The sequence below is a fragment of the Ostrea edulis genome, chromosome 1 (genome assembly GCF_947568905.1).
Source record: "Ostrea edulis chromosome 1, xbOstEdul1.1, whole genome shotgun sequence".
Lineage (NCBI taxonomy): Eukaryota > Metazoa > Mollusca > Bivalvia > Ostreida > Ostreidae > Ostrea > Ostrea edulis.
Genome location: NC_079164.1, coordinates 84,114,407 through 84,186,495, shown reverse-complemented (window position 1 = coordinate 84,186,495; position 72,089 = coordinate 84,114,407). Strand labels below are relative to the sequence as shown.

Genomic DNA, 72,089 nt, shown 5'->3' with positions numbered 1-72,089 from the left:
AACTTTCATGTCAACAAAAGCTGTTTTTTGATTGGTGAAGAGTGAAAGGTGAAATAACATGACCTCACTCTCAATGCTCTCAGATCCTTCTCCAGTGTAACGTCTAGAGAAGATATGTATGATTTTAATTAGATTGTATCAATATAATATCAGTGATACAGTTGTAAATTATTTGGGCCCTACGTTTGTCAGCAATCACAAAAAGTTAAGGCATGACCTCTTGCAAGGTAAATGTAGGTAAAATTTCAGGTCTGGTGAAATAACTGACAGAATAAGACTATAAGACTGATGACATGGGATTTGGATGAAACACACAAGTAGAACTATATTAGCCTGATACGACATCTACAGAAATTCCTTTCTTTATACTTTATACTTCTTCATACTTCCGATAGGTGATGCTTACTCCTCCTAGGCACCTGATCCCACCTCTGGCGTGTCCAGGGGTCCGTGTTTGCCCAACTATCTAATTTGCATTCCTTATATGAGTTATAAGATTGATATCTGTTCGTTATCTTCACCTTTCACTTGTATCTGTAAATAGGTTATGACGTCTGTATACTGATAATAGCACATTATTATTAGCATACAAATGTCATAACTTATTTACAGAAACAAGTGCCTGTGGAATCGGTCTCGAAGTGGATATCCCCTAGTGTTTATACATTATTTTGTTGCAAACCTTAATTATATATTATATTGGTATCTCAAAAGTGCTTACAGAAACTAGAAACTAACTATTCAGGACGACGTATGAAGGGGATTGGAGGGGAAATCACAATCATTGGGTTGGGGGTATGCACAGTAAGATCTAGAAACGCTATCTACACGAACAGGTGGCACTGAATTCAGCTCGAACTGTAGCTCTTCAGTCTCAACCTGTATTCCCGATACAATAGAAGACTCATACTTTAAATATAACTTACTTCATGATGGGAACATTTTACATTGCAGGTTATACAGAGAAGAGTGGATGGATCTGTAGCATTTAACAGAGATTGGGTAGCATACAAAAATGGATTTGGTTCTCTTTCCTCGGAGTTTTGGCTTGGTAAGAGTTGAAACAATCAACCTAATGGAACAGAGATATACTCTGATTTTAAATTAATCCTGTGCGTTTCTAGAAATTTGCTAGACTTATATCAGTAAACCATTTTTAGCTTTTATGATCATTTTTCGTCCGGGGTGCAACTGTCCGTCCGTAAGTAAACTTTTAACATTTTCTACTTCTTTTAAAGAACTACAGAATTCAAAATTTGTTCATATGAAGTGCCATGCCCTCTTTCAAGTTATTGATTGTTAATTCTATACCCCGTCGAATTTTTTTTCACTCATATTGAGACGTCATCAGCTGTAGGTGAAGTATCACAGATGCTTAGTGCTTAGGACCGTAGCAGTGAAAGTTCTTTATCGTGCCAACGCCTACCGTGACACGGGATCTCCGTTTTTAAAGGAAAAGGCATTTCTAACTACATTGTTGCTTTTATGAATAAAGTATTACTTACTGAAATCGTAAATGACAGTTAACAACAAACATCCTTGCTTAACGATTAATTCAATATCAATCTACCATATATTTAAATTACCCGCCGCTAAAAGAGCGGACATTGAAGTTTGATTTATGACGCCACACCATCGGTTCCGGTTTATTTCATCAGTAGCACTGTAAACATAACAATTCACCAACAGCAGGCTTTCAAGTGACATTTTGTAAAACAAAAAATATAAAAAAAATAAGGGCCATTTTTAGGGCAAAATTATTAAAAGATAAGGGCCTTTTAAAAGATTTATAAGGGCTTTTTAGACAAAAATAAGGGTTAAATTTACAAATCTGTAGGAAAGATAAAATGTTTTACTCACCATTTGCAAGAGCAATAATACAAAAACTAATTCTCACTCAGAAGATCATACCAGTGGTCATTAACAGCCATATTCGGCATTCAGCACAAACCATGATATAATTCAGGTGGACTCCCATGGCTCACAATCAATGCTGAATATAGCTGATAACCATCAAGTTGTCTTCTGAGATCTACATTTAATCAACATATTCATTTTCTGAAAGTATACTAAGACTATATTTAATACGTCATTCCAACACTTACTTTATGTCAAATTTATTTAAACTTTCAAAATTTGAAAATGTAGGAATTTCAACAAAAAATTAGGGCCTTTTTAGGATTCTAAAGTTCAAATAAGGAAAATAAGGGCTGTTGTAGAAAAATAAGGAAAATAAGGGCCCGCTTGAAAACCTGCAACAGTTAAGTTTGGAGCCGTATAGATTTGAGCTCGTTCTTTCGCAAGAGGGAGTTGAGAAAATGAGACGTTTATTCGAGTCGCAGACCAGGCAAACGGTACACGTTTCTTCATACAAATGTTCCGAACTTCAACTTGTCGTTGCGTAAATAATGGATCTACAGTTTACATAGTCTTTTCCATTCAGATGACTTGATTGGGTCAGGAATTTGGAAAACATTTAAATCTCCCCTTCGCATTAGTGCAATAACAGCTTGACAGTAAAGCATCAACCTATTTATTCGTAAAAACCGGAACAGACAGTGTGACGTCAACGTTATTGATTTTTGTGGTCTTGAATCCAAAAGAGTTCCACATTATGGCGGCCTCTATAGATGGCGGGAGTTTAAATTTTTAACGTTTTCAAATTAGTACTGAAGCTTGTCTAGGCCGTATATCAACAGAATAGTATGACAATTTTTATCATATAATTAATCCTATCATTTATCATGCAACTCTTTATTTTATTAACTTTATTCTCGGAACTTGGATGGGAACCCTCTATGGGTTTATAAAGTTTTTTGCATTGAAGTATATATACATGTACATACAAACCTTAAATTGGGCTAATGCTAATGGCACCAGGACATAACAACGAAAGATGCTCAAATGTTGGAATAGAAATAATTTGAAATAATCCTTTAAAATCGTCCTCCTAAAACCATATTTGTAATGTATGCCAAATCAATATGAAAGCATCATCATGCAATGTGGATCCAATACACAACACCTCACTCATCGTCGATTAGGGGGACAATGAAGATTTAAGATACATTGTAACATAATGTTAAGACATGTTTGAGAGCAACAGGGGGATAGTGTCTCAAATTGATATGAAAATATCTACATGTCCAGCGCATTTTGTCCTACCAAATCCCCCACGCGCTTCGAAAGAAAGCATGGTCTGACTCAATCCCGGTGGCCCTGAAGATTGGAAACCTACATGAACGATGCCTTCGTCGTCGAGACGGGGGAGTCTAATTGACGAACGAGACAACTGTCCCCGAGGAGATGCATCACAGCAGTTGCCTTTAATTTGGTTACATATGTATACTCCCGTTCATTGGCTTGTGTGTGGTGTAATAGCTATCGAAACTAATTTTGAACAGGAAACGACAACATTCATCAATTGACCAACAGCGGTCTGACTTACCTGCGGATTGATCTCATGGATAACGCTGGAGTGTGGAAGTATGCAGAATATAGTACCTTTACTGTAGACAATGAAGCCAATCAGTACAGACTCAATATTTCCGGGTATTCTGGTGACGCAGGTATAAATAAAACTGTGCAACTGAAAGGGAGTTTGTTAAAAGTGCAAAATGGCATCCAAGTTTTACAAATGAAAAACAAATACTATAGACATAGAACCTACTAACTTTCAGGCTTTATATGTTATCACTTGTTTTGGACAGTAAAGGGGGGCGGGGGTCAAACGCCAGGTACCTGTGATTTAACGAATAATTATTTAATAAAGAACATAGAAACATCGGAGGTAACTGTATTGTGACGTCATTGCCAAACCGTGATATAGTGCAACATAACTTTAACTAAGTTTTACGACAACGTTCATGACGTCATATTAATGGTCTATACGACATGGATATAAGTAATGTTCATGACGTCAGATTAATCGTTTTAGAAATCAAATTAACGCATGTATATATAATTTTTTGGCAGGAGACAGCATGGCATATCATGATGGCATGCTTTTTAGTACCTATGATAGAGACAACGATCTGTGGACTAACAACTGTGCCTTGAACAGGTTAGGTGGATGGTGGTACAAAAATTGTCATGAGGCGAACCTCAACGGAGAATACGGTAACACCGACTATTCCAATGGTATCAACTGGAATGCATGGCATGGTTTTTACTACTCCATGACAGAAGTCAGGATGATGATTCGTAAACCCTAGGCGTGACCATTCCTTCGAAGAAAGTTTCCTTCTAGAGACATAGAAATACTGATAATAACAAGAGTTTGCAGTTGTAAAACTATTTACAAAATGTCGGTCCTCTCTTCACACACAATAGCTTATAGAATACATCCGTATATGTCCTAGAGAGTATGCGGTCTAAATGAACTGATGTGTAGCAATGAAGAAGTGTGGATAACCTATGGGATCGGAGTTAGTTTTAGTCTTTACAGAAAGCTCAATCCTTATTAGTTCCAGTTGATCAATGACTTTAGGCCAAACAAATGCAATAGGTTTTTCTTACACATTTCGGATATAGGAGGGAACATTTAAAAGATCTCTGACCTCGATGTAGCATGATGCTTCTACGCATTTTAAGTTCGTTATTTCCTAATGATATTTCATAATTTTGTGAACTATAATTCTGCTTCAGACAAAAATGTGGGATTTTTTAAAATGTAAACATACACCTCTGTTTTTGTATGTCTGACATCTTGAAAAAGGTGGCAACATTAAAAAATAGTGAAAATAATTTCTGTTGATTAAAAAATCTCCTGAACCATTGGCGCAAAAAAGCGAAAATTTGAGTTATTAAATTTGTTCAAACCACAAACCTTGGGACGAGATTTGGGCCATAATGATGTTTTTAAGTTTTAAAGGTATCAATCTTCTCCTTTAGAGAACTTATATCATGAATAATAATATATGTAGGTATAAACCTTCTTTAAGATGCAAGTAATATGACAGATCACTGTTCGTTATCTTCACCTTGCATATAGAAAATTCATATTTGTCATTACGTATTTGAAGTGAAAATTATTAACAAGAAAAAGCATGATAATATCGTAAGGAGTTGGCAAAAATATAAAAAAAAACTTCTTATACCAAATAAACTACTAATAAACAAAAGAAGATGGTGAAAGGGGAGGGGGTAAAAGGAAATATGACAAATAGGAGTAAGGTACCGGTTCAATAGGGAAAAGACTGTTACATACTGAATATTATATTACATTTAAAACGGGTACAGTCAGACACTATTGTATGTTATAAAATCTTTGCATTTCAAAATATATTCTTGAACAGATGAAACACATTATCGATGTTTGTTAAGATATTCATTAACATGAAGAAATCACTTCAATTATAAAAATAGACTTTAACAGAAACAAAATGTTTGTTTTGCAAACTGCACATTCAAAGTATGACGTTCACACATACTGTGAATTTCCGGGATTGTGGCTAACTGTTACAAAATTATTTTCGTCGTAAATGGTTTCTTTATTGAACAATCTATGTATATTTTGTATGTAAACAATACAAAAACAAAATTCATCATAGTTAAAAGACAGTCGATCTATAGTAATCGAGAAATCTATGAAAGTTGGCTTCTACTCGGAAGCTTTCAGAGTATTCAAACATAGCACTATAGTCCCAAATATCTCCAACCGTGTTTCAACTTCACTGACCTCAACAATACGTTAACATACAGGAGATCATCGCTTTTGGCCTTTATTAATAACTGAAAGTTGCTTGTACAATTCCATGATGCTTTGCCAAAGCGATATCAATTACGGGGAAAGTGAAATGGGGAGGTTTGAGTAGTCACCATCATAAATGTCAATTTATGGGGTCGTTTCAAAGACCATTATTGGCATGATCTTTTCAACTTGTGGGTAATGGACCCCACCATTGCCCATTATTGGATTGTTGTTAAATATTAACAATATAACTTTTTATTTGTTAGTCCCATATACATGTTACCTTGATTATTATTTGTTTTCTTGATTTACATGGAATGCCAGTAATAGATATGTATTTTATATGTGTAAATTTTACTTCGGTCTGTCAGTTTTTCTGGAAAAATTCAGGGTAATTGTAAATTTAAGTATGTCCATTGTCTAAAGAGAAAGTAAGCTTTTGTATATTTATGTTTTGAATTGCTCGAGTGCAATTTTGTTATTTGTTTTGTATTTGCTTTATTCACATGTGTATTGGATAGTTGCATGTAGTCCTAGGAATATTTTTTGGTAATTATTTTTCTATTTGTTCCAATTACATGTTTGAATTGTTGATCAAGATTTATTTGATCAATAAATTTCTTTTCAACATACATAGAGTTTTTGTTGTAAAGTAAGGAGGAGGGCATAAATGTCAATATTCCAGTATTTCAAAGCAGATAAAAGGTCCATGGCTTAGTGTGCAGTGTGTAAGTTGACTTTGATCTACTAAGTAGGATTCCATCAAGTATTTTGTTTTGAAAAGTATGTGACCTTTTAGCACTTGCAATTTTAAAGGTTAAATAAGTGAAGGGCATTGTTGTTTTTTGGTGTGAATTATTTAATGCGCAATTTGGTTTGGAATTAATGTAATTTACATCGCTATAAACTAGAACATTTAGGGGGTGGTTGTTAGAATTTTTGCAAAAGTACTCAGAAGATGAAATTAAGAATATGCTGGAGTTTCCTCATTGCCAACATCTTCGTGGTCTTTGGTGATCAGCTCTTTCAACAGTCTGTTGGAATTTCATAACTACGAATTGTGCTCCGTTGTTGCGGACTTTTATATTCGTAGAAAGCAGACTTTATTCAAAACCATCTAAGTGAGAAAAAGAAATATCTTGTTGTGGCCTTCCATCTCGGCGACGTATTATCTATTAACATTAATACTTTTCATTCATATGTCGATTCAATATATCCTTGTGAACTCGAAATAAAAGACACCACAGAGTTGTTTACTTCTGCTTTATACTGGGATATTTTATTGAAAATAGATATTGACGGCAAACTAACAACTCAACTTTATGACAAACGGGATGATTTCAGCTTCTCCGTCGTCATCTTCCCATATTTATGTAACAATGTGCCATAATTCATCACCTGCATAACTATGGACCATTATGGTGTTTATATCTCTCAACTGTTTCGATACACAAAAGCGTGTTTTGCGTATGCGTATGATCAGTTGTTTTTTTTAATGGAGACAGGCTACTGACAAACAAGCTGATGGTGCAGGAGTTTCAACAGTCTCGTTTATATTCAGCAGTTTGCCATTACAACCTAGCATTAGGTCAAATGCTGTCTGACTTGTTTTATACCGATTGTGAAGCCATTCTTGGCACACTGATTTTGACTAAGTATAACTGTTTACTTGATTAAGATATGGGGCTCACAGCGGGTGTGAGCGGTCGACAGGGGATGCTTACTCCTCCTAGACACCTGATCCAACCTCTGGTATATCCTGGGTCCGTTTTTGTCCAACTCTCTATTTCATATTGTGTATGGGAGTTATGAGATTGATCACTGATATCTTCACCTTTCATCCATGTCTGTAGTTGCCTCACGGATCAGTTCGATTGAAAAGCGTGTGGTACACATGCAACATTATGACATCAATCTTGCAATTGGTGATGACTGCAAGACATTTGAGAATGCTCTAAAAATACCAGAGAGATTATAAACCTTATTAAGTTGTCTCCTCGTAGAGATGCCGTTTTCAAAAGAATTAAAAGTATTCTTCAACACATAGACTCTCTAAGCATACGGGTCCTTTGTCCAACTCGAGTGAGAGCGGAAACTCTACACATTGAAAATTATGAGGTCCTGCAAGATACATGGGGTGGGACATTAGAGTATGTAAAGGAACAGGATTAAGGGCGTGGCTCTTTATATGCAGACACCTTACTTTCTCTTTGGTTCCTTCCTCAGGGAAGCAATTCTGAGAAACTGACAAATACAAAGTTTTGTAGAAAGAGTGGCATTGTGTCTGAAGGTAATATAATGGCAGCTCTTGCAGTACAGACTGAAAAAAAGAGGAATGAGATGTTTTGGGATGAAAAGTTCAGAAAACAAAGCTATTGAAAGTCAATGAATCACAACTTCCATGAATGCAAGGTGAAGATAACGAACAGTGATCAATCTCATAACTCCTACAAGCAATACAAAATAGATAGTTGGGCAAACACGGACCCCTGGACACACCAGAGGTGGGATCAGGTGCCTAGGAGGAGTAATCATCCCCTGTTGACCGGTCACACCACCGTGAGCACTATATCCTGATCAAATAAACGGAGTTATCCTACGATAAAACGACTTCCAAAATATCTAGACGAAGGTTTCGAATCGTACCATCCAGCAACAATGGAGGGATTTTTTAAGGTCTTTTGGACCTTGCTATGACTTCTACAAAGCATTTAAAACAGGAAGGATAAACGCTCTATGCCAACTTGGAAAACCTTTCGATCAAATCACTAATTGGTCAGATTTATGAAAATAAAGTGAATTTGTAACATCTATACATCAGACATCAACAGAAGAGACCTTGAATCTCAAGCCTCACACTCTGAAAACTGACCTAAAAGGTTCGGCCATAGAAAGCATCGCTGAAGATTAAAAGACCCGGGATGTTTCAAGAAGGACCAAGTGCAAAGAGGACGCAGATAAATTAGATTTAATTGCCATTGGAAATGAATTCGCACGCACAAAAGAATATCTGAAAATCCTCTTTGAACAATTTTCAAATTGGTGACTTTAAAAAAAACACCTGTGAGCGACGATTTTTGCATTTAAATGGGGATTTAAATGTACATGACAAGAAAAAGATTTCCCCCTTAACTTTGAAAAACTATAAGTACTACTATATACTATGTGCATGATGTATTTTTGCCACATTAAAAGTAATACTACGCCCAAGTGACAGTAAGCTATGATGATTAGACGAGAAATATGTACGATTAAGGAAACTTTACATACATGATGAAGTCCTTTATCAAGGTACATTATTACTTAATAGATACACTCATTTTGAATTTACTCAAATTGTAACCTCAATGTGAGCATATGAAAACTACGAAATGAGACTTGAACCTGAACACATTTCTTGTAACCTTCACAGATTATCTTAGCTAAAACAAAATATACAGCTTTGCAAATTGGGCAGCTTTGATGGTTGAATAATTTTGACGAATAGAATGACGCTGCCAATTTAGATTTTTTTTTTATCATAACATCTTTTTTCTGCTCCTGTGATTAGTAAATTTACTTACACAACACATTATTTTGATAAAACATTAACAGGTTTTTGACGCCAAATGCAATCATGTTCTGACTTTCAATTATATTCTCACTAGTCATTCAATATCTAATTAATCATCAAAGAGATATGACATAAAAAGATTCCCGTATCTCTTTCAGGATCACCAGCCAGGGTGAAAGTACATTTCAGCTGATGAAAACTGGTTAATGAGGCTTTGGCATGATATGGGACGCTCCACTGACTCCGGTTCATTTAGGTATTTTGAAAAGTACGTCGCTGTTATGACTAAAGCCATGGAATCGTTCTTAGATGCATTCATATAACAGTGGAGACTCCGAGGGGCGGATTTAGAACGGACAATGCTCCTATTTTCGACCATTTTTGTTCAGCTTACAGTTTCAAGTCAATTTCAAACGATTTCACGCCAGAATCAAATGTCTTCATCTACTATCGCTAGATTCTACGACAAAGCGAAAATGTCTTTTCTGAATAAAAAAATTGAAGATTGTCTGAAAATACATTGTGAATTAAAACCCAGGAACTTCCGCCGGATTCCCCTTCCCCAGAGTTTCCACGAGGATATTTAATAAAATGGGCGTAAAACATTTCCTGCAGTCGGTGTTCTGGCTCTGCGGTGTAGATAATTATGATGATTTATTCTCATAAACCAATGTACACAAGGTATAGAGAAATATAAATACTACAGTATACAATACACAAAGTCAGTATCCAGAGTAGAACAAAGGGTATAGAGAAATACAAATACTACAGTATACAATACACACTGTCAATATCCAGAGTAGAACAAAGGGTATAGAGAAATACAAATACTACAGTATACAATACACAATATCAGTATCCAGAGTAGAACAAAAGATATAGAGAAATACAAATACTACAGTATACAATACACAAAGTCAGTATCCAGAGTAGGACAAAAGGTATAGAGAAATACAAATACTACAGTATACAATACACAATATCAGTATCCAGAGTAGAACAAAAGGTATAGAGAAATACAAATACTACAGTGTACAATACACAATGTCAGTATCCAGAGTAGAACAAAAGATATAGAGAAATACAAATACTACAGTATACAATACACAAAGTCAGTATCCAGAGTAGAACAAAGGGTATAGAGAAATACAAATACTACAGTATTCAATACACAATATCAGTATCCAGAGTAAAACAAAAGGTATAGAGAAATACAAATACTACAGTATACAATACACAATATCAGTATCAGAGTAGAACAAAAGGTATAGAGAAATACAAATACTACAGTGTACAATACACAATATCAGTATCCAGAGTAGAACAAAAGCTATAGAGAAATACAATTACTACAGTATACAATACACAATATCAGTATCCAGAGTAGAACAAAAGGTATAGAGAAATACAAATACTACAGTATTCAATACACAATATCAGTATCCAGAGTAGAACAAAAGGTATAGAGAAATACAAATACTACAGTATACAATACAAAATATCAGTATCCAGAGTAGAACAAAAGGTATAGAGAAATACAAATACTACAGTATACAATACACAAAGTCAGTATCCAGAGTAGAACAAAAGCTATAGAGAAATACAAATACTACAGTATACAATACACAAAGTCAGTATCCAGAGTAGAACAAAAGCTATAGAGAAATACAAATACTACAGTATACAATACACAAAGTCAGTATCCAGAGTAGAACAAAAGCTATAGAGAAATACAAATACTACAGTATACAATACACAAAGTCAGTATCCAGAGTAGAACAAAAGATATAGAGAAATACAAATACTACAGTATACAATACACAAAGTCAGTATCCAGAGTAGAACAAAAGAGAAAAGGAAGAAAGAAAACAAAATTACATACATACATATACGTACACCTATGCATATACCGTACATAAAGAACATGTACATGATGCAATGTACATATTCTAAAGGACTAGCGCATGAAAGTTGAGCAATCAAAGTGTTGATATAAGTGATAAATTTACATAATTTTTTCAAAGTGATTATATCTTTTAGATTGGAACAGATTTTTGTACTCAATGATATTAACATTTGTTCTGTTTTCCAAATTAATAAAACGATTTATGTACAAACGTAAGTGTGAACAAACTAAAATATAATGAAACTCCTCTCCTAAGTCATTTTTGTCACAAAAATGCATATTCTTTCATTTTCTTTTTTAACATTTTGCCATCTACCAGTTTCTATCACTAATTTATGGTTACAAGTTCTAAATTGACAAAAAGTCATTCTTTAATTTGAAACATCACATTTCCAGGTTTGCAGAAATTGGTCAAACAATCTAAGTTTCACACTTTCATTTAACCACTATTTATTAATCGGATTCTGGGACATGAAATTATTGCTGTATCCTGATGAATCTAAAGTATGTTTTATACATAATAGCCATTTTGAATCAAATTCGTTAAAACGTGTTTATTATATATCAAGTTATATAAACCCTTTGTCAGTTTGTCATCTCTCTATTTTAGATGGCATCTTTCAATTAATTCAGTATTTACATTTCACAGTCGTATAATAGTATTGGTGTTACAATTTTGAGAAACAATTCATATTGACAACTAATAGATAAGTTATGTTTACGACCCTTTCTTAAAATGTCATACATTGCCTGTGTGACTTTATTTACCTTACGTTTAATTGTATTAATAAATGTCATACATTGCCTGTGTGACTTTATTTACCTTACGTTTAATTGTATTAATAAATGTCATACATTGCCTGTGTGACTTTATTTACATTACGTTTAATTGTATTAATAAATGTCATACATTGCCTGTGTGACTTTATTTACCTTACGTTTAATTGTATTAATAAATGTCATACATTGCCTGTGTGACTTTATTTACCTTACGTTTAATTGTATTAATAAATGTTATACATTGCCTGTGTGACTTTATTTACCTTACATTTAATTGTATTAATATATGGCCTTCCACGTGAGAATACAACACCTAAATATACAAATTCTTTTACGATTTCAAGATTTTGAGTATCGAATTTGAATCTACATTTTAGCATTCTTCTATTTGAAAACCCCCCATAACTTTTGTTTTATTTATATTAACTTTTAACTTCCATATTTTGCAGTATTCACAGAACCAGTCAATTTGTTTTTGTAAGTCAGCTTCAGATTCAGCCATGAGAACTGTATCATCTACGTAAAGCAGTATGAATAATTCTAGGTATATAAAAAAACTTGTCTTCGAGTTCTTGACCTATTGCAGACAGTCCTTTAATGTATTTGTCAATGAAAAACTTTTCTAAATCGTTCAAATATATGGCAAAAAGAAACGGAGACAAATTTTCTCCCTGCCTTAATCCGCTATCGCCAAAAAAAAAAAAAAAAAAAAAAAAAAAATTCAGATATTTCACCCTGAAACGAAATTTTGGTTTTGTATTTTCATACATATCAAGAATTACTTTAATTTCCATTTATATTATATGTTAAAAGTTTATGCCACATAGCCGATCTCCAAACCTTATCGAATGCCTTTTCAAAATCTACGAAAGTGCAAAATAATTTCTTTCTCTTACTTTTTAATATGTCAATGAGTGAGTTAAGAACAAAATGTTATCTGTTGTAGAGTAACTTTCCGGAACCCAGCTTGTTAAATTCATCCGATGATATACATGTAGTCAATCTATTGTTTAACATCGATATGAAAAATTCACCTACTCCTTTTCGTTTATATATTGGAATAATATTTTCCATTAACCACTCGTTTGGTACATTGCCACTATGTTATTCCTACACTTTGTCTTTTGATTACCAATAATTATTTTCCAAAATTTTCTTGGATTATTGCATTTTAATTTATCATTTTCCCCTCCATTTCGTTCCTGTGTTCCCTTATAGGTTTATTCATTACTATTTTTCAAAAAATATTTTCACTTCTAATAGTGTGTCCGTATTCTTATTTTGCATGTGAGTACGTTTAAATCTGTGGTATTTTTTCCTAGCAATTTTACATTCTGTATTGAACCAGGGTTTATGATGTGAATCAGGTTGTTCCCTCCATTTTGAAGTACAAGTTCCAGAAGTGGATATAGCTGCATCTGTAATTATTTTACATAAAGTCTCTACACGGTCATTACATTGTAACAATGTGTTTATCACAGTTATTGGGATTTACCATATCTAAATGTCTATTCAAGCTATCTATTCTGATAAGTAGCTGACTTCCTTAAGCGTGATATCTGGAAACTTATGGCATGTCAAGATACCTAATATCACTCTTCTTCACTTTGATAATTGTAAATTAGTCAGATATCTAATACAAACTCAGAGTTCCTTAAAATATTGGTAGAAAACTTGAAATTTCATGTTACTTGCAATCAAAAGGTATAAGTAGCTGACTTCCTTAAGGATGATATCTGAAAATTGATGGCATAATTCGAGGGGTATTTGCCAGAACGTCGTAAGTGCAGTGTTGGTCAAAATTGAGATTTTCAGAAAAATAAGCAGCTAAAATGATGCTCTACATTTCAGTTTAACAATGGCACTTGAACCTTTTAAAACAAAAAGTTATTCATTCACGACCTTATGTCTTAAGTGATTTTGAAATACAAGAGCTTGTGCCAGAATGTCGTAAGTGAAAATATGATAGAGCCAAAAAGCAGTAAAAGCACTTGTGACATTTTGGCACAAGACTTTCATGTTAGTTTTATGAGCCAGAATGTAGCAAGTACACTTACAACATTTTAGAATAACAAGGTATATAGTATAATATGTATGAAAATTTGAGGTATGTCCACTTATGACCTCCTGGCAGCAGAGTTTTGTTGTAAATGAAATTTGATATCAGTGTCAGAGCGACTCATGTGCAGTATTACCAATTCTTATTAGAGGCTGGCCTTTTTTATTTTATAAACAATGATGAATGCCAGCAAAATAGAAAATTAATTGGGAGACACGGAATGTTAGAAACATGCTGAGGTTAGATTTTTTCTGAGTAATACAATCGCTGTATTTCAAACATTATCGGTTGCATGGGACACCAAGAAGACAACTTGCCTGATTATCCTGGAATATAATGTTCAAAGTCATGAGTAGTAAGTATTATCAATCTTCTGATTATTTTGAAATAACATGATCAATCCAATATTATGTACGTAATTTGTTCATATAGCTATAGTTCATTAAGGTTTTCTTTTTATACTTTTCAGAACCAAGTCTCCTGCATATTTTTAGTGTATAATGAATTCTCTACATCTGATTCTGACAGTGATTATGATGTACCGTTGGTTAAATGCATGAAGGTTAGGGAAAAAATAAGAAAATCCCTTTTCTCATCACATAAAAATTATGATATGTCCCACCAGGGAAAAATATCTGACTCAGATAGTGATTATGACCTACCACTAGCAAAGACTTTTACCAAAAAGAATAGAAAACACAATGAAAAACAATGAAAAACAACAACTACATTTACAAAACAGCGAAAGTGGGTTGAGTGATGATTCAGCAAAAGACCCTAAGTTTAAGGTAGTACTCTACATCGTCATAATGGCTGACTTCCTTTAAAAACATGGATGAAAAAATCGATATCAGCAATATTTGGCTTTTCCTTTTCGATTTAAATACCTAGACGAGTAGCTCAGTAGGTTAGAATACCGACTGCTGACCTGTAGGTCGGAGGTTCGAGTCCAGCAGGGGTTTTAATTTTTTTTTTAGATTACCTTCCACTAAAACTGTATTTTTTGACAAAATAAAGTAAATTTGAAAATTTTCAACTTCAAAATATTGTTGTACATATCCTCCACTTTTCATCTACGTCAAATTTCTCTGGTGTAGCACACCTCCTTAAGCTAGAAAAAGGAGATTTAGATTCATCTGATTCAGAATTTGAATTAAATGTAAGAACACTGACACTAAAACTTAAAAGGAAAGAGAGAGTTATATCAGAGTACACATTCATGATAATAGAGAAAAGTCTTGGAGAAAAAAGCCAACAAACCTTAGTAGAAGCAAAAGAAATATCCCAGGAATACTTGAGTTCAGGTGGGAAAAAAGTAGCAGCAAAATCGGTTAAGGACTTAGACTGTTCTAAGTGCAGGTTCAAATGTTCTTTGATGGTATGTAAAAAGCATAGAGGAGAGATAATTCATTCTTTTTACTCTCTTTCTTCCTATGAACGACAAAGGGATTTTCTGTGTAATCACATACAAAAGAGTCCTGTCAGAATCTCTGTTGATTCAAAATATAGAAAAAAGTGTTCAAGGGAATTTTGAAATTGAAGAATCTAAAGTTCGAGTTTGCAAATCTTTTTTTTCTGAAAACACTCGATGTAGGAGAAAGAGTTGTGGAGTCTGCAATGAGAGGCAAAATTGTCGGTATATTCAAGGAAAAAGATAAACGAGGACGACATTCCCCACACAACAAAACACCGAAAGAAACCATTCAGTTTGCGAGGCAATACATTGAATCATTCCCAGTTGTGGGGGCCCACTACACTAGAAAGGATACAACACGACTTAAATATAAGCAAAATGTATTCACTCTACAAGGAACAAAATGTGTATCCTATGCCAAGTACAGAAATATTTTCAATAGTGAGTACAATCTATCGTTTCATGTTCCAAAAAAAAGATCAATGCCAAACATGCAATGCGTATCAACAAGCGCGTAAAGCAGACACTATTTCCAATCAACAGCAAGAACTATTTGATATACACATTCAACATAAGATTCGTGCCAGAGCAGAAAAGGAATTAGACAAACAATTCTCTAAGGAAAAAGAAAGTTATCATACGGCTACCTTTGATATGGAAGCGGTTTTACAAGTTCCATGTTCCCTTGTAAGTCAGGTTTATTATAAAAGAAAATTATGCTTTACAATTTGTCTGTGTACAGGTAATGGTAATGCCAGTTGTTTTCTATGGATCAAAACAGAAGGAAAAAGAGAATCCTGTGAAATAGCAACTTGTTTACAGCTTTACCTCAAGTCTCTATCGTCACAAATATCTCACGTTTGTCTTTATTCGGATTCTTGCGGAGGCCAAAATCGAAACAGGTTTATGAGCATTGCACTTTTGGATGCTGTACGTACAATTCCTAATATTTCAGTTGTTGATCAAAAATTTCTTGAATCTGGTCATTCGCAAATGGAATGCGATTCTATACATTCTGCTGTTGAAAGAGCAAAGAAGAGTACGTCTGTTTTCTTACCATCACACTAGGACACGGTGATAAGGATGGCTAGACGTAAAAAGCCATATACTGTTATTCCTTTAATATTCTCAGATTTTCTCCATTTCAAGCCAATCACATAGCAATTCTTGCCGTCAAATCCAGTAGACACGAATGGTATGAAAGTTCAGTGGTTGAAAATAAAATGGTTTCAGTACAGGAAACGAGATACTACATCAATTTACTTCAAATACGATTTTGATGAAGACGAATTTCACCATAACAAGCTTAAACAACCTTCAAAATGCCGAGGATCATTTGCCATCAATCAAAACATTCCTTATTGCTACACAGAAAAAATAGCCATTTCTGAAATGAAGAAAAAAGATCTTTTGTCTTTGTGTTCAGAGGGCGTAATACCAACAGATTGTCATGGTTTTTACGAATCGTTACCATCAAACTGTAGTCATAAAGATATTCTTCCGGTGCCAGACCAAACAGAAAATGATAAAGACTCCGATATTGAATGATTTGGTGACTTGACAAAGAACAGTTGAATGTAAATTTGTGAAACAATGTGTATGTGGCCCTTATACTGCATGGTTATATTCCATTTTGGCATTCATGATTTTTTCAATGAATTATTTTTATTATGCCAAATAGGCATAAGTGCGTTTAATATCATTCATATACGATGCTGTAAGGCTAAAGTTGGTGTGCCAAAACAACTCAAGTGCACATACAACAATCTAGCACAGGATCTATACATGAATGTGTGTTATGCCAAAAGGAAGTAAGTGATTATAGTGACCAAAACTGGCCTTTATGATGCATATCTAGAAATGATTTTTCTTACATATATGTAATAAATCATATCCAATGTTATCTTTGTTAAGGTTGTGTACACATACTACAGTTTAAAAAATACAGGTTATCAAAACCTTTAAATGCATTTTTCTCAAAAACTCAAAATATGCACTTACGACGTTCTAGCAAATACCCCTCGATATCAAGATACCTAATACCATTCCACTTCACATGGATAGTTGTAAATTAGTCAGATATCTAATACAAACAAGGAGTTCTTTAAAATATTTATGAAAAACTTGAAATTTCAGGTTAGCTGGAATCAAAAGGTATAAGTAGTTTACTTCGTTAAGTATGATATCCGAAAATTGATGGCATATCAAGATACCTAATATCACACCTCTTCACGTGGGTAGTTGTAAATTAGTCAGATATCTAATACAAATACAGAGTTCTTTAAGATATTTTGAAAAACTTGAAATTTCAGGATACCAGGAATCAAAAGGTATAAGTAGCTGACTTCCTTAAGCGTGAATTCTGGAAATTTATGGCATATGTCAAGATACCTAATATCACTCTTCTTCACTTTGATAATTGTAAATTAGTCAGATATCTAATACAAACTCAGAGTTCCTTAAGATATTTGCGAAAAACTTAAAATTTCAGTTTACCTGCCATCAAAAGGTATATGTAGCTGACTTCCTTAAGCGTGATATCTGAAAATTGATGACATATCACGATACCCAATATCACTACTCGTCATATGTATCGTTGTAAGTTAGTTAAATATATGATATAAACACGGAGTTCCTTATGGTATTCACACGGATCTTGAAATTTCATTGTACCGATAATCAAAATGTATAAGTAACTTATTTCCTAAAGATTCGTGGCGTACCAAAACACCATCTATCACTTCTTGCCATATGTATAGTCATAAATTCGTCAGATATCTAATACAAACATAAAGTTTCTTACGGTATTCACACGTATGTTGAAATCTCAGGGTAACTCGAATCAAATTGTAAAAGTAGCAGATATCTCAAAATGGATGGTATATCAAATGATTGAAGGTCTGAATTCAATCCGTATCACTTTTAAAGTAAACATTCAGTTGAAAAAGTTTATTCGTATTTTGCATTGCAACGTTATGTAACTGGGGATAATTGAGCATGAAATATCATATGACTCCTCGTCCTCTTTAGAAATAAATCTGATAGATAATAATTTTCAAACTCATTAACCTTTATCTGGTAGCGAGCTATCAGTAATTATAACTTTTATATTTTGTAGTAACTGGCTACGAATAGCTAATTTTTCTTACTTTTAGTAGCTGGCTACTAGTAGCTAACTTTTCCTGGTTCAAGTAGCTGGCTACTAGTAGCCAACTTTTCTCGTTTTAAGTAGCCAGTTACTAGTAGCTGGTTACTAGTAGCCAACTTTACCGATCTGCCGAAAACTGCAATTTGTACAAGTTCTCATGCATTGTAACGTGTAGCGGTCACCCATCCAAGGGCTAATCACGTTCGTCGTTGCTTTACCACTCACTAAAAACGCTAGCTCACTAATGAGGCAGTGTAAGTTCTCTATACATGTATCCTACGTAGGCCTATATATACGCAATCTGATTAAAATAAGATCTTTGATCCGCTCCGTTATTGTTATGTCGCTACACCACATAACAATAACGGAGCGGATCAAAGATCTGATTTTAATCAGATTGATATATAAACGAAGATACTTCTTGTACTGATGTGTATAGATACGTTTAAAAAGGCAGGCGTCCGTGACGTCAATCATTATTTTGAATAATCAAAAACATGTTCATTAAAATATATGAAATTTATATATTCAATTTATTTATTGACATCACCATGTTGGCATCCAGTCAAAATAAACTTTTCCTGAGTTAGATAATGAGATTTTGTTCAATTGTTCATAGGTCATGTCAGCAAGAGTTTTATTAAGCTTACACCTAAACTCCTTATGAGACATATTTAAAGAAGTCAGGTTAAGATTATGTTGAAGATTGAAAATCTTGCTTTGCTATGAATTATAGCTCTTTTTCAAAGCTAATTTTTTGTCTTCTTTAAAAGCTGATACTAAAAGCGCATTATTATATGTGTTACTTGATTCCATATCTCTTAATCTGGTATAATATTTAAATATATTTTCATAACACGAGTAGTAGAGTGGATAGGAACCCAATTAAGCATTTTCTATAGTCATCTGGCCCAGAGAATAGATGATTTCAGTAGGAGTCCCAAAATCTGGCATTCAAATAAGGAATATATAAGCAAATTCAAACTACATTTAATTTGATCCAAAATTGCTTTGTGTTGTATGACAGGAGCGTGAAGTTGGCACAAAATTGCCAAAAAATGGAAAAATCAATGAAAATTTTCATAAATTCAGGGGGTTTTCCTTTCAGAAAACATACAGCCCATGCGTCGAGCAAATTTCTATTCAAACACATTTTTCATCTTCTCTTAATACACAATATATATTAATTTCATTTTGCTCGACGGATGGGCACACCTTTTCCTAAGCAATAATCTGGATGAAATTGAACAGTTATCAAGCTCTTTTTGAAAAAAGGCGGGAAGAACTCGTATTCATGACGTAATAATGCTATAAAATAAGAAATTACTTTGATTTAAGTTGATATAGTATACTTGGCATGTATTTAACTTATTCAAAACACATATCAAGCTTGATTCAAGACACATTTAAATCGGAGAATTTTTGGGGGCCTTTTTATGTACACAATCGTACCTTGTTCTTTGATGCTTTTCTATGTACACCTAGAATATCTTTGAGAATTTGATTTTGTGGGGGTTTTTTTCAAAAGGAAAACATTCTGAGGATTTAAATTTTAATATCTAATTTATAGTCTGTAATCCATATTTCAGATCCATATGTTATAACTGGTACAATCATTGATTGGTATAATTTGAGTAAAACTTGGACTAAACGATTGTTATTCCCAGGTATACTTGATTTCAATGCGTAATATTTCTTTTTAGCACGTTCTCAAAGTTTTTCAGAAGCAAACTTCAGTTTTCCAATTGATGTAGATACATGTCCTAAATATTTATATTGATCTGTTAAAGGTACAATATTATGCTTATAATAAAAAAAAACCCATACATATCTTTCACTGATGCACTTCTACAGAAAATCATTGCTTTGGTTTTTTTTTAATATTCACTTGTAATTTCCAATCTGTACAATATTTTTCTAAAGCATTCAGACAATTTTGAAGCCCAGATGAAGATTCAGAAATTCAAACTAAGTCATCAGCAAAAAACATGTGATTAACAGGCATTGAGTCTAAATATGCTGGTAGAGTATCTGAACTATTTTAAAAGTATTCTAAAATATCATCAACATATATGTTAAACAGTGTAGGACTTAAATTATCCCCTTGTTTTACCCCTCTCTTTGCTATGAATGGTTCATTAACCATGTTACAAGAATACAATGTATTGGAGTACATGTTACATAGAAGTTTATGAAAGTTTCCACCAATATCTTTCTTATAAGATTTGATATATTAATGCACACCTCCATACGGTATCAAATGCAGACCTCTATACGGTATCAAATGCAGACCTCCATACGGTATCAAATGCAGACCTCCATACGGTATCAAATGCAGACCTCCATACGGTATCAAATGCAGACCTCCATACGGTATCAAATGCAGACCTCCACACGGTATCAAATGCAGACCTCCATACGGTATCAAATGCTTTTGAAAAGTCAACATAACCTACATACAAATTTTGCTTCATTTTACACAAATACTTATTAACTAAAGTTTTGAGTACAAAACTGTTATCTGTAGTTCTATGATTTTTTCTGAAACCAGATTGATATTGACTTTATAAATCATTATTTTCAAGATAGTTATTCAAACGTCACGTTGCAACAGACCTGTGAAAAGTTTCCCCATTCAACTAGTGACACTTTTAAATCCTCTGTAGTTAAAATAAATAAATAAATAGATAAATAAATAAAAAAGATAAGATAAAAAACGGAAATGGCACATATTACCGGAAACCTCCTGTCTGTTTGAAATATTCAGAGTGCTACACTTCGATCACGTGACCCGACCAAAATGGCGCTGTGCTGTGCAAGTAAGTTTCGAAGAAAAGATATTTGATTGAATTCCATTTTATCCTTATTATATATGGTTGTGGTATTAAATTTCTTATTTGAATTCAAAAATTAAACAGAGACATATACATATCAACAGACATAGATATTCCATACTGGAAATGTAATTAACCGAAATTGCCGGTGTTTAGCTAGGACAGCGTGCTTTTGTTGCAGAAGCGCAATTATATATATTTGTGTAAATGAGATATATGCTTGCATAACTAGATTACTGCAGTATAGTGCAGTCATGTCAAGACTGAGTAAAGGACTGTCGGGCATCGACAGTTTTCTTTCTGTCTTGTTTTACAATTGTAGAAGTGGAGGAATCTAACACATTTTATTTTAATAATAAAAGTGCTTGCACATCTAATTCATGCTCACATTCCATTTTTCAAATATGAATAACTACCTCAGTAGAAATAAGTATACTATCAACTTATTTACTGTTTTGAATCATCATCTGCGTTACAGTATCAAAGTGTACATTTGATAATTGGGAACACTTCCCCTGTAGTAAGATCTTCTTTCTTTAACGTGATTATCCCTAATAACATTACCATAAACAGGTGTTTTGGTGTCTTTATTGAAAATAATGGCAAACTCTGTGCAGTGCTGAATAAGTGCGACACACACTCAACATGACACGAATTTGTCTCTATAAAATTGACAACATAGTCAAGAAATTTCACATCAAATTTGCTGCGTAAGAGGGAAGAAGTTTGAAATCTAATGCACGTCCCAAGTGTTTTTGTTCTTATTTATATATTTGCAGAAGTATCAAACATTTTAGCACTTTTTCTTCTTTTCACGTCAAACATGAAGAGATGTACTCCATGGGTGTTTTTCTTGGTTGTACGGGATATATTTGCTCTCACTAGAGAGGGATAATTGCAATTTTGTGTGCATATCTCGCTCTATGGGAAGTGCTTCCAAGCTGTTTAAGCTATCGCTTCATGTCTTCTCTTGAACTTCATCTTCACTAAAATGTGAAGATGGTGTGACCATTGAGACAAGCAAAGACCCATAACATCTTGCAACACATTCTCAGGCATTTGTTCCGTGGGATTAAACACGGGAAATATAACACGGTCAATGTAACAGTGCATTGTGACGTCAATTGTTATTCTTTCAAACCAAGCAATATTATCCACAACAAAACATACAAAGGTATTAGAGAGCTTGTCTGAAATTTTAATGCTTTCCAAACTATTTGTTTTATCTACGGGATTGGCCATGAAGTACACCGCTGTGACAGGAACAGCGACATTTTTCGGGAAGCATTATGGGTAATCCCCATCATTTCTCAGCTGATGAAGAGCAAATCATGTTACTCGAGCTCGTCTCTTATTGATGTTTCTGTCCCCATTATTGCTAATCTCTGCTGAGATTTGGGCAAATATCTTAGTTCACAGAATTTTGGATCACAGCATTTTCTCTCTCTAATGTATGGGAATGAATTGGGGAAAAATAATGTCAAAAAAGAATATTCCCAAAGGAATTTTTGAGTTCCTCTATTCCCTACCTAAATCACATGATTTGGCGATTTTTTAAGGCATGCTTTCTTCCAGTTTAGCTAACAATCAGTCAATTTTGCTTATTTATTTTACTTACTGGTTTTGATGCTGAATTTAAGAACCAGTGTTATTAGTGTGTGGCAGAGGGAAGTAATACAGATTTATGGAAGAGGGGAAACGGGCACGTAGCATCGTTTTTCAGGGATGGGGGTAGACGGAGAAAATGTCTTCACAATAAACCGGAAATGATTATGCCTTTAAAAAAATGGGGAGATGGAAGAACTGGAAAATCCCCTAATGGAAAAACTCTTTAGCATTTGGCATTGGGAATGGTACTGTTTATCGGTACCAATTATATGTATAAAAAAAAAAAAATACTGAATCAGTCCTTCATAATTCATGTCTGGAAATTCGCATTTAACTTTGCCGGTCCTAGTAATTATTGTACACCTAGCTGCAGAGTTCTTGAAACTGTCAAAAATCTTATTATCGTTGGTCCTATGGTCCGCCAAATGTTTTTTCTTTAGTTCTTTGATTTATTCTTGGAATTCTTCTAAATTACATTTGTGTTTTCAATTGATAATAAAGATCTTTTATGACTAAGAAGGCTTGTAATTTACACAATGTAAAACCTGACCCATATTTGCGGATACAAATATTTACATGCCTGGCCATTGGGCTGGCTGACGCAGCACGCTACATGAAAGGTAAAGATAACGAACAGTGATCAATCTCGTAAATGCAAGATGAAGTTGCAAATGAAAAACATTGTTTGAAATCTCATTTATTTCTTTTTACATCAACAGTCAGTAATGAGGTTCCTGAGCAGGCAGTCATCTCTCCGGTGTCAGGACATATTTATGAACGACGTCTGATTGAGAAGTACATCAAAGAAAATGGCTCTGATCCAATGAATGGGGAAAAGCTGGGGATTGAAATGCTGGTTGATGTGAAGGGTGTGTGAAGGAGTCTTACTAGTCATTCTAATCAAAATGATTTTAAAAATCAAATTGAAGAAAATCAAAATTAGACTGACTAACTTATTAAAATGATAATAATTTTGAGAAAAAAACTGGGTAATATCTTGGTTATGAATTACGATTAATGTGCATAATAAGTTTTCTGTATTAATTTTAGCATCACCACTTGTAAAACCCAGACCTCCCTCTGCAACAAGTATTCCAGCAATACTCAAAGCTTTGCAAGATGAATGGGTATGTATTTACAATCTAAGAATATAACATTGAATGCCATAGTCAAGAGGTCTTGCAAGCAACATAGACCTACATGTATATAGCATTTGGTATTGAGTCAACAAAACTGTAAAACATGAGTGAATGAAACCATTGTTTTTTGGTTTTTATATAATAAGGGGTCAATTTGACCCTCTGGGGGTAAGTATCAGTGGGGTCATTTTCAAATAGTGGGGGTCATTTCTTACGCACCATAGTCAATGTAAAAAAAAACACAATTAAAAATGTTCATTTACTTGTTTATTTCCCTTTCTCTAATATTTCCCCCTTTTTAGATGACGTTCTAAAGCAGACCTTTGAAAGTTTTTTGATCCTTCTAGTGCAAAAATGTTTCCATTTTTCTTTTCCATGCACATTTTACATCTCATGGAATCTGTATTTTGGTCGTATAGTAACCACATGTACCCGTTATCCACCTTTGATTAAAATTCCTGATTTACTGACCACAGTTGAAGTTGAACTTGGAGTCACAGTCTTAGTTTTATTATTATTGAAGTCTTCTGCTGAATCTCCTGAGATTTTGGTAAATGATATACTAAATTCATACCGAAGCTAAGTAGGGAAGACATTGTACCTTAGGCAGAAATGAACAATAATTTGACAACTCGTTCATCGGATAATTCGCTGACCAACTGACGAACAAGTTGTCTTCATCAAAGTTGGCAAAAAAGTGGTCAATATGAGTATTGACCGGTCTGGTGGTCAATACTGGTTAATACTGGTCGATTGAAAATTATTTGGTCATTATTGTCTGTGTTATTTACTTTAAATGTTTAAGTGACCATTATATTAATACTAAATAATGTAATTCGTAACATGCACTATCAGTTTATAATATACTTATAAGTCATAATATTAAATAAATAATGTACAAATGACTCTGTTGAATTGGGGAAGATGTAAAAGTTTCTGTTCAAATTCCTTAGTTTAACAAGAACTACCTATAAGTATTGTTTCATCAATCTTCATTTTAACTGTTGAATAAACATTTGAGGGGGTGGGTTGGTGATGCTTTCATAACAATAACACACACACTGGTCATCTCTGGTCCCAGCCTATGCTTATTAACACCTGTCAACTCTGCTTCCTGTGCTCAGGTAATGTCCAGCTACTTTTTATTCTTAATCTGTCCAGGTCCATGTATTAACAGGTCTGTCTCCAATTGTCAAGCTATGCTATAGAACTGTGACCCTCTGGTAGGTACTGAAGATATTTCGGTCAGTTTCAGAAACCAAATATATTAAACTTATGAAAGTACATTTGATTATCTAATGAAAAATATTAATCAACAATTGATCCATATTATGAAAAGACTTAATTTATCTTTATCTTTGCAAGAAATGTACAAAAATAGGAAAATGGACAGTTTAAATCACAATTGACCACTTCGGGAGTATTGACCGGAACGGTTAAAACCACTGGTTAAAACCGGGGGCAGTTTTAACCGCCCAACCCTGGTCTTCATTAAGGTGAATTTAAAGTAAAAATCCGAGGAGTACCAATGTAAGGAAACAAACACCTATTTATCCATGTTATGGAAACAGAGCATTTAACATTAGCATTAACAGGGCAAAAACTGTGCGTCATTTTGATGCAGTAATTTTGTTTCAGGGGGTCAAATGAAATTTTTGTGCGTAAATTACGCACATATGTGCGTTAACGAAAACCCTAGAAACACTATAGACGACTGGACATGACACTGTTGATTAGTCGTGGTGAATGACCTTGCCCTTCAACAGTTACTTAGCTTTTCCTTGGACTTTGAGGTGCAAGTATTCAGTCTTTATCTTGTCAATTTAATATTTGAAGACCAAGATTAATGTTGCAAACTTGAGAGATAGACAATAGACAGAGAAACAATATACCCCTCCCACAGGTGCCTGAGGTTACAAAAATTCATATTTGCTGACAATTATGGATCGCATGTCACTGATTTTCTCCATCTTTTCTTTGTTGACCCAACGTGTCTAATATCCAAAGAAACCTACGGTTAGCTAGTAAGAATAAATTAGTTCTCTAAGCCCAAGACTAGTGTTGTGAAAATTGATGACCAGGTTGACATATGAGAAACTGTTGGTCGCTTTAGAGTCTCCCACTAAAAGAAATCGGATGTTTAGGGTCATTTTGGCTTTCTGTTGTATGAAAGACAATCGACAATCAGACATGTTGTGTCATTTTTGTAAAATGATAGTTCCTTACAATGGAAATACAACAGACATGTAAGCATGTGACAAGACATGACCTGAACCTGACAACACAAAATGCTGATGAATCTGCACGGAAGAGAAGTTCAGTTGCTCTGAAAACAAGTCAAGTAAATCTACAATTATTTTCAAAATCCCCCAATTCATCAAGAGCAGCAAGCTTAAACCATGCAGTGACAGGTTTTATTGTGTCTTCACATGAGACTGTTGAGTATAGTGAGCACCTACGCTCATGTCCATGTTGAAAAATTGCACCTTTCTAATCAGAATTTCATTTACATTAATTGTGATTTTGTGTTAAATAATTCCATAAACTAATAGAAAAAGTTCCATTTTTTACATAAAAAATACATATCTTAAACATCTTTGTATTGTTCTTCATTGTTTTACAGTATTATATTTGATGATATGAATGAAATGTAAATTGTTCAGAAGTCATTGGTGTAAATGTTAAAACCATTTGAAATATTGAGATACAATGTACATATTTTATCATCTTACCAATATTGTGATATATATTGATATGACAAACCATATATCATCTATTATTATACCTCAGTATGAGAATTCTATGCAACACGTAATCTGATTGGTCTAGACGGTCACATGCCAGGGTTGACAAAACTTCATGTCTCCCTCTCAAACATCATACATGTATCTCCCCATCATATTTACTCCTTGGGCAGCCTCGTGCATTTTCCATAAATTTAACGTCAAGGTAGACAAAGTGTATTATGACGTCCCAATAAGTCCGAGTCATTCTACTTCCATAGTGTTTAAGGCACAAAATATGCGGGTCTCTGATACACAGTTGAATCGCCTCGTTTTGGTTGATACAAAAAGAAGCAAGTAAATTAGCATTCAAGGAGAATGGAAATACAAAAACTGGTTATCATATCACTGTATTTCGTTGTTTGTACCTTCTACCATAATACATTGACACCGCAGTGTTACCGTTAGTTCAATCTCGGCTACATACAATGTATAGATGAGCAGACTCCAATTTCAAATGCCCTTTTGTAGTCTTGCTTTGTTTCGGTATAACAAACTATATATTGCATGAATGTTCAGGAGATATGAAGATTTATTCACCCAAGAAATATCCTATTCCCCAAGGGTGTTGCCTTCAGGGAATAGGATTTTTCTTGGGTGGATAAATCTTCATATCTCTCTTACTATCATGCAATAAATGTATAGTAGCTTTGAATAAATTTGAAGCAAAAATTGACAACATGTGATCCAAAATGGCCAACTCCATGGCATATCTTGTTGATGTTTACTGTTGGTGGTTTTTTTTCAAAACATGTGGGTTGGTTTTTTGTTAAGTACTTCTGGCATCACTTCAGTCTTAGAAAATAAAACTGCAAATATTTCTTTCAATTTATTGATTTTATTTGTGCCATTGAATATTTATTTGTTTTATCTCCATTTTCTTTTTCTTTTAACCAATATCAATCACATGTTTTCCATTGCTCAAATCGTGATGATAATGACGGGAAATTGGAGAAATTTCATAATTGATAATTGAAAGTAATCAAAGGACCAGAATTGATTGAATGATCTATTAAATCAAAATTTGATTTCATATTGTATGCTTCACAGCTGACTATAACATAATTATTTATCTCTAAAATGATGCATGGCATGTCTTTATCACCATGCAGCACTTTTTCAAATGTCAGACTCCACATTTTGGTTTAGATAAATGAAATTGGTTTTTTTTTTTTTTTTTTTACGTCTGTGTGGTGAATTTAATATTGCTGCATATTTTTAATGTTGCATATGACTGGAAATTGATTGATTTTAAAGAACGTAATGATAGTCAAAATAAGGAGACTTTTAGTGACAGATATCTGAGATAATGTGAAAATCACTGTTATACATATATCATTTCATTTTAGACTCTTACAAATTCGGTCCAATTCCATATTTACCCTGAATTCAGGAAGAAATGAGATGACCCTGTTTGTTCAGTCTGAAACACAGATATATGAATTGTGATAATTTTCGTTCAATGAAAATGAAATATTGAAATCTTGGAACTCGAATTCCCATGTTTTAGTTAAAGCATTCATTGACACTTTATTACTTTACAAACTAAATATTTGTGTTTCTTATATATTCATAGGATGCTGTCATGTTACACAGTTTCACTTTGAGACAGCAACTGCAGACAGCCAGACAAGGTAAAACTGAATTCCCAATTTACTCCTCTCAAAACAAGGTAAAACTGAAAACCAAAATTATCTAACAAGGAAAACTGAAATCATTTATCTCAAGACAAGTTAAAGCTTTATGCCTCTTGTTATTTTTAGAATTGTCCCATGCTCTTTATCAACATGATGCCGCGTGTCGTGTGATTGCCCGTCTCACTAAAGAAGTCACAGCTGCAAGAGAGGGTAAGCTTATTAAACAAACTGTAAATTATGCCCATGTACCTGTCAGTGGACCAAGTGATGTTCATATCAATATCTTGATAACCCATTCTTGGAAACACATCAACCTTGATACACAAGTTGGTCATGACAAGTGGATGACTGCATTTGTTTTTCAGGTCATAAGGTCAAAGTTCACAGTATTTTTAGCATGCATACAGCAGTTGTTGATGTACTGATAACAAAGTTAGAGTACTTTGAGTACTAGAGTAGAGACAGGCCACACCCTCCATGGCCTGTATAATTAAAACCGGATGATGATGAGTACCTTTTGTCGAGTTATCATTGAACTTCATAGACAGATTGGTCATGATTAGTGTTGATCCCTATTGATTTTCAGAGCAAAAGTTTGTAGCATGCACTCAGCAGTTGTTTCTGACCCATAACTAGAGATTGCTTTTCTCAATAGTGTTTATACTTCGTAGGTGCTGTGGTCATGGCTAGGAATTGACAATAGTGTTTTTACTTCATAGGTATTGTGGTCATCACATCTGTTTTCAGGTCAAAAGGTCACCATTTTGATTTAGGGGAATGGTAGCATTTATTTTAAAATGTTGTATTTATGAAAATACAAGACTGTTGCTTTTAATGGATTTCATGTGGAGTACATACAATGTACATGCATTTATTCATTTTTACAGCTTTGGCCACTCTCAAGCCCCAGGCAGGCATCACAGCTGGTGCCTATGTGGCTCCCGCTCCACAACCGGTAAGTCTCGGTGTGCCGTAAGTATGTTACCAGAAGTCATTACAAAATTAAGATTCCGTTTGTATATATGATGTTTTTTAAATGATACATTTTGGGAAAAAAAATTGCAGACATACGGTGCAGAAGCTGGACCAGAGTCTGCCATTCAACCAATGGAGGAGACCGGCATGAGTGATGAAGTACTACAGAAGGTAAGATTTAGAGCTTTGTTGTGAAGTTAAACAAGAAAAGATCTTTTGATTCTAGGACATACTGTTCACTTGCAAATATAAATCAAAATTTTGTCCATCTGGAATTACAGAGCACTGAAAAATAGTTGTGTACCATAATTTACGTCTGCATCAATACTTTTATAGTATTATATTGAACACAATTACATGAAGCCTCAATTCATGTTTTCCTTGAATATCAGACCTCATGTTTACAAAACAAAAAAAAACAACAACACCCAAATTCTATTTTAAAAAACAAACAACTCATCATTTGATGATGATTCCCCTAGACAACATTAAAAATTTTTGGGTTAAAAATGATAAATGTTTTGCAGTTGAATTTTGAAAATTTTGGTTTTAGAATGAAAATATTGGGTTTTTTTTTTTGTTCAAGCCTAAGTGACACTTAATGCAATGCTGTTGTCATAGAAAATGGGGTTGTAAGTCATCTGATCTGGTTTCTTTGTGATCATTTCATACTTTGATATGTCCATATTATAAGTTTAGTATCAAAAGTTTAGTCTACTGAATAGTTTATACATGGGAATGATCATTGGGTTACAGGGTCAAGGATATACAATTTTTTATCATTTTTAGTGGCATAAATGAACTTTGCCACCTGTCACTCAAGTAATTCTAAGCCTATCCAAAGAAGTAAATGTTCAAAAGTGTAATTTAATACAATACATGTATATTCTGGGGTGCATGTATGGTGTTGTTAAATTTTCTTTTCAAAAGCCGAACACATCAAAATGTTTGCTGTATTTATGATTCCTCTGACAAGTAGTGTTAAAATTCAATACTCTCAAAATATTTCTGCGACAACTGAAAGTTGAATTGGGACAAGTTTATGTTACTTCTCCAATTAAAGTAAGAAAAACTGTTAATTTGGAGTCTTGAGTACATACATGTAAAAAAAGAGGTGCAGATCTTTCAAATTTTACAATTTTACTAGTATGTTACAACTAGATAAATGAATTTTTCATTTTGCCGACTTCCTGGTAAACTTGCCTAGAGATTGGCTGCAGCCTCATTGCGACTGGTCTGTAAGCTGTAGTATTTGCATCATTCTGATACATTTAGATCATTTCTGCGGTTATTAATCTACTCATGCTCTCATTTGTGTTTGTAGTTGCAAGACAAAGCCACACTTCTTACAGCCGAGAGGAAAAAGGTCAGATTTTGTCCTGAATTTGCATACAATAAAGATAATGATAATATGTCTGAGAAATCTTGAATTGATATGTCTGAGAAATCTTGAATTAATATGTCTGAGAAATCTTCAATTGATATGTCTGAGAAATCTTGAATTAATGTCTGAGAAATCTTGAATTAATATCTGCATTTAATCTTGTAATAGAGAGGTAAAACCGTGCCAGAGGGACTGGTAACTACAGAAGACATCAAATCCTATAAACAGCTGGCCTCCCATACTGTGAGTCATCACCTGTTATAAAGCTGCATTTAATGAAAGCTTAAATACATGTATTGTGTGGTAGAAAAATCAAAATTGAATTATCGTTGTTGTTTATATGTTATAGCCACATTGTTGTTAAATCTTGTACATTTATTTTTTGTTTTTGTTTTCTAATTAGGGATTACATAGTGCCAGTGTACCGGGAATATTGGCGCTGGACATTTGTTTGAAGGACACATCCAAAATTGTTACAGGTAAAGTGTCTGCAGGAATGAAAGTGGACTGCAGATTATATATAATGCAGTTAGAAATCTTTTGACCGAAATGATTGGAAATACATAAGCGAGTTGATCTTTTCTTCAGGTGGCAATGATAAAAATGCAGTGGTATTCAACAAGGACACTGAGCAGGTCATGGCCATTCTCAAAGGTCACTCCAAGAAGGTTACAAGTGTTATCTATCACCCAGAAGATGTGAGTAATATAGACTTCAAAAATTTTATCTCGTGTATTTTTATAACATTATGACAATGCATTTTCCTATTCAGTTTGAGATTTACATATTTGTACATGCAAAAAAACACTGAAATAGTTTTTAAATTTTACTCTCTAACATTTGTATTTAAAGTTGTTTTAAGAATAGCATCTGATTCAAAATAGGCTACACAAATATTCTGATTCTGTAAAATACATGAAGGGCTATATAGACTACACAAATATTCTGATTCTGTAATATACATGAAGGGCTATATAGACTACACAAATATTCTGATTCTGTAATATACACGAAGGGCTACTGTATATAGACTACACAAATATTCTGATTCTGTAATATACATGAAGGGCTATATAGACTACACAATATTCTGATTCTGTAATGTACATGAAGGGCTATATAGACTACACAATATTCTGATTCTGTAATATACATGGAGGGCTATATAGACGACACAAATATTCCTATTCTGTAATATACATGAACAGCTATGATGTTGTTTTACAGGAACTTGTGTTTACTGCGTCCCCTGATGCCACCATTCGTGTCTGGGGAGTGGAGACTGCCCAGTGTGGCCAGGTGATCAGAGCTCACGACGCCCCAGTAACAGGAATCAGTCTGCACGCCACGGGCGATTACTTGCTTAGCTCATCCACTGACATGGTTAGTTACCTTGTATCACAGTACTGAAAAGGTTTACTGGTAGATCTTTGCCATCTAAAGAACTCTGATTTGACATTTAGCAGCAATGGAAAAATTCATGTGTAGGAAACGTAAATGTAAATAATTTTTTTTTCATGCATTTGTAGCACTGGGCTTTCTCTGACATCAGACAAGGACGAGTATTGACCAAAGTTAGTGATCCCTCCTCTCAGCATGGTGAGTTTGACAACGCTGATAAACTTTTCTCTTGGACAAGAAAAAGGCTATAGAGGACGTTTAAATCATTCTAGAAATTCAACTTATAAATAGAAATTTTATTGTCAATCTGCACATATAAGTTCAGGTATATACATGTGTGCTGCCTTTTATAAGAGCCACTGTTGTCTTGCTCTCGGTCATGGTAATTTCTTAAAATGCTTTAGTGTCCTTCTATGGACTTTTACCTGGAAATATCTTGTATACATGTATGTGATATGAATAAGGTGTCTGTATCTATGTATATACTATATGTTTTGTCTTTTTAAGCTCTCACCTGCGCACAGTTTCACCCTGATGGACTTATTTTTGGAACCGGTACTGAAGACTCTATGATCAAGATTTGGGATTTGAAGGGGAGACTGAATGTGGCTAACTTCCCTGGTCACCAGGGCCCAATTACCAGCATTGCTTTCTCAGAAAATGGTTAGTACTCAAAGGATATTTTCGTTCCAGAATACTATATAGTGGGGGGGAAATGCCCACGAATATTAAACATAAACATATTCGCAAGTCTTAATTTCATGAAACTCATATTAAGTTCCCTTCATCTTTACACATTTTCAAAATCACTAGAGGGATGGGGCTATGATGTGTCAATGCATTGAAGAAGGAATTATACCCCACACAACGAGCTGCGGAGGATATAACATTCTGACCCATCAGTCAGTCCTGTTGTCTGTGCAACTCCACAAAATTTCTTGAAGCTTTATAGTTAATAAGGACTTGCTGTGTAGATGTGCCTATTTGCTGGAAATTGTTTATTCTTTTTTTTTTCTAGGAGTTATGCCGCTTTTGAATGTTTCATTGGAAGTATGATGACTTATGATTTTTTCTTCATTACACTATTAATCACACCCCTTTCTTACAATAAAACCCATTAGAAATTATATGTGATGTTTTTCTTCAAATTTTGGGGAGTTGTATGCTCCTTAATAGAACTTCAAGCAGCAATTAGGTTCTTTTTTATATCTTATTAAAGGTTTACATTTGTGAATAATTGCCCCTCTTGATGTTAGAGAAAATTAAACTCAGTTTTCCTGCTTTACAGTAGTGAATGCTGTAGTAATGGAAGAAATTTATGGGACTTAAATCTGTAACATAAACTTTTTTATCTCTAGGAAGGTAGAGAGCATCCAAAACTGTTAAACATGGAACTTAGTCCCTTTTTTTTAAGCAAGAGTTTTATTGCAATTGTGAAACTAAGGAAGCATTTTCTGCTTTAGATTTTTATTTTGTCTTAGTGTTTGCTTTCTTAAATGCTGGAAATTATACCGTTGTGTTTTCAGGATACTACTTGGCAACATCAGCTGAAGACTCTGTCGTCAAATTGTGGGATTTGAGGAAACTGAAAAATTTCAAGACCCTTCAGTTGACAGACAAATATGAGGTAGAATTTGATTTAAACACTTGTTAAAAAGCACTATTAGGAGGAGGGAAAAAAGGGGAATAAAAGTACAGCACATGTAAGATATTGTATTAGTGATATTTAAAGAAATGTCTGTGGTCTGTTTCATTCTCTCTTGTTAACAGTATAAATTACATGTTTCAGGTGAGGTCCCTTGCTTTTGACCAGAGTGGAACTTACTTAAGTGTGGCAGGATCAGATGTCAGGTTTGTGCACATTTTATCTTTTCAGCAGAAGTGTGCTTTATGAGAGCATATTTATTTGACTGTGATGATCGTCTTGTTTTTTCCGCATTAATAGTCTTGCACCTTGACTTTTGAAATGGCAAGAATATGTTCTCAATTGGGGAATGATCTCTTTAGTTTTGATTTCATTATGATTGCAGTGTTAAGTTTTTCTTTGAAATGAAATCCACACAAAACTTTGTAACAGTGTGACTACCTTAGGCAGATTTGATAAATTTTTTTATCGGTTTAAAAGCTGTCATGAATGATTCCCTAGATGACAGTCCTTGAAATTCAGCACTGTGGAATCTAAACTGATTAACACTGAATCTTCCATATCAGTCGTATTGTTTTGTTCGATTCTACAAAATATATTCACTGTATAATATTTTGTTCTAAACAGAGTGTACCTTTGCAAGCAGTGGCAGGAGTTGATTTCTTTCAACGACCACACAGCCATGGCCACTGGAGTAAGGTTTGGTCACAACGCCACATTTGTCGCTTCAGCAAGCATGGATAGATCTGTCAAATTCTTTGGAATGTCTTGAAAGAAGAGAGTCTTGTGAATTGTGAAAGAGTAGACATGTTTTATAAATTTTGTAATAACCTTTGTCATTGTTCATGTGATAAAGCATTTTACATTGTTTTTATTTTAAATGTCGGAGAAAAAAAGAATGGCCACTTAACTGGTTTTTCCTTAATGTACATGTATTCTTCATTTTCAAGCCATTGAAACCATTTTCATATATAGTGTTGGCTCATGATTGGTTAAATGTGTCATGTATATTATACCCCAACACGCATACAAAATTGGTCTGCTATTGTAAAATACATGTTTTACTGAATAAAAATACCACTGTACTAATGTGTAATATGCTTGTCAGTTGAGAGGAATGGTGTCTGGATGTATGGGAATGAGACTTTCTGCAAGGAGAAATAATTTAATGTGAAGTGTTATTGTACTTGGGTCCATTCCAAATTTCTAATCCTAAGCAGGATTGATGTGAATGCATTTCAAACCATGATGCTACATGTAGATTTGGTCTGAGATTGTTTCAGTGGGATTCCCAGGTTACAGACCTGTGATGAGTTGGCCTTTTACTTTGCTATTTTCTCCTCTATATCAGATATACCATTGATACAAAGTCCATTATATCAGGTATACCATTGATACAAAGTCCATTATATCAGGTACATACCATTGATACAAAGTCCACTATATCAGGTATACCATTGATACAAAGTCCATTATATCAGGTACATACCATTGATACAAATTCCACTTTATCAGGTATACCATTGATACAAAGTCCGCTATATCAGGTATACCATTGATACAAAGTCCATTATATTAGATGTACCATTGATACAAAGTCCGCTAAATTAGATGTACCATTGATACAAAGTCCGCTAAATTAGATGTACCATTGATACAAAGTCCGCTATATTAGGTATACCATTGATACAAAGTCCGCTATATCAGGTTCAAACCAATGATACCAAGTTCGCTATATCAGGTATACCATCGATACAAAGTCCGCTATATCAGGTACAAACCAATGATACAAATATCAGGTATACCATTGAAACAAGGTCCACTATATCAGGTATACCATTGATACAGAATCCGCTATATTAGGTATACCTTTGATACAAAGTCCACTATATCAGGTATATCATTGACACAAAGTTAGGTGATGTGTTTGCTAGGGGTACATCCACTCCATAAACTAAAGTATTCCAGTATTTGTATGTTTATGTTAATTTAGTTAATATTGCATTTTTGGTCACATCGTGATGACTGAGCTATTGTATGTTTTTGTCAGTCCTCCTGGACTTTTCGGTGCCACTTTAGTCATAGAAACTTGGACACGAGTTATCAACATTATCATTTTACACCTTGAAATATGGGTACAAGGTCTTAAAAATAACTTGCTATGAACATGCTCTTCTGAATGAAGTATATAAAATGTTAGATGTGTAATGTTTTCTTCATCTAAAAGATGCATTACCTATTGATATGAAGATGATATTGATTACTGCAATTAAACACTCATTATAACATAAAAGTATTTTTATAGTGTATTTAATTGTTGGTTCTTAGGAGATAATATTGTAAGTTTTGCAAACAAAAACCATTAATCTACAAATGATTCCGACACTATACCCCTGTGTTTTAATTATGAGAACGATTAGATTTTGCGGTGGGGAGGGGAGCCATTTGGGTGCGGTATGTCTTTCCAACAGTTCAATAAGATGGCTGGTGTACACTGTCTTGACTGGTAAGTAAATTCCTAGTTCTTGTAATTGTATTGAACCCAGTAATTCATAGGGTTAACTTATATGTACCCAAATCAAATTTTACAAAAGATGCATAACCATTTTCCAGTTAATGGCGAGATTTCCATACAGTAACAGTTTCGACTTATCGTCGCATGCCACAACTGAAACATGCTCTCCTCTCCCCTCTGAAGAGGAGCGTATGTTTCAGTCGTGGCTTGCAATGATGCCGACTTGTATATCAAAGAGTTGATGCTTGACAATGTTTTCCTGCGGAAGAACTTGTACCCAGATTTATATGATAAAATTTACAAACTTTTTATCACAGAGAAATCATACCCAGATTTCTATCTGATATGACAAAGTATATATTCTCAAGGCAAACTTGCTTTAACTTTAACCCACTCAAAAGTATACAATATTATAATTTCCTTTAGAAGGAGGTTTTGATATTAAGAGAGTGTAAGCTAATGGTGCCTTTATTAATGATACTGTGCCCTTGGCATCGACCTCCGACCCACTTTCCAAAAATATTCTAACATTGCTTCTGACTCCGAGGCCTTTCAAATGTTCATAAATGTGGTAGGATTAGGCTACCAAAGTCTGTGCTGTCTTCTGGGGGGGTGCATGTTTTGCAAACACACATGAATTTTTTCTTCAGTTTATTTAATGTAAATTGTAATACATGAATACAATACTGTATGTACCCATGCATCAAAATTTGTTTTTGCTTTATAAAAAAAAAGAAGTTGAATACAAATTGGAAAACAATAAAAGTATAGTTTTGTTCATTTGAAGGTAGAAATCTCCAAATACACAATTGAAATGTACATGTACATCAGAACATCTTAAAATACCATTTTTTTAAATCACCAAAATTGAACATAAATTATCAGTATTACATGAAATCACACATTCTAGTCACCGTCACAGCTCGAGGAAGAATTTGTCATGGATATCTTTCATAATTCTTTCATTTCATCTTTGAATGTTGGGACAGAAACAAATAAATCATATGAAAATTATACACAAAATTTGATAAAAAACCCCATTTTTTTCATGCAGTTTTACACCTCATAATTATATTAATGGCAATCATTGCCCCGGATTTTCTCATATTGACATGAAGATAGGAAAATTAACATACCGTGTATCATGGTCAACAAAATGCACCAACATTATCTGAAACTAAATACCCAGGGGGTAGCTTACAAAAATAGTGAGATTTGGCCAGTTGAAAGAAAATGTGTGTATTTTTGATGTCCTACATAGTAAATTAATTATCTATTACTAACGTTTTTTATTCTAATTTCTAATCTCACCAATTATGAATGCAAAAATTCTGTTATTTATGAAAAGGTAAAGATAACGAACAGTGAACAATCTCTCATAACTATATCCCCTGTTGACCAGTCATACCTGCCGTGAGCCATATAAATGGAGTAATCCATAGGCAAAATCAGTGTATAAAGAACAGCCTAACAATTGGTATGAAACATGTCAGACAGAATTTGACCCAATGACAGGTTATATTGGCAAACTAGATCATTATAACAATCATAGAATTTGCAAAATGCTGACTTTAAACGAAACTGTTGAAACCCCTGTAACATCAACTTGTTTATCAGTAGCTTGCCTCAATATAAAATTGATCATACTCAAAACAAGCTTTTGCATATAAATCAGTTGAGAAACATAACACCAAATGCAGTGATAATGTTAATACATACAAAATTATCTTTAAGATTAAGGCGAAAATGAACTTTTGGTGAACATATACTTCTTTTTCATCAGATTAACTCAATAAAAGTTGGACACAATCACAGAAGAAGCGATTCTCCGCTGTCCTGTCCTTATTCATTTTATACATGCAACAAGCAGAAATAAATACATCAATACACATTTCATTTCATTCAGGTGTAAAATATCACAGAAATTTTAAAAAACCAAAATGAAACCTGACATACTTTATAGCACTATGCAATAAAAAGAATTAAAGAATAAATGACATGGATGACATGACATATTGATATGATAACCTAAGGATAACCCATAAAAGCTGAAATGCTCTAATACGAAATTAAACAGTTTTGTACCACATACCGTTCTCCTAATACATTAAAACAAAACATGGAAGAAAAACATCTCCAGATTTTAAAAATGCTATCAATCTGGACGACACGAAGAATGATGAGTGTTGAATTTTTTACCCTCGATGATGTAGTTTTGCAGAATAACACTATCTCAACGAATCCATTGTTTATAAACAAAAATCCTTAGCTAAATTAAATGCAACACACATGCCATACCTAAATACCATTGCTAATACAAAAATAACATCAGGAAACATCGGAAGCAGTATTCTGTCTGTACTGAGGATTTTTATCCAGGTATTCCTTGAGTTTTGTCGGGAAATCAGTCATTACACCAGTGGCTCCAAGCTTGAATGCTCTGTCAAATTCATGTTCTTCATTAAGGACCCACAGATATGTCTGGAATAAATCCCCGAAGAATGAAACAAGATAAGTACCAGAACAAAAGTTTTGATTAGACAGCATCCGAAATATAGAGTAATTTCTACAATAGATTTTAAGGTTTGAACTGAAATGTGGATTTATCTAAATTTCCACAACTTTTCAGATTGCCCCTTAACATCTACATAACATTGATTTCCATCAAGTTTTTGCAGTCGCTATCAAATAACGTGGGACCTCCAAGTTCTATATAATTCACAAGAGTTAAATGTGACAATATGACACACATTAATTACGAGCTACATGTACATTGTATCTATGTACTCGATACTTGGTCTACACAACTGATAGTGACCTACACGTAACTCACAATGATTAAACGCTCTTTGTGTAGTGGTATTTGGTCTGTATAATATGTGGTGACCTACACGTAACTCACAATGATTAAACGCTCTTTGTGTAGTGGTATTTGGTCTGTATAATATGTGGTGACCTACACGTAACTCACAATGATTAAACGCTCTTTGTGTAGTGGTATTTGGTCTGTATAATATGTGGTGACCTACACGTAACTCACAATGATTAAACGCTCTTTGTGTAGTGGTAGTTGGTCTGTATAATATGTGGTGACCTACACCGGCTACACGTAACTCACAATGATTAAACGCTCTTTGTGTAGCAGTAGTTGGTCTGTATAATATGTGGTGACCTACACCGGCTACACGTAACTCACAATGATTAAACGCTCTTTGTGTAGCAGTAGTTGGTCTGTATAATATGTGGTGACCTACACGTAACTCACAATGATTACACACTCTGTTTGTACTGATAGCTGCTAATGATGTTGGATGAAAAATGACATTGTAAATCTGCTTATTTTTGCTGTAGATAAATTTTTGACAATTATGCAGGTCTATGAAATTAGAAAAAAATATTTTTCTTGAAAATATAATCTCTTATGTTGTCCTTTAGTTACTAAATTAATTCGCAAAATTTAAGTACACAAAAAAAATTTAATTTATAGCAATTTGATCCAATTTCACAAAACTAAATCGACACCAAAATTTACAGATTTACTGTATTATTTTTTTTTTTAACACTGTGCGTTAGTTACCTGAATACCTCTTCTTTGTAGATGATGGAAAAGGGCTGGCCTCATCAGTAACCTATAGGTTAGAAACATTCTAGGTTTATCAATACCAGCATTCAATTTACAGAAAAACAAATTTGGTCAAATAAAACGATCATAAAATAATTAAACATATGAAAAATAGTATCATTTTTTTAAAGAGAAAAATAGTATAAAATACTCACACATCAAACACTCTTAGAAGAAATCTGACTTTCCCCCCAATAAGAGGATTAAAATCATCACTGAAAGAAAGAAAACTTCCATGAGATCCAGCTATCATTAGTACAATCCAAACCCAGTGTTCGTTTTTTATGCAAAGACATAAATGACATAACAACCCCCACCCCCATCCCATCATACCTACTCTCTATAGATACCAAACCCACACACACATTTGTAAAAATTAATATTAATCTGATTTACAATGTTGCAGAAACTACATTCATACACTCTCAAATAAAAAAATGACGAAGTTCAAGTTTAATTTAGGCAGGAGAAAAAAAATGATATGATATTAATTTAAAATATCCAAATAAAAACAATCACCCTTGGTTCTACACATCTCTCTTAAGTTTTATTTCAATTCAATTTAAACTGTAGTAGAAACTGCATGTATTTAAAAACAATCTCGTACATATGTTTTTCAAAATGACTAATAAAAAAAACAACCCAAGGTATCTTGCACAATTATACTTGGAAATGAACATCTTAGTGATGTTTTAAAAGTCCACTTTATAGAGTAAACTGATTTTATTCAATAGAAACTAAGGTGGCTTGCACAACTGCACTTCAGTATTGCGGGAGAAAGTTGTGTTCACAACCTTTGTGATGGTTAGTTAGGGCAAAACACAATAAACCAAATGTCATTATTGATTACCATCAAATTATCAATAACAGTAATAACTTCAGTTTTACAGAGTACGATGATCCCACATACTTTAATATAACACTTGGCATCAATACTTCAAGCAATGATTCTTTCAGCGGAACAAAGGGAAGTAATCCAGTGTAGAAAAGCACAAGTAACTTAATAACTCCTCCCATGGAAAAAAGTATTGGAATGTTTGGATTCTGGAAAAAAAAAATCTGATTCTAGGAGCAAAGCACTTTTAAAATGACAGTTATAATAATTGCAATTAAAAATACTATTAAAATGTAAATTTTCAACAAAGTCTGTACAAAATACGTATAAAAAGGTCATCATTACCACAGCAAAAATTTTGTTGACAACAGTGGAGCTTCTGTTTCCCAATACGGTGATGTGCTCTCTCTTATACTGCACAATCAAGCCAGTCACCTGGAACATTAAGAATGGTCACCATTGATTAAGGTATTTCATCATTCCTAAATATATTCAAGATTTGTTGAATCTATATTTGTCAAAGGATTTTACACACAGGTCCCTTGAATGTTTGGATACCCTTGATATCATACATATCATATTTCTCATCAAAGGTGTTTATTTCACCACATTTTCACTGCTGTTTCAGAAACAGGTTTCATAAGAGCCTTATTACACTTTTGTATGCTAGTAGGAACAGCAACCTACTTCTCTAGCAATTAATTAGTTCTGGAAGTATTTCCCAAAAAGGCATGTGACTTTGTCCATTGAAAACCTGCAATAACGATTGTTTTGCAAACTCAGGAGTGTAAGTCCTAACAACAACTGTGTTCATATTTTGTATGCATCATATGAGGTAAGATTTTGCTCTGTTTATGTGAGATTTTCTATTATTTGATTAAACAACAATATAAATCAGTAATAAATGAAATGCACCAAGACATTTTTTGATGGATTTCAATTTTTGGGGTAATGTTTTTCCATTGAATTTTATCATGTTTAAAAGTAAAGATTTGTAAAAAATGTGGTTTCGTGGGGAAATCTTGTGGAAAATATGGGATTTTAGCAATATTAAAAGATGTAGAAATAGTTTTACAAAATTCTGTAATTTTTTTTGGGGGGTGGGGGGGTGGGGTGGAGTTATCCTATGTCTTAATAGCTCTATTTGGTCACTAACAATGACATACTTCATCATGCATGAATTCAATACAACTCAGTCTTTATTCTCTATTTGACTAGTCCCATGGGGATTCGGGTTAGAATAGGTCCTCAGTACCCCTTGCTTTTCGTGATAGGTAACTGAATGGGGTGGTCCTTTGGACGAGAATGCAAAAACCGAGGCCCTGTGACACAGCAGGTGTGGCATGATGAAGATCCCTCCCTGCTCAATGGTTGTACATTTAAGTGCCGAGCATTAAATAGGCCTAGATTTTACAGCCCTTCACCAGCACTTATGATGTCTCCATATGGATGAAAAATTTAAACAATATACAACAAACCAACTCTATTTCACTAAACTGGCCTATACTCAGAATGGTTACATCATAAATTAAAGATGACATTTTCCTGCCTTTTCTGGTATAGTATTGATATGAAATGGACATTTTTCAGTTGTTCTTTCAGAAAACATTGATCACAGGCTTGGACAAACTTTATATGTTGCCATATATATTTGTCTTTCAAGCAAAGGAAGAAGAGAGAAGAATATCCCCTGTCTCACACCCCCATTTAATTCAAATGGTTTTAAATTTAATTTTTTTTAATGAAATAAAATATGATTTACATTATTCTTTCATAAAAGCTTAACGATTTAGAGTTTAACAAGGGTCAAAACAAGGCTCTAATCAAATACAGTATTTTTTTTTTTTTTTTTTTTTTACTTTATTAATGCTCAAAAGAGAAATTCAAATGTGAACTGAAAATCTAAAATGCATCTTTTGGAAGGGATTGTTCATTACAAAAACGTATCCAATTTATCTTCATTACCTTCTCTATAAGCTCGTCATCATCCACTTTAATGTCTAAATTAATTGGTGTTTCTGGAAACTCTTTAAAAACCTCTTCTAGCAATGGAAACTTCCTATCTGTGCACCCAGTGCCATCATAAACAAAACCTGAAATTACGCAAAGATCATTCATGTCTAAAGATTTAGGTAAAAGAAGTGCAATTTCGACCATGAGGCAAAGTTTGAAGTGTGGAATTAGAAAATGGGTAAAAGAATACTCAAAGCTTGCCGATATTTTAACTGTTTCAATCTGGATTGAAGAGGTTTTAAAAGAATTTCAGATTGCTTTTTCCTAAAACTGTATTTTTGGAATAAATATTTAAAGTAAATTTAAAACTTTTCAATAATAATAACAAAAGTCATGAAAGCATACTTTTCCTAAATTCTTTTTGCAACAATGAACATAAATTACTTTACACATACAGCACCTATTGAACATATACTCTGTTGTAATTAGTTTAGGATTATCGTAGGTTCTTTTTTTGTGGATTAATACATAAAAGTACATATTAATGAAGAAATTGATCAACAAGCATCATTCACATTTAGCATATCACAAATATTATTACTGGGATAATATGTTCTTACTCTGTTTAAAATCCAAGCGATGTTGTTCTTTCAATAATGGTAGTTCCTGAAAATTAAGTAAAAACAGTAATTTGTGTAGAATTACATATTTGTCACATGGTGTACAAATTTTCATATTTTGGAAAATCATGGTCAAATACCACACAGATCTATATGGTTGATAACTTTTTCTTGTTCCTGAAAATTTAATTCATGAAGACACGCTTTACCATGAAAACAAAAATTAAGAGTTATCGAAAGACAACAGATCTGGTCAGGCAAGGTAACATTTGTGGGTGAAGAAAGATATAAATATCAACATTAATTTGAAAATTTAATTTAATGGTCATGGAGCAAAACTGTAAATGGGGGTGGGGGTGGATATTGAGAAAAGTAGCTAAAAGATCAAGTGCTAGACCCCCCCCCCCCCCTTCACAAATTCCTGGATCTGCCAATGTTATAGATGTAAACATTTAGTGATATTGACCTTGATGTTGTATGCAAGTCAATACAACTCTCTAGATTTTTGAGTTAACTGGAAAAAAAATATACCAGACTAATAAAATGTTTATAAACATGCTAAAATTCCAAAAAATGGTTATACCTCAAATTTATAATCAGCTATAACTCCTTCAGCATCACATACGCGTTTCAAAGAGCTGTCATGGGACACAATCACTTTGCCATCTTTAGTTATGTGGCAGTCAATCTCCAACATGTCTGTTCCCACTGACAAAGCACTACAAGTTTAATAATAATTCATATATATCATTCATGTATTCTGATCTGTATACAGTCAGAATAAATTGTCTTTTTACATTCTCTACCAACAAAGACATACCGTATATACTCGTCTATAAGTCGATTCGCCTACAAGTCGGTTGTATAGTTTTTTTAGGTTATTTTGAAGGGAATTGCCATTGACCCATTTATAAGTCGGTCCAACTTTTTTCAAGAATTGGTTGACTATTTCAAATCAACGCTCTAATGTTTTTACCTGTGTTTCAAATAATATGTTTAGAAATGCGCCGATATTTGATATTTTCCCCCCAACAAATCAATTTTATATCAATACTGTTATGTATTTATCCATTTTCCAGTAATCATGAGTAATATTTTGGGATATGACATCGATATTTCACTTTTAATTCTCAGGAAATTAAACTGTTACTATTTTGTTTATTTCGTCCATAATTATGTTGTTTAAAAATACTAGGCTATACATTACGCCATCCAGAAAAACACTAATCCTCTTAGGACACACCTATTAGTCGGACATAGAGTTTTGGACCAAAATTTAACTCCCAAAAAATCTGACATAAAGGCGAGTATATACATGTACGGTAATAACAGAGCATTATTGGAATCTGGAATTATTTTAATTCTTGGAATTTATGAAATTGTTGGAGAAAGTCATTAGTCACAACTAAATATTAAAAAATAATATCATGAAACTGTATATATTGTAAATTAAATCAATATTATTTGTTCAGTTTCTCTATACAAATTGACATATTCATGTTATTTACATTGTACATTTATTGACTGGGTTCAGTGACAGCAGCAAATTTAGTTGACATGAGAACAGATCTGTTACTACTAGCTGTAAAGCTGATGTTGTAAGAGAACCCAGTAAAAACAGTTTTGTTATACACCTTCATTTTTTCAGGATTGTTTCAGCATCAAATGACTTGCATGATAACCAATGAAATTAGACAAATGATCAATATTGAGGTCAACAGTTTGAGATTGTTGACCAGTGGCCAGTAAACAGCTTTCTGACAATCAAAATGATGTGCTTTATTAGTGATGGTTTTATAAATGAGGGGGGTGGGGGGGGGGGTTAAGGTGTAACAAACATTTTATAATAGAATGAAATCATGAAACTTTCATGTTACAGTAAAGATACAATGATTTAGAATTGAACTTTTCATACTGTCTAAAAGCAGTCATGGTGTTTTCAACATTTTCTCCAGCACCTATAACAAAAGATATCTGAATTATATACTGTACCTATAACAAAAGATAAACATCAGAATTATATACTGTGTAGATGTACAAATTTTGCTTAAGTTATGTATGCAACGTATTTTGCACCACATTGATGATTTATTGATAAAATGATCACTGATATTTTAACATTTCTAACTACATAAATCAATGATGTGTTGGGAAAATGACCAAGCTGGGGGCCAAGTCATTTACTAGGACATGTATTCAGATGATATAGCTATATAGAAAGTGCAGCTAAGAATTATAATTGTTCAATAATCTACACACTCTGTGTGATACCATTAACATATAAAACCTCTAACTTGACAGTACATAAAACCTGATGTATCAGATAATCAACGACCCTGTTATATTAGGCCTACCTCCCCGGTGACTGATGTGTGCTGGGCGAAAAAGTAACCTCTTCTTCTTATGTAGTAGAGTAGGAAACCGAAAAAGTATCAGTGACGTCACAACGTATCCGACAAAGACCGACCCAAGAACCATTGCGACGATGTATTTAGTTTCCATTCAAGTTTTTCCTAAATGATATGACAGTATGATTTGTTTGCATACGAAGTTGATAATGATAGCACATGATTGCCTACACGAGGAATCCCGTGCCCGATGCATTTGTAACAGGAAGGGAGATAGTCTGAATCCAGACTATAAGGGAGAAAATGCAACGGACCGGTGTAACCGTGGTGGCGGTCGCTGGTGCTCAGGGTCGCTCTTAATAGAATATATAGGGAAAAGAACAGCTGAGATAACTGGTCACCGGTGATCGAACCCGGATGACCGCTACAGTCCTCCCTCCTTAAATACATAAACCCAGGATGTTTTATCGACAGGCATTTCACCTGTCAGTTCCAGGGGCTGGTCTACAGCACCAAATGTAACAGGAAGGGAGAAAATGCAAGACCAGACCGGGATTCGAACCCAGTCCAGCCATAAATTTTATCCCCTCTCCTATATACTACATTTGGTGCTGTTGACCACCCCTGGATTAATTCACAAGTGAAACTCCTGTCAGGGGCAAAAAGAATCTGGGTTGTGACTTCGAGGGCGAAGACAAATTAAGGAGGGATCGAGGGATATAGTAGTTAGGGCTGTACGGACCGTGGATATCGGCCTGGGTAGCCTGACTAGTAATGCAGGGGTCCCGGGTTCGATTCCCGGTTATAATTAAATGCCATAGTTTTAACAGGGATGGAGAAGATGCAGCGGATCAGACCGGGCCCCTGAATCTCTAATCAAGTGCTCTACCAACTGAGGTAACTGGCCACCGGCGATCGAACTCAGCTGACCACTACATTCCTCCCTCCTTAAATGTTTTCACACCTAAAGACATCAACCCAGGATCGTAATGCCCTGACAGGTATTTTCACCTGTCAGTTCCAGGTAGTTTACGGCACCAAATGTGACAGGAATTAGGGAGAAAATGCAATAACGCCCCAGACCGGGATTCGAACCCGGGCCGCCCGAATCTCTAGTTAGGTGCTCTACCAACTGATCCAACCGGCGATCGAACCCGACTGGCCGCTACATCCCCCTACTTAAATGTCTTCACACATGATTCAAGGGACCCAGGGTCTGGCCTGTTGCATTCTCTCCATTCCCGTTACATATTCTCAACACGATCTGTAACATGGATGCACTGCAAATGCAAAACGATAGTTCAAATGATAAGTTTTGGTGTTATTTGTGTGTCGATGTATTATCTAGTTTACAATAGTACAGCAGTGACAATTTAAGAAACTTGCACTGTAATTATTCCACACAAATTTGAGTGTATATATGTAGCACAGGCGCTTGTTTCATAAACTTCGCAAGCTATAGTATATACTATATATGATAATAATGTTATTAATCAATAACATATATATATACATGTTTAGTATATAGCTTTCGAAGTTTATGGAACAATTGCAAGCGTTAGCGCCTAGCTGTGATATGTAGCCTAATCCATTTATTTCACATGTATCATTTATTTATTCCGCACAATAGACTACTGAGCAAGATTGAAAGCTATGGCATCATAGGCAACATCCACAGAGTATGGATATCATAACCAACTTCCTAGAAGGTCGATCGAGTATCTATCAATGACAGCAAGCCTAAGTGGTCCGATGTGTCAAATGTGATTCGGCAGACCCTGTAGCGTTATCAGAACCTTACTCTTGGTCATTTTCATAAATGACCCCCCCCCCCCCCCCCGATGAAAGGTGAAGATAACGAAGTGATGAATCTCATAACTCCTATAAGCAATACAAAATAGAGAGTTGGGCAAACACGGACCCCTGGACATACCAGAGGTGGTATCAGGTGCCTAGGAGGAGTAACCATTCCCAGTCGACCGGTTACATCCGCCGTGGCTCCTATATTCTGATCAGGTAAACGTAGTTATCCATAGTAAAAATCAGTGTACCAAGAACGTCCTAACGATCGGTATGAAACAATTAAGTGACACAGCATGAAAGGCGAAGATAACAAACAGTGATCAATCTCATAACTCCTATAAGCAATTTAAAACAGAGAGTTGGGTAAACACGAACCCTGGATATACCAGAGGTGGGATCAGGTGCCTAGGAGGAGTAAGCATCCCCTGCCAACCGGTCACATCCGCCGTGAGCCCTATATCTTGATCAGGTAAACGGAGTTATTCGTAGTTAAAATCAGTGTGCCAAGAAAGGCCTAACAATCGGCATGAAACACGCCAGACAGCATTTGACCCAATGATAGATTGTACTGGCAAACTAGATCGTTATAACGACCATATAATTTGCGAAAGGCTTACTTTAAACGAGACTGTTGGAACTCCTGCACCATCAACTTGTTTGTCAAGAGCCTGCTTCGATTGAAAAACTCAGAACAAGCTCCTGCTTATCGAATCAGTTGAGAGACATTAACACCATATGCAGGTGATAATGGAATATTGCTACACAAATATGGGAAGTTGACGACGGAGAAGTTGAAATCATCCCGTCTATCTTAAAGTTGAGTTGTTAGTTTGCTGTTGATATCTACTTCCAATAAGACATCTAAGTGGACGACTCTGTGGTGTCTTTTATTTCGAGTTCAATGGGATATATCGAATCGACATACATTTTGTAGGAATGAAAATTATTATTGTTATTAGATAATACGTCGTCGATATATCTAAATGTCGAATTAAATGCCACAGCAAGAGATTTTTTCTTCTCGCATAGAAGTTTTTGAATAAATTCTGCTTCAAAGGAATATAAAAACAGGTCAGCTAGCAAAGGAGCACAATTCGTGCCAATGGGGATTCCAACAGACTGTTGGAAGACCTGATCGCCAAAGACCACGAAGACATTGTCAATGAGGAACTCCAGCATATTTTTTATTTCAACTTCAGATTACTTGTGCGTGGCGTTTAACAAAGTAATTTTTTGGATGACTGATCACTATAGATAAGAATATTTGCGGTTTCCATTTTTGTTGAAGAACATGTGATAAAAAGAAATATACAAGCGTCAAAGAACGGCCGCAAACAATTTGTTTCATTTCACTGAGCGTATAAAATGTTAATTTTGCTTTCATAAGCACAGTATCAATGATACAGAGTAATTTTCTATTGCCATGTAAAAATTCATTCCCCCTTGTGACCTCATTTTACCCTCTAGGGCCTTGATTGGAATATACATTACCTGATGATGCTGACTACTCATGGCCCTGTTGGTCTTGAGAAGACGATTTCCCCGATATATGACCATGTAAAACTCTGATCCCCAATCAAGGCCCCATCCTACACTCCGGGTCCCTGATTTGAACAAACCTGCTTTACCGTGGGTGCCTGCATTTTAATATGACTAATTATCATAGCAAGTTGATATCTATATTTGGCATCATACCAATATGTCTGTTCGTTTGGTATCGTACTTTTGCTATAGTAACACATAGAAAACTTACTCTGTAGACCATGGCCCAGTGAAGGTAATGGGGGACCCCAAGGGATTTTCGCAAACAGGTATTTTTTGAAAATGCATAGTCCCTTGATTATAAATCAGGTTGTTTGACATTTATACGTAGGGAAGTTTACGAGTTTCGCGCAAAAACATGAAATTTGTGAAAATAATAGCTGAAAACAGGAAAAAAGTCTTTAGATCCGATATAGATGTCATTAACATTTGCAAACAAGTATTTGTAAACTTATGTAACCCTTTGATTATATATAAAGTTGTTTGACATAAGTATATGTAGGGGCATTTACGAGGTTTGAAACTAAAACACGACCTTTTCTTTTAAAATCACAGAAAATAGAAAACTTCTCCAGATCCTATATACATGTAGATGATTTGGACCTTTGAAAACAATTATTTTCTGAAAGTATGTAACCCTTTAACTATAAATCAGATGGCTTGCATGGAGACCTTTTTCGAGTTTTGGGGTAAAAACCTAAAATTTGTAAAAATGATAGTTGAAAAAAAAAACCACTAGAAAAATCTTCAGATCCGATATAGATGTCATTGACATTTGCAAACAAGTATATGTAAACTTATGTAACCCTTAGTCTGGATCATCTCGGCGTTTGTGTATACACCCGCAAAGTCGACGTATACACAAACGTCGGGATGATCCAGACTAATGTAACCCTTTGACAAGATGTTTGACATAAATATGTGGTGACATTTACGACTTAGAACTGGGGCTAAAACACAATTTTTTCTATAAAAATCGCCGGAAAATGAACAACGTCTTCAGATTATATATAGATAATAATATGGACCTTTGGAAATTTTTTTTGGGAAAGGATGTAACCCTTTTATTACAATCAGATTGTTTAACTATGCATGGAGAATTTTTCCGATCAACTTTTGGGGCAAAAACATAAAATTTGTCATAGTATTGTTAAAAAGTGGAAAAACTTCAAAAATCTTACAAACACAATATGGACATTTGCAAACATGTTGAACTTAACCCCGTGTTCATATATCGAGCTTTATTCGTTTTGTTTTAAGAAGCTACATGTAGGGATAGAGGAACAAACAACACTTTTAAAGGAGATTCGATTCAAATAGTTTTGGAGAGAAGTAAAAACTCCCGCAAGTTTCGGTCATCCGACATCGATTTTATTATAATACACGAATACTTACTGAAATGACTCATTGAATATGTAGAAATAACGTTAATTTTATTACATTTTAATGAACATTCAAAGTGACATAAACAACTACATTCGTCAATAAACATTAGAAATCGGAAATAGAGTGATAATTCAGTACTAATGTTATATTGCATGATATTTGATTTTGGTCAGCATTCATCTTAATAAGTTTTGAGGGTGGGGGGGATCTTGACGAAAACTATGTGAGTTAATCTAATCAGACATTGAACTTTTGGTATCACCTCTAAAACAATCGGCGAAAAATGTTTTGTTAATATATACGTCTAGGTATGTCAGTCTGACACCTCTGGATGGTAGGAAGGTTCACCTCCTTTAGTTGGGTCTTTAACCTGACCTGTATAAATGAGAGGCGGAAGACTCAACTGATTCGGTACGCAAGAGTTTGTTTTGCGTATGATCAGTTTTTAAATCGAGACAGGCTACTGACAAACAAGTTGATGGTGCAGGGGTTTCAACAGTCTCATTTAAAGTGAGCATTTTGCAAATTCTATGCATGGTCGTTATAACAATCTAGTTTCCCAACACAACCTATCACTAGGTCAAATGCTGCCTGACTTGTTTCATATCGATCGTAAAAACGTTCTTGGCACATTGATTTTGACTACGGATAACTCCGTTCACATGATCAAGATATAGGGTTCACGGCGGGTGTGACCGGTCGACAGGGGATGCTTACTCCTCCTAAGCACCTGATTTCACCTCTGGTATATCCAGCGGTCCTTGTCTGCCCAACTCTTTATTTTGTATTACTTATAGGAGTTATGAGATTGATCACTGTTCGTTATCTTCACCTTTTATGAAGATGAATTCTTGCCATCTGAATAAACCTGGTAGATAGCCATATTCAAACACAGTAGCCTGATTCTTGTAGCTGGCTATCAGTATTCATAACGTTTATTCCTTGAAGTAGCTGGCTACTATATTCCAAGGCGAAAAAATGCTCTTTCAAATTTCTATCAGTGCCAAATAACTGTATTTGGTGAAAAATTCAATTCTGCAGAACTGGCCTTCCAGTTTGTAAAAGCTATAAGATCCGGCGATCTCATGGCTGCCGATAAAATCCGAGCAGCTAAGTCGGCTCTCGAAGCCGAAAGAATTGGCAACTTTGTCACTACATCGGATAGTTGGATTTCATCACGGGTTCAGATCATGGAGGAGATTATTTCGAAAAAATCGGAACAAGTTGAGAATCTCCGAGATGTTCTTGAAAACTCTACCAAAAATGCTATTTTCGCAGAAACCACCTACGATGATTTTTGGGCTACAGGACTCAACTATGATCAATCCATGCACACAAATACCTCAACCTGGCCTGGAAAAAATGTACTAGGACAGATACTTGGACGTGTAGCCACAGAAGTTAAGAAAAAATCGAAAAACAAATCCAAATCTGGGTTACCTCACCCGGCTTCAGTCTCTCATGCTTGTTTATACCTGACACGATTTTTTGTCTGCTATTTTCGCTATGGAACATTTGAAGTGCATTACCCTGAATGTAAGGGGTTTAAATGGTTATCAGAAAAGAAATACATTATATCAATGGTTTAATGATAACAATATTGATGTGATTTTTCTACAAGAAACACATTTTTGTGAAAAAATAATTTTAAGTATGACTGAAGATGGTTTGATACATCCATACACTCTAATACTGACTCTGCTTATAGCAGAGGAGTATCCATTCTTTTTCATAAAAAGCTTAATTTTGACATCATAAATATACACAGATCTATTGATGGTCGTATACTTTTGATTAATATTAAAGTCAATGATATAATCATCACACTCGTAAATGTTTATGCACCCAATGATGATAAAAGTAGAATAGAATTTTTCAAAAAATTAAAAACGTGGATTTTTAAGCTAGCAGTGAGTGAAAACAATACTATACTTGCAGGGGATTTTAATACGATTTTCAATAAACAGGATAGGCATCAATCACAATCAACATATAAAGATAAAAGCTCAAAACATTTAGAAGATCTGCTATCATATTTAAACTTAGTCGATACATGGAAAATGAAACATAAAGAAAGAGAAGGATTCACGTGGTGTGACGGTAATGGAATACCTAAAAGTAGAATAGACTTTATATTCATGTCTGAAAATTTTGAGTTAGATATGTCAAATGTCTTTCTTAGAAAACCTCCAAATGCGCAAGGTAATAGAAGCTCGGATCATTTATTAATTAGATTAAACCTTTCAATGAATAAAGAAAACAGGGGTGAAGGTTTTTGGAAATTAAATACCTCGCTATTAACAGATCTAAACTACACTACCGAGTTAAAACAACTGTTAAAAGATGAACAAGAAGATTTAGAAAATATAATTGATAGTCAAACAAGATGGGAAAAGGCTAAATCTATTATCAAAGAATTTTCGGTAAATTTTTCAAAACAAAAAAGCCTAAATAGAAAACAAAAAATTACAGTGTTTAAAAAAATTTGAACTGTCAACGCATCATTTAATAGATATGAATAGAAAAAATCTCTTGATGTCGAATTAGATGAAATCTATTCGAAAACAACTAAAGGTGCATTTATTAGATCCAAAGCAAATTGGATAGAAAATGGAGAAAGGAACACATCCTACTTTTTAAGACTAGAAAAAAACAACAACAACAATCTGCCAATACAATACACGAAATTAAGGAAGATAATAAAATGATAAATAAAACTGAAGATATAATGAATTCACTTTGCAATTTTTATGAAAACTTGTATTCAACAAATCATGTCCCAGATGAAAATATAAAAAAAATATTTAGAGGATGTTGAATGTCCTCAACTAACCAATCAAGAAAAAGATATATGTGGTGATCTTCAACGGTTTCCGAATATGCAAAAGCTATAAAACAGATGAAAAACAACAAATCCCCCGGGTCTGATGGAATACCTATCGAATTCTATAAAATATTTTGGAATGACATTAAAAATTACTTTTATAAATCACTAATTACAACATTTGAAAAAGAGGAAATGACCTTTTCTAAAAAAATAATCAATTATTTCTCTGATACATAAAAGGGAGAGAAAAATGATCTTCGAAATAATGTCTTACAAATTGTGATTACAAAATTTTAGCACAAATTTTCGCTATAAGATTACAAAAAGTTATTTAAAAACTAATAAGTAAAGACCAATCCGCATACATTAAAGGTAGATATATCGGTGAAAATGCAAGACTTTTACTTGATATATTTGAATACTGTGAAACAAATAAAAAGAAGGAGCAATCTTACTTCTTGATTTTCAAAAAGCTTTCGATTCTGTAGAATGGAACTTCACATGTTCAACACCCTTAATAAATTTAATTTTGGAGAGCAATTCATAAGATGGATAAAAAATTTATATACAAATCCTGTATATTGCATAAAAATTAATGGATGGATGTCTAGGACCTGTAAAATGACCAAAGGCATTCGACAAGGATGTCCAATCTCAGCATTGCTTTTTTTATTCATCGTAGAAATAATGTCGAAAAAAATTCAAAATTCACCAGAGGTTAAAGGCTTTAGTAATGACCTTATGACTAATGAAATAAAAATACTTCAACATGCAGACGACACATCACTTTTTTTTTTTTTTTTTTTTTTTTTTTTTTTACAGGATATCAGATCTATAGAAAAAGTCATTAAAATAATTGAACACTTTGGTCAGGTATCAGGAATGCAACTCAATAAAAATAAATCTGAAGGAATACCATTAGGTCCTTTGAAAAACAGATATGATAAATTATATGATATCAATTTCACCAATGCACCCGTTAAATGCTTAGGAATATATATAGGTCATGATGCTGATCAATGTTACAATAAAAACTGCACGAAAAAAAAATAAACTAGAAAAAAAACTTACAATGTGTAATACAAGAAAATTAACCTTATATGGAAAATGTACCGTAATCAATACTTTAGCATTAACACAATTATACTATAGTGCAACTATATTGCAATATCCAAGAAAAGAATCCATAAAAAATAAAGAAAACAATCTTCAATTTCCTATGGGGCAAAAGAGAAAGGATAAAAAGATATACTTTAATTAGAAAACAAGACGAAGGAGGAATAGGTATTGTTGATATTGATTGTAAATTAAAAGCACTCAAGGCTGCTTGGGTAACAAGAATTTTCAATGAAAAACAATTATCTTTAAAATCTTTCTTTAATTCGTGTATTCTTAAAAGATTCATTACACCCGAATATCTCATAAAGACAAATACAACCAGCGCTGATGAAATAAAGCAAATTTTCAAATCATTACCAATATTTTACTGCGAAGTACTCAGTATATTGAATGAATGCAAATGTAAAACACATAAAATAAAAGAGATGACTAACGTTGAAGTATTGTCTCAAACTATATGGTTAAACAACTTGACTCGATTTAATGGTAAACTTCTTTTCTACACAGATTGGATAAAAAGTGGATTGTTATACATTAAAGACCTGTTTGATGAAAACAGAAATTTTCATGATATCAATTATTTTTCTAATATTCTTATCAACAAGTCTAACTAGATTTGCGAATATAACACACTGAAAAAGGTTATTAAACCTGTCCAAAAATATCACGATACTTCAAAACGAGTCTATATAAACATAAGAAAACAAAGTAACATTTTATTAGAAAACAAGAGAAGAATACCCCTAAACTTGATAAATAGCAAAACAATATATGATATATTTATCAAAATAATCTTTGGTAAACCCTACTGTGAGAGATTTTGGGCAAAAAGCTTCAATTTCAATTTTGAAGAAAACAAAACAAATATTTATCAATCAAAAATCACTAAAATTAAACACAAGCAATTAGCAGAATTTAATTACAAACTCTTGCAAAATGTACTTAATGCAAGGTGAAGATAACGAACAGTGATCAATCTCATAACTCCTATAAGCAATAGAAAATAGATAGTTGGGCAAACACGGACCCCTGGACACACCAGAGGTGGAATCAGGTGCTTAGGAGGAGTAAGCATCCTCTATTGACCGGTCACACCCGCCGTGAGCCCTATATCTTGATCAGGTAAACGGAGTTATCCGCAGTCAAAATCAGGGTGCCAAGAACGGCTTAACAATCGGTATGAAACACGTCAGACAGCATTTGACCCAATGCGAGGTTGTATTGACGAACTAGATCGTTATAACGACCATAGAATTTGCGAAATGCTGACTTCAATCGAGACTGTTGAAACTCCTGTACCATCAACTTGTTTGTCAGTAGCTTACCTCGATTTAAAAACTGACTATACGCAGAACAAGCTCTTACATATCGAATCAGTTGAGATATATAAACACCATATGCGGGTGATAATGGAATATTGCTACTTAAATATGGGAAGTTGACGATGGAGAAGCTGAAATCATCCCGTTTGTCATACAGTTAAGTTGTCAGTTTGTCGTTAATGTCTACTTTTAATAAAATATCTAAGTATGAAGCAGAAGTGGACGACTCTGTGGTGTCCTTTATTTCGAGCTCACAGGGATATATCAAATCGACATATGAATGGAAGCTATTATTGTTAATAGACAAAACGTCATCCATATATCTAAATGTCGAATTGAAGGCCACAGCGAGAGATTTTTTCTTCTCGCGTAGACGTTTTTGAATAAATTCTGATGAATATAGAAACAGGTCAGCTAACAAAGGAGCACAATTCGTGACCATGGGAATTCCAACAGACTGTTGGAAGACCTGATCACCAAAGACCACGAAGATATTGTCAATGAGGAAGTCTAGCATATTTTTTATTTCAACTTTAGAGTACTTGTGCGTGGAATCAGAGTGGTGTTTAACAAAGTAAGTTTTTGAATGACTGATCATTAGATATGAATATTTCCCTTTTCCGTTTTTGTTGAAGAAGCAACTGTGTATGATGTTAAAAAGTCTAGGCTTTAATTTATCGTGAGGAATGGTCGTGTATAGTGTTGAAAAGTCCTAGGTTTTAATGTTATTGATTTGGGAAAAATTCTGCGATCTGTTCACATATGGAATAAGAACGTATCTAATCAATGCCCGTCTTGCCAAACACTCGAAAACACAAAACATTTAATCTTTGAGTGTAGAAACGTACAATTAATATGGAATAAATTAGAAAATCATTTGAAATTTAATTTAAAATGGAAACATGTTGCATTAGGATTTTTTCATGAAGAAAATAAAACTACCACTTCAATAAATCATTTATTATCATATACAGCTTATTACATATATAAAATAAAGATGAAGTTAAGATATGAAAATAAAGAAGAAAATATTAATGATATTTCCTATTTTGTATAAACAATCTTAATGTACCAATATGAGACTTATAAAACACTGAATTTCAACTTCAATCATAAATGGTTATATGATATTTCTATGACTTTGTGATGATAATAATAAAAAATAGTCAGACTATCTGAAGGGATCCCCATCCGGGCAATGGTAATATTCTACAGTCTGAAAACGCCTGTCCATATTCATGGAGTTCGCGCATCAATAATGAAAAAACTTTGAATGAATTTTTTTATGATTGAAATTAACCAAAGCACTTCTGCACAGGTATGGTTTGAATATGGAATTATGTCTACCTTCTTTCAGGGGAAGACATATTGTTTTTGTACTTTCCGTCCATCTGTCTGTCACAAAATCTTGTGAATGCTTCTCCTGTATGGCTTATCGGATAGATTTGAAACTTTGTTCAATGCTTCATTGTCATTTGTAGATGTGCATATTTGTGGGACGGGAGGATCCAATTATTTTCATAAAAGTTATAGTGGATCTAAGAGGGGTGGAGGATGTAAAATAGCTTGTGAACACTTCTCCTATATGGCTTATCGGATAGATTTGAAACTTTGTTCAATGCTTCATTGTCATTTGTAGATGTGCATATTTGTGGGACGGGAGGATCCAATTATTTTCATAAAAGTTATAGTGGATCTAAGAGGGGTGGAAGATGTAAAATAGCTTGTGAACACTTCTCCTATATGGCTTATCGGATATATTTGAAACTTTGTGCAATGCTTCATTGCCATTTGTAGATGTGCATATTTGTGGGACTGGAGGATCCAAATATATAGTGGATCTAAGAGGGGAAAATATGGACATTGTGTGTTTAAGGCTGTTCCCTACAGGTAGCATGGCTTATTGAAAAATATCTCTACCATATTTGTATATATTTGATATAGTATTATGAATATCGAATTTATGTATATGAATGTATATCTATATGTATGCGTATATATATGTCTTATATATTCATTTTCTTAAAAGTAATATCGTATATATATATATATATATATATATATATATATATATATATATATATATATACACGTATGTAATTAATAAAGAAATACATCCAATCCAATTGGCCCCTGTCACCATAGGTGAGGAAATAGTGGGAATATCCTAGGATATTTTATCCCAACCAAACTTGTATGCTTCCAAATAATATATATATATATATTAAAAAAAAGACATTGCAATGCTACCATAACCAATAAGTCTAAAATATAGCAGTACCACTACTTCTAGGGAATAACAATGCCATTAATATTAATTTGTTTTTAAATGTAATCAATTACCAAATGCACTGTTTATATGTCTTAGTTATATTTAGTCATTATCAGCGTTTGAAAATTATTAATCTAAAAGACGATTTCCGTCTTGTTTGAAGGTCTGAAAATATTTCTTGTGACACTGAGTAACTCTTCATAGGGGGCAGATAATATAAGGTATATTACTGTTAGTAATACCAGCAGGGGGCACTTTGAATCATCATTTATCTTAAATGATATTCATTATTGCTTTTGATTATAAGTAAGACTATTAACATCACTAGAGTAATTGAACAGGCTGAGTATTAAGAACACTAATACCATGTTTAATCAACAATGTATTAAAGAAGACGTTGATTGAATTGCTTATGTTGATGTATTTTTATTTCATTAGCACCGATTTTGAAAATCAAAGAATGTATTGGAACTATCTATTTTATGCAGTTGTGTTTGGATAATTTCATTGAAAATTTTAGATAATGTTACTTGTTATTTGCATTAGATATACATTAATCTTTAGATTGATGAATTTCGTATACATCATAGTGTAATGGTTGAAATACATGAAGTTTAGTCTGGACCATGGATGTGATGCATACATTTAGGCCAATAACAATGGAAAAAGTTTAAGATTCTCTTCTCTTCTGAAATATAGAAAGATTTTAAAACATTCAAGATGTGTCTTTGTGTTTGGTCATCGTTATAAATAGATGTAAATTACTTTTTATTATTGTTTGTATATTTTGTTTGATTCAGCAAAATCAGAAAAAAATCGATTTTGCAATAATATATACATGTACCACTTCAGTAACTCTTTGGGCCAAAATATTACTGACCACATAAGGCCAATTCTATATTAAACTACAAACTTTTGAGGGCGTGGGTTCGTATCGAATTTCAATTTAATTTGTACACAACATGTTACAGCGTAACATGATTGTATACATTAGTATGTCTATATACTATATATACAAGCTTGTCAAGTACCCACCAAAGGACAATTAAACTTAGTCTTTATTGAATTTACCGAAGTTACTAACGACGTTATATTAAAGGTAAGTAAGAAAATACTTCATTTGTTTGCACACTTGTTTACGAAAACATTTGCTCCAAAAAAAATTCTAATTTTATTTTGAATTGTTAAGTTCAGTTGCAAAAATTGAATAAAATCGATATTTGGTTTTAACATAGTTATGAGTTTCATTTATTAATTATTATTCAAAAATTGCGTGATATAACAGGTAATGGAATTTGAAAGTGTAAATGGTATCATGAAATGTACATATATCTGTACTATAAGATTTTGCAGAATGTACATATATATATAAATCTATATATCCTAATCATATGTGTACCTTGGTGTTTTAATTTAAAATTTTCTAGCAGCATGGTATGTCGTACCGAAGACAAGGGTAGCATTTACAATTTCTGAACTGATAAAACTTTCTTAATCAAATAAACGGATTACGTCCTTGTTAGAGTGGGAGTCATCGAATAGTTGTATGGTTCTTTTGATAAAAAAATGCACAATTTCCAAAGGGAAATGTACTTAGAATTTCCAAAAATATGTCACTGTCTTTGGAAACTCTAATATTGTTCAAATCTGTGACAATCTTTTGAGTTTAGACACTTACAGTTATGATCGTGATAAACTTTCCTGTTTTACATTTTAAAGGCTAGTTTGAAATGTAAATCAAAATGTGGTTTAGATGAAAGGTGAAGATAACGAACAGTGATCAATCTCATAACTCCTATAAGCAATACAAAATAGAGAGGTGGGCAAACACGGACCTAATCCCAACCATATCCTGTCCATTCTATTGCTAGCTGTACTGAAATTCAACTTCATTTCATTATTCACAACTCTACTCAATAACTTTTTTCTTTTATAAAGAATATCATTATGATTTACAGAATGTTTTGGAACCCGTTTTTGAGAATATCCCTTTTGGTACTCCTGGTACCTTTGATATTGTGTGAGAAAGTATCACCGAAACCTGGCCTGAAAGGATTCAGAGAGGATTACAAAAGTATTACCGAAACTTGTCAGGCTGTTGGATTCATCAAGAAGTGTCAAAGTAACACCGGTAAGGAAATGTTACGTTGCTGACAGAAATGACAATAGAAATATCAATAAGATTATACTAAACTGATTACAAATAATATATGTGGACGTACTCTGCAACAATAGGGTAGTTAGAGTTGTAAAAACTCCGTCTATTATTCATGTTATTTTTGTTGTGCATTGTTAACAGGATAACGCAAAAATAGATTGCATTTATTTACCATACTCAAAGGGGGATTTATAAGTATACGTCATGCAATTAGGTTGGGAGTTAGTATGATGTAGATGCAAAAGGTGAAGATAAGAACAGTGATCAACCCAATAAATCCTTTTAATGAATACACAATCGAAAACAGAGAACACAAGAAAAGACACATGGAGTCTAGGAGGAATAAGGATTTTCTGTTGATCAGTCACACCCGTCATGAGTTCTATATATCATCCAGGTAAACGGAGTAATCCGTAATCAACAGTCTAATATTTGGTATGAAACACGTCAGATAGTATTCGTGTTGCTGTATATGCAAACAAGATCATTATAACAATGACCATATGATTAGCAAAATGATGTCTTTAAACGACACTGTTGAAATGTATATGACATCCTATTTGTTAAGCGAAAGGTGAAGATAACGAACAGTGGTCAATCTTATAACTCATATAAGCAATACAGAACAAGAGAGTTGGACAAACACAAACCCCTAGATATACCAGATGCCTAATAGGAGTAAGCATCCCCTATCGACCGGTTACACCCGCCGTGAGCCCTATATCTTGATCAGATAAACGGAGTAATCCGTAGTCAAAATCAGTGTGCCAAGAACGGCCGAACAAGTCTGTGTCGGTTTAAAAGGTGATCATACAAAGAATATTATCTTACAGATCGAATCAATTGGGAGAAATAAACACCCTATGGTAATTATAAATGGAATATTTCTACATAGAATAGAATTTGGAGAGTTGACGATGAAGAAGTTACGGTGTTAGAACTAAATCATTTCTTTCAACAGGGAGTACTCAGGATGCACTTAAAGATTTGTGGGCATTAACATCTCATTTTAGATAGTTTAGGGATTATGATAAATCCGTGGGTCATCTTATATCTTGCGATCTATACCAATATATAGATCGCGAAAGTCCTGTTAGGGTATGAGAAATTACGATGAATCTGGATATTTCATTGAGAATTGGCGTTTACATGTAACTCTTCAAGTTTAGTGATTTGTGTGTATGTATCAGTAAAATATTGTAGGTAAATCTATGGTTGCGTTTGATGTCCGAATGAGAAATCATAGGAGGAATCTTGGCAAAGGTTCAAAGGTTGTATTTGATAAGGTGGACCTGAATGAGGGACAGGGATACGACGCTTCCTCGGGAGTCTTCACGGCCCCTCACAGCGGAATTTACGTTTTCGACTGGACAACTCTGACTTTGCCAGGCAAAAATGCTTTCACTTCCGTCGTTGTAAATGGCTCCTATAAGTCATGGAATTACTGCAATGACCGTACCAAGAATTTATGGCTTCCTTGCAGCAAGATGACGGTGGTAAAACTGAAACAAGGAGACAAAGTTTGGATTGGAGTTAACAGTGGAACTGCAGACATACATAAGCAATACACATCGTTTTCCGGTTATAAACTGTAAATATTTTTGTATTAAAGAAATTGTTGATTGAATTCCTTGTCTTGACATTACTTTTAGCATTGACTGCAGGTTTTGGATTAGCATCAACTCTCGAGTTAAAAAAAGCTATTCGCGTTTGAAAGAAATTTTCTGTACCTTTATGTTTGTTATTTAAAACAAAGAATACTATTAAATAATGTCACCGATAAGACAATCTTGATATCGAACTTATAATTTATTAAGCTTGTTCTGTTGTTTCATTGGTATTCAGGGACATTGATTTTTGTGGATGGAGCAAAATCCTTTGTTTCGAGGATACATAAATTCGGGGACAACGATAAGAAAGGGGAAATTAAAAAAATATGTCTGTTTCCGCAGTTGGAACTTCCTGGTGTGTTTACTATTGAATGATGAGTGAGTGTAAAAGAATGCAAGCCCCGATCTTGACTAAGGGAACGATATCAAGAATAAAACAAGAAAATATATTTTGTATGGATTTCACCTACTTTAACTGATATGATGATATTTTAACAACCTATTCCTGAATCATGAATACAGTATAAAGAAGTTTTGAAGGATCATTATTATGAATGATATGCCAAGAACGTTTGTGCTGGTGTTGAAAGTGACACCGATTCCTCCTCGCTGGCTGATATCAGCACGTCAATAATCAAGACCATCCACGTGCACTGGGCTATCACCATGCATGAAACAATAAATGACAAACAACTACTAATTTACAAGAGCTTCGATACAATTTATCTTACATAAAATGTAAACAAAAGGAATCAGTTTTAATGAAGATTTTTCTTTCCAATTGAAAGAGTTAGCTACTAGTAAACAATTACTACCAACTGGCTACTTTTAGCAATAGATAAAAAAAACCCTCTAAAATATGATTACTAGTAACCAGCTATTTAAAGTAAGAAAAAGAAGGTAACGAAAGGTGAAAATAACGAACAGCTAATAGTAGCCAGCTACTTCAAGGGATAAAGGCTATGGATACTCATTGGAAGCTACAAGAAACATGTTACTGTGTTCGAATATGATTATCTATCGGGCTTATTTAGATGGCAAAGATTCATCTTCATATCAAAATATGTTTTGGAATGGAATATTTCATGCTTGATTGTGCAAGCTACTAAACCTTTACAGCAGAAATTATGAATAATTTTCAAGTTGAGTGTAGTTGGTTGATTGATTGTACATTGTTTAACATCCCGTTCAAGAATTTTTCACTCATATGGAGACGTCACCATTGTCGGCGAGGGGTTGAACATTTTAGGTCTATGCTCAGCGCTTGCGGCCTTTGAGCAGAGAGGGATCTTTATCATGCCACTCTGATTTTTTCCGGTCTTATCTGAAGGATCGTCCCACTTGGTCGACTCTTACGACAAGAAAGTGATACTGAGGACCTATCATAATCCGGATCCCCACTGCCAAAGTGTAACATTCTAAGAGTGGGTATTTACTATGCAGAAATATTCAATTTAGGGTAAAATACATGACGAGAAATGAATTTCAAATCTGAAAATGAGTTTATACGTTGTTATGAAAGAAATCATGAACTTCTGCATCCACTTACAGTATATACAAAGAGAACTGATGTAATGAAATCAACATGCCATCACTATTTAGATATAACGCCTAGTGATACCAACTACACATTGTACGTCTCGATTGAAAATCCCTAGACTTTCAAATTTCCTTTAAAAATCCTAAGTAACTGAGTTTATACATTAAAATTACTTCCAGATATGAATCCAAAGACGCAGTTTTCCACCACAGCTTAAGGAAATCAGCTATTTTCGCCTTTAGACAAAAAGTACCCCATAATTTCAGCATTTTAATTAAAAACCTTTCGGAGTTGAGTGTTAGTGAAAGGTGAAGATAACGAACAGCGAGCAACCTCACAACTCCCATAAGCATTTGTGTGAAATATATGATTAATTCGGTAAGATATGAATATCACAAGTAGGAAATTGGACATATGGATATGCATCAATTTTCAGATATCACGTGAGTTTAAGGACATCAGCTACATCCACATTTTGATGGAAGATACTCTTAAATGTCTACGCACGGAGAGACGTGATTATATTATACACGAACATCTGAAGAAGGTAATTTTAAAGAATAAAACATATGATCAATTTGGGGGTATAGACAGGACAAGGAGGGATTTAGTTATTTGAATATGCCATCAATTATTGGTATTTTAGGCTTAAGTAAATCATCAGCTGATTATACCTTTTGAAACAAGGTACCCCATATGTCCAGCTTTGTTATGAAAGCCTAACGGACATGCGTGTTTGTGGTATTTTCAAGATTAATACACATGACAAGGATGAATTTGGATACCTAAATGTCATTAATTTTCAAATATCTAACTTCAGGAGATCAGCCACTTATACCTTTTGAAAGAAATTAACCTATTTCAAGTTCTTCGTAAAAACCTTTTAAAAGAGCTGCGTTTTTGTATGAAATATATGATTAATCAGGTGGTTATCTGATAATGTCGTTAATTTTTAGATGTCACGCTTTTTAAAGGAAATCAGCAACTTAGATTTTTTGAAGATGAGAATCCTTATATTTCAAGCTTTTACTGTAAAACCTTTGCGTGTTTATATTGTACCTGAGGTCTATTTTTCTCATGATGAAATTTAACTGCATTTATAACTCAGATATAAACAATTACAAGTTAACAATGAGAAAATCTATTGTCTTAGTTGATGAGCAATATTCAGTATTATGCTATATGTAGAAGGACGAAAAAAGGTGGGATTAAAAGGTCGACTGCCACCCTAAAAAGTAGGATCTGGACGGTAACTTGGTAATAATTTCCATTTCAGAATTTAAGAAATTCGTGTCTAATGATTTACCCAACTTACATATCGAATTATCACCGCTCACTGCTATATCATCTGCTTTCTCTTGTGTTTGAACGCCCCTGGGTGTCGTCTGTCGCCGGTACATGTACAAATACCTTTTAGACCGGATACCCAACGTTACCAATGTACACTGTGACGTACTGCACACATGACATCACGTTCTTCTTTGGTTATCATGCCAAATTTGGAACCCGAAAGTATAGAGTAACCAATTTTGATTAGGTAGGCTGTACAATTTACAAATACAACAAAATACGTAAAAGCATTTAGTGTCGGTGAATAAAATTTATACAAACAAGGTAATGAAACATCAATGGTTGATTGCAGATATATTTTGTTAATATATGTGCCAATACAATCTATCATTAGGTCAATAACCTATCAAATGGACACAATGACTTGGACTACTGATAACTACTGATAACTCCGTTTACCTGATCAAGATATGGGGCTCACGGCGTGTGCGACCGGTCGAAAGGAGATTTTTGCTGCTCCTAAACACCTGATTCCACCTCTGGTATATCCAGACGTCCGTGCCCAACTCTTAATTTGCATTGCTTATAGGCGTTATAAGATTGACACTGTTCGTTATTTTCACCTTTCATTGATTAAATAACCGAGTAGTCAACCGAAAATCTGTCTTCCGCCTTTCATTTACATGTATACAGGTTAAGTTGCTGGCTATTCCCGAAGTGAAAGAGGTGGACATTTCTAGAACTCAGAAGTGTCAGACTGACATACCTAGACGTGTATATTATCAACATATTTCTCGCTGAATGTTTTAGGGGAGGGATCAAAAGTTTAATGTCTAATTAAAAAGTTGATTCACATAGTTTTCAACATAACCCTCTCCAACTCTCAAAATTTAATACGATGAATGCTGACCAAAATCAAATATCATGAAATATAATACAATATTACTGAAATATCACTCTATATCCGTTTTCTAATGTTTATTGCTGTATGTAGGAATGTAATTAACGTTATTTCTAAAAAATTAATTTTAATTGTTATCAACCTAACAAATTTATATGGTATTAAGAAAATGCGTTATATCTGTTAGTCCCCAAGGGTCTTTACACTAAAGTAGCTAAGTACTGTGATACTAGCTTGAAAATACGGATGTATATTTAAAACCTGTGGTAAAATTTAGAAATTCATTTCAAAACTAAGGATTATATCTCTCTAATCCTTGGACTAATTTGACTCCAGTCTTTGGCACTCTGTTTTTTTTTTAGTTCTTACAAGTTTCTTGTTATTTCGGATTTCCAATATTTCGGCTTGAACATCATTGAAGAGACATTTATTTGTCGAAATGCGCATCTGGTGCATCAAAATTGGTACCGTATAAGTTTTACATCTATAAAATATTCTTCTATACTCATCTAAACTAATTTCAAAGCGTATGATGAAGAAGGCGCTTCTAACAAAACTGTGGAATTCATGACACCTGTGTCAGGGGTTCTAGTACTAGGGTTGGGGCTCTATATCTAAACATTGAAACGACATTCCTTTAAAATCGTTTTGACTCCTTGACATCAAGCAACCAGAGTGAGTACATAGTAATGGAGACATGATCTGCCTCTGTGTGAATCTCATGTCCCTTGTGTCAAGGATTATAGAGGACTCTTATAGTGAAAATACGTCATTCCGTTTAGAATAGTCGTATGTATTCTCGAACACCAATCAATCAAACTTAGAACATGGTAATTATGAGGAGAGAGGCCTCTACATATACCATTCATACCCCTGGGTTAGGGACTGTAGTAGCACACTGCATAAAGGGTTATTTTCTCCTGGTGTTCTCTCTCTCTCTCTCTCTCTCTCTCTCTCTCTCTCTCTCTCTCGATTTTCACATTTGCTAGCATTTTCGCTACTCCTGGGTAAGGGACTTAAGTAGCATATACCCTCTCCATAAATAGGTGAAACATTAACAATTGAATCGTATAGCATCTTAGACTGGATGATACAGGGTATGGTGGAAAATATAGAAATATTAAATGACAATCATCGTTATGTGATAAGAATGAACGAGAGAAAAACAAGAGATGACCTGATATTCTATTCATTTATCCCTGACTAAGTTTCATACTATGTCCTTGAGTGTTACATGTCTGCCATAAGTCCCATTTTACACCCATTCTTAAAAACAAAGGAAATGCTGAACAATCCTGGAAACATAGACCGATATCCCTCACGAGCGCAGTCTAGAAAACCATGCGAAAAACTATTTGTGTATTTCTTTACTTTCAATACATATAACAACCTATTGTCTACCAGAATGTCAAACTTCAGACTCTATAGTTAATGTACTTGTTGAATTGTGACAAAACCATATCCGGTCTAGACAGAGACAAAGAAGCTAAATCTATTTTTAGCAATATTTCATCAACATTTGTTACGCTTGGCACAGAGTTCTTATACATCACCTAAAATATTTGCATTCAAAATAATAGTTTAGACTGGAGTGAACATTATTTCAGTGACAGACCGCAAAAAATATAGAAGGAATTTCATCATCATATAGATATTTGGAGGTCATGGATTCTTAAAATTCTTTTTTAGACCCCTTCATGTTCCTTCTATATATTGCTGATATTACCAACAAGAATGTAAATAACAGTCTGCTGCTTCCTGATTTTTTTCTCGTTTACTTGTTGTTGTCGACGGGGATTTGATTGCTCCAACTTTATCACTAACTAATGATCCTGAAAAAATAAGCCAATGGCCTGGCAGATAGGAAGTTCACAATCCTTCGACAGGACAAGGTATGTTAACATTACAAACTAGAAAACAAAGACAATATCATGAAGTGAGAGTTGAACTAATGACAATGTCCATAGACTGGTCATTAAGGATTTCGTTTTGAATCAGATGGTGGTTGGACCGGTCATATATTTCCTCTATCTACAATTAAGCATACAGAAGGTTATACATTCTAAGATTACTTAAACATACGCATGATAGATATTCACTAATCAGGAAATAGTTTGCTTTTATTCCACCCACCTTGGAAAATGGCAGACATTTCACATATGGGGTAATCGTACTAAAAAAACACAAAACGTTGAATTATTAGTAAGAAGTGCAAATCGAGGCAGCTAGAATCATAATTGGTTAAACAATTAAAACATAGGTTCTGCAGCATTTATCTACATAAATGGAAACACTTGCATGCACATACTAAAAGAGAAAGACACAAGTTTATCTTACTTTATAAAATTCTATAAAACTGAAAATGAGCTTATACGTTGCTATGGAGGAAATCATAAACTTCTGCATCCACTTACAGTATATACGAAGAGAACTGATGTAATCAAATCAATATGCCATCACTATTTGGATATAACGCCTAGTGATACCAGCTACACATTGTATGTCTCGATTGAAAATCCCTAGACTTTCGAATTTCCTTTAAAAATCCCAAGTAGCTGAGTTTATACATGCCTCAATTATTACATCCTTACTATCCAATCCAATGCTTTTATTGCTTAGAGCAATTTTTGTAGCCCTCGGGCGGGCGGGGGGGGGGGGCTCCGTGGCCGAGTGGTTAGAGCATCGCGCTCAAAATCACACGGCATCTCACCTCTGGTCGGCACGTGTTCGAATCCGGCTCGCACCGGTAAGTGATAAAGTTTCCCAGTTTATTTTCGGAAGGTCGGTGGTCTCTTCCCATGTACATTTTATCTGGGTTCTCTCTTCCACCAATAAAAACGGTGCCACCAGATAACTGAAAAATTGTTGAGTGTGGCGGAAAACAGCAAAACAATCAATCAATCTTAACCCTTGGTGTAGGATAGTTTTTACCGTCAACTCTAGAATTCTGGGACAGTCTCAGTGACGTAATAAGAAGCTCCGTCACCTTGACTATACATGTATTCAAAATGAAATTAAATAAAACAATATATTGAAATATGTCTGTGTTGGGTCTCCTACAAAACAAATATTTCATTGTCAATTACGTAATGACGACAACACCTCCAAGGAATCTATTCTCCCCGTTGATATAGCGTCATTAGTTCCAGATAAGTATCATCTTATTATTTTTAGTCCTGTATACTCCAGCCATAGAAAATACTGGAAGACTCTACAACCTGAAATGCAGACCATACTGAATCATCCCACACACTGGTCACTGTAACTTTTAAATGGTTAGGACGATGTCTTAGTAACCGGGAGATCTAGGTCTGATTTTCTATCCTGACGCCACGTTAAACCTAATATGTCTAATATATGTAATGATTGTTCCTTCGTACATCGCCCAGCATTATTTTATGAAAGTAATGAGTCTTTTTCGTATACAGTAGGTTTTGCCATGGTTCGATAAAGAATCCTCACTGCCATCTCCGTAAGCGCCATCCATATACCAGAATTTATCGCTCTTCATCCAAAGCTGATGATTTTGCTATATGAATTTAAAAGTTTTGAATTGGACGTAAATCAACCTACAAAATTGTTTACGTATTGTCTACAATAAAATCTTTCATGCAGTACAGGGATATATGAAATCTAGAAAACATTTCTGAACTTGTGACTCGTACATGCAGTTGTATTACATCATGCACAGGCGCACACACCTTTTACTTCTGACTGGATCAATTTTAATACTATGTTGTATTACATCATGCACATGTGAACACAAGTTTTACTTCTGAATGGATCCACTCCAATACTCTGTTGTTTTCCTCTCGTTCTTTCTTATCACATGGTGATGGTTGTCATTTAATATTTCTATATTTTCAACCATACCCTGTATCATTCAGTCTAAGATGCTATGCGATTCAACTGTTAATGCTTGACCTTTGTATGGAGAGGGTATATGTTACTAAAGTCCTTAATCCAGGAGTATGAATGGTAGAGGCTTCTCCCCTCCTATTAACGAAGTACCAAGTTTGATTTATTGGTTTTTGAGAGTACAGACGGCTATTCTAAACGAAATATCGTATTTTCACTATATGAGTAATTAGAATGGCTTTGTCCTCTATAATCTTGATCCATGGGACATGAGATTCACACGGAAGCATCTTCTATCACTATTGCTATTGTTCACTGGTTGTATGATGGCCAGGAATCAAGACGATTTTTAATGAAATGTCGTTTTCAAATATCAATAGAGAGCCACAGTCTTGTACTAGAACCCCTGACGCTCTTACCATGAATTCCATAAATTTTTAGAAGCGCATCTCTTCATCATATACTATGTAATTAGTTTGGTTGAGTAATACTATACAAGTCTTTTCCTAGCACCATAGCCCCTGAAACAGGTACCTTGAATATAAGTGGCTTTTCATTCTTATTATTGATATACACCCATTTTTATTGTTTAATTCTAGAAGTTAAGAAAGTTGGGTTTTTAATTCAAAGATTTTATTTCATGATACAAGAATAACAAAAACAGTATAACTTATGAAAGGAAGGAACACACACACACACACACACACACACACACACACACACACACACACACACACACACACACACACACACACAGAGAGAGAGAGAGAGAGAGAGAGAGAGAGAGAGAGAGAGAGATCAGGTGTGCAGAAATAAATCCACGGTTAGCTACTAAATTCATATAACGTATTCCGGTTTGATAAAATTGAATAAAAATTGATGAGACCGCAAAAACAATGGTCCCGTGTCACAGCAGGTGTGGCACGATAAAGATCCCTACTTGCTCAAAGGTCAAAATTTTGCAGCCCTTCACCGGCAATGGCGACGTCTCCATATGAGTGAAATATTCTGGAGAGGGACATTAAACAATATTCAATCAATCATCAGGTAAACAGTTATCCGTAGTCAAATAAAGTGTGCCAAGAACGGCCAAACAATCGGTATGAAAGACGTCAGACAGCATTCGACCCAATGATAGGTTATACTGACAAACTATATCGTTATAACGACCATATAATTGATATTACTATTAGAGCAATTTCGTCTAATCTAGTGACTATACACTAATTTGTGATTTCATCAGTGCACAATATTTTTTATGTGTAGAACCCTTGAATTTATGACAGGTAGCAGGCGTTTTACTGGTCAGCTTTGGTCCATGGTGAAAACTTCTAAATTGGTTAGTGTTAACTTTGTATGTTATTATTGTGATGTTTAGCAATGCATTTAGGATTTCAAAAATTTCGGTTCAGCATCACCGAAGAGACATTATTTGTCGAAATGCGCATCTGGAGCATCAAAATTGGGACCGTATAAGTTTTACATTATGACCCCTGGGTCGAGGCCTCTGCTGGTGGACTGTTAGTCCCCGCGGATCTTTACAGCCCAGCAGCCCAGTAGCTAAGTATTTCATTATTAGCTTGAAAATGCGGATGTATATTTAATTGCTGGGTTAAAATTTAGAAATTCATTTCAAATTAAGGATTATCTCAATCATTCATAGCTTAAACGAATTTCACTCCACTTTTTGGCACTCTATTTTCCCTAAAATAGCTCTTACAAGTTTATTGTTATTTTGGATGTCAAAAATTGCGGTTGAGTATCACTGAAGAGATAATATTTGTCGAAGTGCTCATCTGGTGCATTAAAAATTGGTACCGTACAAGTTTTACATTAGGTGGATACTTATTTATTTGAATATATGATTACTTAGTAATTTCAACATAAAGTATACATGCATTTGTATTTACTCTCATATTATTTAATGCTATTGATGAAGTTTGGGCGTAAGATGTGTATTCTTTATGTATGCTACTCGATACACAAGTTTCATGATTGTGTAACTATGGATGGTAACTCCATCTGCCTCATGTGTGTTTTTGTCTCTTCTTGAAAGAGTTATGGCTCTTTATACAGTGCACTACATCAAAATTAACATTGGTAGGATGTATTATCATGTGTGATTGAAGTTGGTTTTTTTTGGGGATGTTTTTTGCCACACTCAACAATTTTTCAGTTATATGGTGGCGTCCAGTTTTTATTGGTGGAAGAGAGAACCCAGATACAATGTACCTGGGTAGAGACCACCGACCTTCCGAAAGTAAACTGGGAAACTTTCTCACTTACCGGCGCGAGCGGGATTCGAACCCTCGCCGACAGAGGTGAGATGCCGTGTGATTTTGAGCGCAATGCTCTAACCACTCGGCCACGGAGGCCCCATTGATTTAAGTAAATTGTATTAACAATGTTATTCTTTTAAATTTGTACCAGTAAATCATGTTCATTGTATTCAACATATTCAATGTACTCAACGACATTATCATAACAAATACGAATGACACGCATTTACAAAAATAAAGAATCCTCATCTCTGGCCAGTACAATTACCATGGAAAGCGAAGATAATGAACAGTGATCACTCTCATAACTCCTATAAGCAATGCAAAACAG

The 72,089-nt window shown here is 34.1% G+C and overlaps 4 protein-coding genes across 4 annotated transcripts in view; 3 read left to right on the top strand and 1 right to left on the bottom strand.

The window, feature by feature from the left end:
- Positions 1 to 4,942, top strand: part of LOC130054293 (ficolin-2-like) — an 8,542-nt gene extending 3,600 nt beyond the window's left edge. The window contains exons 2-4 of the mRNA XM_056163628.1: positions 955 to 1,051; positions 3,405 to 3,569; positions 3,976 to 4,942. Of these exons, the coding sequence (XP_056019603.1) occupies positions 955 to 1,051; positions 3,405 to 3,569; positions 3,976 to 4,214 (501 nt within the window). The 3' untranslated portion in view covers positions 4,215 to 4,942. The remainder of the gene's footprint in view (positions 1 to 954; positions 1,052 to 3,404; positions 3,570 to 3,975) is intronic.
- A 16,302-nt stretch (positions 4,943 to 21,244) lies between these two features.
- Positions 21,245 to 35,043, top strand: LOC125678044 (pre-mRNA-processing factor 19-like). Its single transcript, XM_048916156.2, has 17 exons — positions 21,245 to 21,371; positions 23,714 to 23,863; positions 24,045 to 24,121; positions 28,493 to 28,550; positions 28,680 to 28,763; positions 29,441 to 29,508; positions 29,619 to 29,699; positions 30,853 to 30,894; positions 31,081 to 31,155; positions 31,316 to 31,391; positions 31,501 to 31,610; positions 32,140 to 32,295; positions 32,442 to 32,511; positions 32,821 to 32,976; positions 33,840 to 33,940; positions 34,103 to 34,164; positions 34,586 to 35,043. The coding sequence occupies exons 1-17, from the start codon at positions 21,353 to 21,355 to the stop codon at positions 34,728 to 34,730; spliced, it is 1,530 nt and encodes a 509-aa protein (XP_048772113.1). The 5' UTR covers positions 21,245 to 21,352; the 3' UTR covers positions 34,731 to 35,043.
- A 2,063-nt stretch (positions 35,044 to 37,106) lies between these two features.
- Positions 37,107 to 46,114, bottom strand: LOC125678054 (lysophospholipase D GDPD1-like). The gene is made up of 10 exons (XM_048916161.2): positions 45,858 to 46,114; positions 45,419 to 45,461; positions 44,087 to 44,222; positions 43,504 to 43,549; positions 42,896 to 43,023; positions 41,276 to 41,365; positions 41,006 to 41,139; positions 40,251 to 40,310; positions 40,051 to 40,102; positions 37,107 to 38,954 (listed from the first exon to the last, which is right to left on the bottom strand). Exons 1-10 carry the CDS (start codon positions 46,003 to 46,005, stop codon positions 38,802 to 38,804), a joined length of 990 nt encoding a protein of 329 aa, XP_048772118.2. The 5' UTR covers positions 46,006 to 46,114; the 3' UTR covers positions 37,107 to 38,801.
- A 13,044-nt stretch (positions 46,115 to 59,158) lies between these two features.
- Positions 59,159 to 61,907, top strand: LOC125661506 (complement C1q tumor necrosis factor-related protein 2-like). The gene is made up of 3 exons (XM_048893530.2): positions 59,159 to 59,221; positions 60,081 to 60,253; positions 61,484 to 61,907. The coding sequence occupies exons 2-3, from the start codon at positions 60,082 to 60,084 to the stop codon at positions 61,873 to 61,875; spliced, it is 564 nt and encodes a 187-aa protein (XP_048749487.2). The 5' UTR covers positions 59,159 to 59,221; position 60,081; the 3' UTR covers positions 61,876 to 61,907.
- Positions 61,908 to 72,089: the final 10,182 nt, after the last annotated feature.

What these genes read in the sequence shown, in the direction of transcription:
- LOC125678044 (XM_048916156.2), top strand. An exon ending in GTGATGAAGTACTACAGAAG is followed by an intron (nt 29,700 to 30,852) that starts GTAAGATTTAGA and finishes TTGTGTTTGTAG; the next exon opens with TTGCAAGACAAAGCCACACT. An exon ending in TTACAGCCGAGAGGAAAAAG is followed by an intron (nt 30,895 to 31,080) that starts GTCAGATTTTGT and finishes ATCTTGTAATAG; the next exon opens with AGAGGTAAAACCGTGCCAGA.
- LOC125678054 (XM_048916161.2), bottom strand. Translation starts at nt 46,005, where the DNA reads ATGGAAACTAAATACATCGTCGCAATGGTTCTTGGGTCGGTCTTTGTC. An exon ending in ACCATGACTGCTTTTAGACA is followed by an intron (nt 44,223 to 45,418) that starts GTATGAAAAGTT and finishes TTAAACTTGTAG; the next exon opens with TGCTTTGTCAGTGGGAACAG. An exon ending in TAGCTGATTATAAATTTGAG is followed by an intron (nt 43,550 to 44,086) that starts GTATAACCATTT and finishes CTTAATTTTCAG; the next exon opens with GAACTACCATTATTGAAAGA.
- LOC125661506 (XM_048893530.2), top strand. Translation starts at nt 60,082, where the DNA reads ATGTTTTGGAACCCGTTTTTGAGAATATCCCTTTTGGTACTCCTGGTA. An exon ending in GAAGTGTCAAAGTAACACCG is followed by an intron (nt 60,254 to 61,483) that starts GTAAGGAAATGT and finishes AAAATATTGTAG; the next exon opens with GTAAATCTATGGTTGCGTTT.